At 35.4% G+C, this 60948-nt stretch overlaps 3 protein-coding genes across 4 annotated transcripts in view; 2 read left to right on the top strand and 1 right to left on the bottom strand.

Annotated features, from left to right (window-relative positions):
• The first annotated feature begins 6683 nt into the window (after positions 1 to 6683).
• Positions 6684 to 45242, top strand: alox12 (arachidonate 12-lipoxygenase). The gene is made up of 15 exons (XM_059354572.1): positions 6684 to 6941; positions 14962 to 15108; positions 15190 to 15391; positions 17590 to 17671; positions 17773 to 17895; positions 19094 to 19200; positions 20174 to 20346; positions 21625 to 21768; positions 25525 to 25728; positions 31503 to 31589; positions 32516 to 32685; positions 36848 to 36969; positions 37180 to 37280; positions 42695 to 42865; positions 44834 to 45242. Exons 2-15 carry the CDS (start codon positions 14962 to 14964, stop codon positions 45011 to 45013), a joined length of 2013 nt encoding a protein of 670 aa, XP_059210555.1. The 5' UTR covers positions 6684 to 6941; the 3' UTR covers positions 45014 to 45242.
• Positions 45243 to 47654: 2412 nt separating this feature from the next.
• rnaseka (ribonuclease, RNase K a) lies at positions 47655 to 54623 on the bottom strand. The gene is made up of 4 exons (XM_059354599.1): positions 54445 to 54623; positions 51892 to 51971; positions 51134 to 51260; positions 47655 to 48144 (listed from the first exon to the last, which is right to left on the bottom strand). Exons 1-4 carry the CDS (start codon positions 54511 to 54513, stop codon positions 48127 to 48129), a joined length of 294 nt encoding a protein of 97 aa, XP_059210582.1. The 5' UTR covers positions 54514 to 54623; the 3' UTR covers positions 47655 to 48126.
• Positions 54624 to 58485: 3862 nt separating this feature from the next.
• The window catches only part of zgc:92664 (uncharacterized protein LOC436695 homolog), a 4942-nt gene continuing 2479 nt past the window's right edge, over positions 58486 to 60948 (top strand). Inside the window, exons 1-3 of one of the 2 annotated variants that reach the window (XM_059354596.1) lie at positions 58486 to 58845; positions 60250 to 60344; positions 60800 to 60948. The exon at positions 60800 to 60948 is cut by the window's right edge and continues 81 nt beyond it. In XM_059354596.1, coding sequence (XP_059210579.1) covers positions 58825 to 58845; positions 60250 to 60344; positions 60800 to 60948 — 265 coding nt within the window. In that variant the 5' untranslated portion in view covers positions 58486 to 58824. Of the gene's footprint in view, positions 58846 to 60249; positions 60345 to 60781 lie in introns of both variants that reach the window. The other variant, XM_059354595.1, reaches the window with a different exon arrangement.

Raw genomic sequence — 60948 nt, 5'->3', positions numbered from 1 at the left:
AGTCCAACTTCAACCCCTTCTGTCCTCTCCTGAGAGTGTTACAATGTTGCATATAGTTGGCAGTTTGCAGGCTTCACAGACAAACAGAGGGGTCTGCTGTGCAATTTTATTCGGCCCACCTCTTCTGGGGTAGTGATTGACAAAAAGGAACAAACCAAAGTTTTTTTAACACTATTTCTTTCTCTCGCCCACTCGCTGTTATTGCAGTCACTCAAAACATAGGAATCAGGACTCCCAATGAATAAGTGGGTCTCATCTGTGTGAGACATCTGTGACTTACTGCCCAGGAAGAACCACACATTGATGCTGTCAGGTCCCACTAATGTAGTAGCACACATACAAGCATGAGCCATTTGAATAATAATATGGCTTAGTAATATTATACATTGGTTAGCAAAAAAAAAGATGTTTTACTGTACATCCTACAACATTTTGTACCAGTACTCTCCCTCTGTTTCCTGGAAAATCTCATGAAAGAACTTTAGATTTCATGAACAGCATCAGAGTGGTCATGTTTCAGGAAAAACGATGAGTCAAGTTGGAGGATCAAGTACAACAAAAGTTTAACGACTTTTCAAGCGCTTTGCTGTTATTTTTTCTGCTAGATGCAAACTTGACTCAACACAATCCTTGGCTGTAGCTTAATGGTGGATTGTCCTATTCGGCAACCACACTTGGGTGTGTTCATGAGCTTTACGTCATAATGTGGAAACAACATAGATGCTACAGAGAAAATTCAAGTGTTTGAACAACAAAGAGAAAAAAGAACCATCAAGAGAGCGAGGAAATATTATCAGACAGAACCCATTTTGCCAAGGTCCAGTATGTTGTGTCCTGGGCCAGTGATATTTCTGTAACATTGTATTGAGCTTACATGGCCTACCTATAGCATGCTGAATCAATACATTAAAATTAATATTTTATCTTATAAATGTATACATGATGACTGGTATTGCATTGAAGGCAACTTTTATGCAGCAGCCAGGCAGCACTAGCTGTTGAATGTACATGTACTGGAGTGGAAAACCATATTTTGGATAGTATCTAGACTTGAAATTTTTAAAGGTTTGATACATTCACCTGCATCAACTGAAAGGAATCAAAGCGTGAAAGTAATTGGTCATCACTAGTCTGTGGTTTAAAGTTCATCAGAGAGGATGGCTTTTGGATCAAACCGCGGCAGAAACATGAAATCACTACCATGGTCAGAAACTTCTTCTGTGGTATCGCCACCTACTGGCCTGGTGAGCGTTTTGTGTTCTAGTGTGGACAGAGATATTTAGTAATTTAAACACGGTGTTGACATTTTTTTTTTTTTAAACAGAGGGGAATGAAATCCATATACAGGGCCTTAGACATTTGATTGTTTTCTTGTGCCACACATCTGGTATTAGTCAGTGAAAAGGACAAAGGGAACTCTGACTCGAGCCAAATGTAGCTTCAGAGTGTTCAGACCTCAGTGTAACAGCTGAGACAACGCTGGTGTGGCTTTGGGAAGCGTCTCTAAATGTGCAAAAGGAATGAATTCAATTTACAAGACGAGGACCATAATGACAATCTGTTGAGACCTAAAGATCTCAGATGGATGGGATCCCGAAAGAACCTTCTGAAATCCAGATGAGCTGAGATACCAGGGATGATTCAAACTGTGATTGTTGCCAATGTACTACTTCTATTTGGTTCTGTTTTGTCTTGACAACAAACTGTCATATAAGTATCAGTCTTCCTGGTGGAAATACAGGAACAGGGGATGCAAATCTTTTAGTTCTGCGACATAGTGCTTTCACCTCTTAAAGGAGCAGTGTGTATTGGCAGAAATGGAAAATAATATCCATAACTGGGTTTTCACCTGTGTATAATCACCTGAAAGTAAGAATTGTTTTTTCATTAGCTTAGAATGAGTCTCTTACAGATAGATGGACAGAATCAGATCGGCTGATACACCTCCTAGGTTTACCTAAGTCTTGTCTAGGGCACCAAAAATTATACATCTGGCCCTGCATGGGATTGTTCAGAGTCATGACAAACCCACATTTACCATGAAAAAACTTTCGAAAAGCTGGTTGTCATTGCTGTTCCCAATGCCAAAGCAGGCTTAACTCTACAGTTTCATGTTTTGAAAAAGTCTATTTTTTATACATGCTAATTTCAACATATATGCATTCTGTATTCTACAGTTTGGTATTAGTTTTAAAAGTTTATCTTCCAATAAAACAATTGGAGAAAAATAACACTGCATTAACAATAAGCTTCCTGTTGTTTTTGTTTATGACATGGTGGGAACGGGTTGAAATATTGAACTGGAATTCACACCCAGTTAGATGTTGTAATATAAGAAGTCTGCGGATTTATTGCCTCATTATCTAGATGATGATGATGATGTAACCAGCGATGCTGTAAGAGTGATTTCAGTATGTACAGGTCTGGTGTGTTAATATGGGCTGGATGCTCATAATGCATTAAACAAAGAGCAGAGTTATATTTTTGTGTTTGGATAGGCTTCTCTGAAAGACAGTAGTGTGGCTATATTAGCAGCATATACCATATTTTTAGGGGGTACAATAGAGTTCTCTATCATCAGCACAGAGGAATACATTAATATCACGCCCCAGTGTCAACAAATACTGTGAATCGGTAAACAAGAGGGGTCCCAAAACAGATCCCTGAGGAATCCCATAGGTGAGGAGGCAGGTGTGGAAAAGTCACAACTCGTCTCTTAGGACAGAACAAAGAAAGAGTTGCATGCAGTTGTGCTGGGAAACTAATCAATCCCTTTAATTTAGAGAAATTGCAACTAAATACTAACAAGTAACTACTATTATGAAATTGTTCGTTGGTCATAGGTTGATTTGTAGATCAGTAGTTAGTGAGTAGATGTAATATTTTATGATGTAATGTAAGGTGTAGGTACAGTGGTTGGAAAGATAGATTGTTAGCATGAGGACTTCATTGAACCCTATCACATGACGTTACATTGAGAACAGAAAATTCTGCAAAACCTTGGATTATGTTTAGTGCTGATACTGATGCCACCATTAAGAAAATATTGTGGTTCAAGGTTAACGGAGAGGAAAATTTTAAAGCACAATTAGCACAGGGTTGTGTGGTAGTGTTAGCCTGGCTAACACCAGACTAATCTCATTTGTGATTAGTCTGGAAACCAGCCGATCATTTCTCCGTAGAGGAGGCGTGGTTTACCATCCTCCAGAGCCGTTTATTGGGCGCTTAGAATGTCTATCAAAACCGTCTGTACCTACGTAGCTCTTAGCCAATTGTATCAGTTATACCAGATGACGTATGTAGAGCAACAGAAATTTATGCTTACATCTATGGTTTACATAGCCAGACTAGCCCATCTCTACTTTGAGGCTAAAATGCTCAATTCTGCTTCTGCAACGTTTTTCTGCAGCATGTTCACATTCAGCCACACACATCCACTGATTTTATGGGCAATAAACAAGCTGCTGCGGGTCTCTCGGCGGCTCCGCTGTCCCCCGGCTCGTAGCGAGATCACCGGCGTTACGGTAGCTGGGCTAATAGCGGGACTAGTAGCGGCGCTAGTTGGTAGATTAGTAGATTAGACTTCTTAAAACCTCTCCTTAAAACAGGGCTAAGAAACGAAATGAAATTCGAGCGTGCAAGGCAGTATGGGTATACCCAGGCTATGGTAGTGTTGGGGATGTTACCTAAATGGTCTATTCGTGTTGTGAATTTTAACCACTACAATCCAAAGGTGGTGGTAAAACACTTAAAAGCAGTTTGCCGAGTGCCATTAAACAACAAAAGAGAAGAAGAAGAAATGACTCAGATCTTTTCCCCATCCACAAACAAAAGGAAGTTTCTTGGTGTGGGTACTTTGCCGCATAGACTGCAAGCCAGATGCAGACATCAAAAAGGGGTGCACAGAAGAAACAGCAGAATGCTACACTGGACTATTGAGTCCCTAGGGGACATTGGATGAAGGCATGACCGTTCTTCCCATGGGTGTCTTCCAGTCTGATCACATGGTTTCATGAATGGCCCATCCACCACACTGCAAAAAAAGAAAAGTTGGGTGAACTCAAAATTTCAAGGCAACAAACTTCGATACAATTTTAAGTTGGACAATTAAACTAAATATTTTAAGTTTTGTTTTTGAGTTTGCTCAACTTTGAATTTCTCTGGCACGATTGTAACACAGCTATGAAATGTCAGCTAATGTTGTGACCACAATTTTGAGCATTGATACGCTAATGGCTACTCTTGTAGCTGTCACAAGCAGCGCAGCTAGCATCAGTTAGCCGCTAGCATCAGTTAGCCGCTAGCTTTCGTTAATGACCAAATTTCACAACAAAGACATAAGAGTTAGCAGAACTATTGTAACTTAAAGATATAAGTAACAGCAACTCACAAACTTGTTTTTGAGCAGACAACTGTCTTCCTTTGTTGTGCTAACTTATATTATTGCCCTAAATGTCAGTAATTTATATTTCCAAGTTTTACCAAATTAAATCACTGTTTTAGGCAAAAAGTACAAGTTGGCTTTTTTGCAGTGCACACTGACCTCTGAGGTCTCATTACGGCAAACAGCACAGATAAGTTCCTGCATTGGTTCTGAATAATGAAGTTGGCGTTAATCATGACATACTTATTTGAATGGTTGTCGGGGCTTTTCTCATATTTACAAAACAACTCGTTCTGACTCAGAACAGGTTTATTGTTCTGTGGAAGGATTGGCAGTTTCTGGGAACTGCATTAGACAAGTGATCACCTGTTTTTATTTATCTAGAATGTGGGAGGGAGAGGAATTGTTTTTAGTTTGAAACATTTTAAGGAGTTTTCGCTGACTCTGTGATACTCTGTAGTACAGGGCCGTTATTCATGTCTTTCATCAGAGCATGTGAGAGGTGGGAACATGACCTTTAGCTAGTTAGATGGCTGTTTTTTTTGTTTTGGAATGTCAACTGGCTCAACACTTGTCCTTACATGTTCAACATACTCTACTTGTAAAGTGCCACCATCACGGATTAGACAATGAATGATATGGGCCATTGATTTCACATGATCTCATTCCAACAGAGCCAGATTTACCCGCATAAACAACCATTCATTTATTAGTATTTTACACAATCAGTCTCCAAAACTGAACTGAATTCGGAGTCTCCCAATCCTCTGGATAGATCTGGACCTACTTTGACCCCTTAACATTCTGCTCCCATTTTTTAGAGGGCTTGGAAAGTGGTTTACAGCAGCTGAAAGCTGGAACCTGAAAATCAGACGCATCTCAGCACTGTGTATCTGTCATAAATATGTAATAAAATAAATTGTTAATTAATCAATTCATTTATTAATTAGAATTGGGCATGTGTATAAGGACTTAGGACACTATGGTATGAGTATATTTATTTACAGTTATGTCTCATAGGGCGTTACAGCACTTTTTGGGTTGATGGCATTTGTTGATAAATATAATCATGTTTGAAAATTTGAGAAGTCTTTGAAACAAATCACAGCATGAATATTTCTATGGTGTTTTGTGTGTAATTTTAAGGCATTTTTGACAATTTTTAAAAGTTTTTCAGTGATTTGGTGGGGAACACTTTTGTTGAGAAATCTCCTTATTGTCAATATAGCTAGTGAATCTATCCATCCTCTGAATGCTCCAGGTCTCTAGTTTGTGGTTATAAAGTTTAATGAGGCTGTGAATATCTTAGAGGTCACAACAGGTCAGACCTGTGATATCCAATTTAAAGATGGTTTAGAGAGCCGAAATATTCAAATACAAAAAGTATCATTACAGTGAGGTCAAGTTTCAAGAAATGGCCTCACTACAATGGAATGCTACTATGGGGACTAACATCATCAGACATTTGGGATCATTGAATCTCAGCCTTGCAGTCACACCCAATTTATGCAATTCAAAGACTGTTTAGAGATCTCAGTATGAAGAAATACGATCAGCCAAAATAATTCATCTATACTGCATGAGAAAAACTGCATGGTTTCTGCCTCAAACTGCATGGGATTAGCATCAGGCAATCATATCTGTTAAGGGGAGATCTGTTGGTAGATAGATAGATAGATAGATAGATAGATAGATAGATAGATAGATAGATAGATAGATAGATAGATAGATAGATAGATAGATAGATAGATAGATAGATAGATAGATAGATAGATAGATAGATAGACTTTATTTATCCCAAGCTGGGAAATTACAGCCAATAGAATAGAATAGAACCCATTTTCATTCAGTCAAGGGCATTGATCTTATTCTTCTGGATGCACAGAAATTAAACTGATGATAATGAATAGCAAACATTTTTATTTCCCCAAATAATGTATCTTTTTTCTTTAAATGTCACCAATGTTACTCAAGCCAGAAATCTACCTCACTAGGCAATCCATCAGACAATCTCCCCTAAACATGTTGTATAATATAACTTAATGTACTTCCTCAAATGCAACTTTTTACAGCTGCTGCTGGTTTGCCGCTCTGTAATGTGAGTGTTATCTGAAAGCCCCATTTGCACCGCCCTGAAATTGACCCAACTTCCCTTATGCAACTTTCTCCCTCTCTGTCTGTGTGTGTGTGTGTGTGTGTGTGTGTGTGTGTGTGTGTGTGTGTGTGTGTGTGTGTGTGTGTGTGTGTGTTGCAGAGCAAGGTGAGCCTGCACAAAGGACTGACTGAGAGGACTGAGAGCAGAAAGCCAGCGGAGCAGTGAGAGTGGGCGTGTTGGAGAAACTCCTGCTGAAAAGACTCAAATTGGCTGCAGAGAAACCGAGAAGGATTCATGCATTTAGAAATGGTGACCAGATAACTGCCAAACTAACAGATCTGCGAAGACTCCTTAAAGAGAGAGCAAGAGAGGAAAGGGAGAGCGCCAGAATACAAAGAGAGGAAAAAAGGAAAAGAAGAGGAGGGAACTGATACTCCACTGTGATCACAGTTGTGGACCAAGGTGAGTGTTTTTCTGTTGTTGTTTTTTTGCTTCTGACAGCCCATAAGGCTTAATTCTATCATTATTTATGTTAAATGAGCTAAAAAAAATGCCTTCAGGCTCTTGGCTGGTAAAGAAATGTCTTCCTTTCTTTAAAAAAATAAAGCCTAATATTCCAGGTCCCTGCTATCCTGTCAACCATGCAAAATTGATTATTAACATTGTTGTTAAGACACTGATACGTGCAATTACATTGAAGTTACTCAGCATTACTAGGCTGGATCAGTGTGTTTGCAGAGACGTGTGAACCTGCTCAGTGGTTCTGTTTGTTCTCACCAGTCTGCAGACACTGTTATGGAAACACATGTTTCATCACTGTATTTGGTAAAGCCACACTGTGTTGGCTCAGTGCAGGAGAAACCAAAGTTACTGCTTGGATATAAAGGATTTGCTGTTTTTAATTTGTACATGTGAGGCTGATTTTCCATAACCCCCATAACAAGTTTTTGTACAAGCAAAAGCCTCTGTGTGCTCCAAGGCTCTGTCTGAAATCTGTCTTAGTTTCTACAAAAATTGGTCTGTGGTATGTGCATTACTTACTGCTGTCAATCATGCAATGCAATGTGTCACATTTCAAAGAAGATAGCTATAGGCATGTTCTCATTCACTGTTCATACTTATTCCTGTAAGTCACACTGAACCAGTTTTAAATCTTCAGCTGAGAGATGGGTATCATATGATACTAGAATATCTAAGGAATCCATGTCATATCTTGTTGGGAAATGGGTGCAATAACACTCCAAAGTTTTGCCAAATTTTAGCTAGGGAAAATCTAACATGGCCAGATTGACCTCTGACCTCAAGATATAGAAATGAAAATGGGTTCTATGGGTACCCAGGGATTCCATTTACAGACTTTTTTCTAACCTCTGCAGTTTTGGACAAAATGCCATGTAGTTTTGCTAATGCAGTACAATTGTGTTATTTTTGTCTATTGTGTTTGAATCTTTCTGCATACTGAGGTCCCTAAACAGTCTTGGAATTGCATAATTGGGATATGACAGGGAAGCACAGTTTAGCCCTCTTTGGAATGTGCCAGGATTGTGTCAGTGTGAACACTTGGTTAGCCCCAGGCTAATGGAGCTGTTAGCTTAATGCAGTGTGAAAAGCACTAAAACATGACCGCCAAAACTTGATACAAAACAAATTACACAAGTTACAAAATCTGAAATAAATTTCTGTGAGCATTAGGATACAGTGTGTACTTGATTGCGTTATTGATTTCAGAGCCAACAAAGTACGGTACTGTTAAAGTGTAGCTCCACCTCCCGGTCTGAGCTGTGAAGCAAACCAGAGGTGCCTCAAGCCTGCAATCTTTAAAATATCCAGCAGGGGTCGCCAACACCAGTTACAAAAGAACTCCGGTCCTATCTATCTCAATACGAAATGAGACTACTTCTCACTTGATTCATTACCTTGTGGCAAGATTATGGTCTTAACCCTTTGATGCACAACATGGTCTAAAGTGACCCGACTGAGTTTTTAATTTTCTATATCTTTGCAACAAATTAATTTCATCATTCAGTATTCCAGGTTTTCCTAATCAACTTGTTTTTGATTATCATACATCCTAATTTTTTGTTTTCATTTCTTACTTTTTGAATAAAAACCCTTTTTTTTATCACTACTCTTCTAATGCACAGCATGGGACAAAAATGCCATTATGGGGTATTGTGTGTATAATTTTAAGGAAAAATGAATTTAATCAATTTTGGAATAAGGCTGAAACATAAAAAAAATTTGGAAAAAGTGAAGCTCTGTTAATACCTTCCAGATACAGTGTATGTGTGACAAAATGATACACAAACATGTTAAATATATGAAATATATGAGTGTGGAAAGTAACTATTTGAAACAAATTACTATTATTATACTATTAGGTCATTTAATTTTAAATCAAATTTGGATGAATGAGTCATTTTTGACCCATGTTATACTTTAGAAGGGTTGTCCATATGTTGGGCATCAAAGGGTTAATCATTAGTTTCAGGTCCTCCAATACAATATGGTGTTAGCTGTGTAAATAATGGTCCCATTTACAAAGAAATAGACGATAAAGCAGCGTATGATTTATGGCATGGTTATATTGGTTGACAGGTCGCAGAGGAAGACAGAATGGATAACTTTCACTATGTAATATATAAATGCAATAACATGCAGCACAACACAGCAAGCCCAAAGACCTGCAGGAAAATATAGAATAACACACAGTACAAGAAGTAAGATGCATTTGCCTTCACTGTTTAAACTTGTCTGTTTATCACCTCAAATCTATAAACAACTGATCACACTGGCACAGATAACATCAAATCAGCATCACATCACTGTCTATACGGAGGTAACCTGTCTGTAGACCAGTTAGGAGCAGACATCATGCCTTCATCACTGGCACCAGAAACTATTTGCGATCTCTGAAAACAATAAGAAAATAGAGGCGACAGACGAGTTTCAGGGGTAACGATGTCTTGCTGAGCCGTTGGGTGTCAAAACATAAATAGTAAAAAAAAAACTGGCATACATTCATATCTATTACTTTGTAAAAGACTCCTTTTGAAGCTGGAGGGAGACGTTTATGGTTGCAAGCCATGAAACAGACGGACTGGACCACTGAAATCATCTGAAATTCTCTGATAAATGTATTATTAATGACACATGTGATTGTCTAGAGCACGGGTCTCAAACTCGCGGCCCGCGGGCCAATTGTGGCCCTCGTGACGATATTTTGTGGCCCCCACCTTGATATGAAAGTTTAATGTGATTTTTTTTTTTGGTCATTTTGTGTCTTTTTAAAGTAATTTAGTGGTTTTTCAGTCATTTCGTGTCTTTTTTTCTAATTTTGTGTCTTTTTTTGGTCATTTTGTGTCTTTTTTTCCAATTTTTATGACTTTTTTGGTCATTTTGTGTCTTTTTTTCTAGTAAGTTTGTGTCTTTTTTTGGTCATTTTGATACTGCCTCCAGCGGCCCCCAGGTAATTTGAGTTTGAGACTCCTGGTCTAGAGCTATTGTTGACTTCAGATTCCTGCTAATGTAGCTGATCATCACAGGTTGCAGCCGCACTGCTTGTAAATGTTGAGCTGTGTCTGTATGTAATGACCACTGTGTAAATGCGAGAATTTCAGATGATTTCAGTTGTCCAGTCTGTCCGTTTAATGTCTGCAACCATAAACGTATCTGTACGCTTCAAAGGGACTAATTTTTGACTAATCGATAAAAATGAAGGACAGTTTTTTTTTTTTTACTATTCCTGTTCTGACATCCATACAGATGTGACTGTAAAGGTCTATACACTCATACATTGGTTATATAATGTAGCAAGCAAACCACACATGGTGTGTTCAAAGTAACAAAATAAAGTTATTAACCTGACTTCATGATATTTGAGCCAGACAGAGAGAACATTATCACTTCTTACCGCCTCTCTCGCCTAATTCCCCTAAATACCACCTTCATAAACCCTCCCTCTACCTGTTTTATTGGCCATTGGACAATCAAATCAGTCGACAAAAGTCGTTCGGCTTTTTAAAAAAATAAAAAATTTAATGACATAAATAAGTCTTAACCGGTTGTCTCTGTGTCAGCATTGGCCTTTGAACAAGCCTTATACATACAACTAGGGAAATCAATTGTATACCAATGGAACATGGTAAAATAAACACAATACACAGGTTGCTTCTTTTAAAAAATCTCTCTTATCTATGACTGATAAATACTGCATTGCATTACTGATCTTTTACAGAATAATAACTTTTATCCTGTCACCCTTTGTGCATTATGCACAACTTTATTGGGCATATGAACCAAATAAACAAAACCAAATTAGATTTCAACACAAGGACATTCTGCAAGACAGGAACACATTATTGCCTAATATTGTAGAACTTGCATTAGCTGATATACTTCTGATATAGTGCAATTTCCACATATAATATGCAATGCATTATATTGCCCTTACTTTTTAACTATGCAATGTTTGACTTGTGCTTTTTATTATTTTATCTATTTTCTTATCCTGCTGTATCTTATTTTATCTTATTTATATTTTTATTTCTATTTCCCTGTTTTAATTGACTGTTTTTACTGTTTTCAATTGTGTCTTGCTGTTTTAGGGTACGTTAACACGAGGCAGGGAAACATTGGATGAGGGTTTATTAAGATTTACATCAGCCCGTTCTCTTACAGATTATCACTGCAGACTATGATGCACTGTTGCGTGCTACAACATGGTCAAAAGCTTGTTTGGATTCGAGAAGTTTGCACACATTTCAACATCTAATCGCATGATGTTGTTCAAATGAATCACCTGGCCTTAACTTTAATCCTTGCATATTGCTACAAATTGTGCATCAACAATAAAATAAGACTTGTATACTTTGTACTTGATGAACAGTCTGATTGGCTGACTTGCAGCATACAGAAGAGGACATGTTAAATGTTCCGTTTATGTCACATTTATCAATCTGTGCTTTCCTCGCTGTGTATAAATAACAAATAACATTATATTAACACTATCTGACCCACCCCTGCTTTTATTCTGAAGGTCAAAGGCCTGTACGTTTGTTAAAGTTACTTGGTTTGTCATTATAAAAACAAATTCATTTAATCTTGTGGATCTAACCCGGCCCCTGGTTTCTGGTAGTAGTTTTGCTTTAAGTTACTTATTGTTTTTTGCTTAAGATTGCTACTCTGCTTGTTTGCTACTCTGCTTATTTGTTTGGTTTAGTTTAAAGTTAAGTTCAGTTTTCAGCCCCCCACTGCATAGCTATTTTACCTAAAAAGTGTCTATTAAGTGGCTTTTGTTTACAAAAGCTTTTGTTTACATCTGGGAGTGGCCTGTCCCTTATAACTCTGAATTTAGCTGGTAATTCTTTAGTGCATTTCATCTTGTGGTCACCTCATAGATATATTTAAAAAAACAAAACAAAAAAAAACTCTTCTTCTTTTCTATTCTTTTCTTCTTTAACATATAGCACTCCTTTAACAATGACAGTTAGCTCTTAAAGTTATGTACTTACTTGATTCCTGTGGTCTATGTCTAGTACCATCAGGTTGAATGCACTTATTGTAAGTCGCTTTGGACAAAAGCGTCTGCTAAATGACATGCAATGTAATGTAATTCACATCAGTATAATTGAGCTCAGAAGAATTAATGAAATCATAAGCCCAATTATAACAAGTTATTTAACCTTTATGAATAACACCTAACTACACCACATGCCTTTAAGTATGTATAAAGTGCTACGGTTATGTAAGCACGTAGGCATCTTGTGACACCAACAGCAGGTCCTAGTCACTACTAGTGCTGTATACGTGTATGTGGGCTGTCATGTTTACTGTTTCATACCACTTATCTGTTGTTTCATCAGCTCATTTGCATCAGTGTGGCTAAAAACATTTGCTTACTTTTGAAATGCATATTCAAAATTTTTACCAGGAAATGCACACCACTGCTGTCATAATATGTGACAATATGCGGTCATGCACAGAGATACCACCATGATCATCAGCACCTCTCCATCACACAGTACACTGCAAAAAAAAGAAAAGTGGGTGAACTCAAAATTTCAAGGCAACAAACTTTGCCAAAATTTTAAGTTGGACAATTAAACTAAATATTTTAAGTTTTGTTTTTGAGTTTGCTCAACTCTGAATTTCTCTGGCACGATTGTAACGCCGCTATGAAATGTCAGCTAATGTTGTGACCACAATTTTGAGTTAGCATTGATACGCTAATGGCTACTCTTGTAGCTGTAACAAGCAGCGCCGCTAGCATCTGTTAGCCGCTAGCATCAGTTAGCCGCTAGCTTTCGCTATTGACCGAATTTCACAACAAAGAAATAAGAGTTAGCAGAACTATTGTCCCTTGTTGTGAACCCCAACTTAAAGATATAAGTAACAACAACTCACAAACTTGTTTTTGAGCAGACAACTGGCTTCCTTTGTTGTGCTAACTTACATTATTGCCCTAAATGTCAGTAATTTATATTTCCAAGTAAATAAGTATTTCCAAGTTATATTTCTATCTATCTATCTATCTATCTATCTATCTATCTATCCATCTATCCATCTATCCATCTATCTATCTATCTATCTATCTATCTATCTATCTATCTATCTTATCTGTCGACTATTGTTGCACCTTTGACATGTTGGTCTTTGTAAACCTTCAGTTGACAACAGTACAAGATTTTGATATAGACCCTTTTTGACATTTCGTCAAAGCATCAAGTCAAAGCAGGAAAGGCACAGGTGCAATAACAATGGCTCCATTCCATTCAGTGTCCCAGTCAGTACAATGCCAAAGTACTTGATGTAATAGAATGTGGCCTTGAGGTTTAGCTAAGACCACTTGTCCAGAGGGGTCAACACAGAGTGCTAATTCTTCCAGTTTGACCTCATCCCAAAGGAGTTGGCTGGGGTTCAATGGAGGAGAAACAAGATATTCCACACTAGACTGGGAAACCATTAATTATGGAGCTGGCTTGGTACCATTGACATGTTGAAACTAGACAAAAAACACAAAAAGTTGACACGGAGCTGCAACATTATATAACAGAATATAAAACATCTGCTTTAAAATGATCCCATTGTTCTTTGTCTAATTCTCATGATAGGTTTAAAAAGATCTGGGGACCTTTTATTGAATACATTAGAAAAGACAAACCTCAAACTGGTACCTGAACGCACTGCTTACTTTTTATTTTATTAAGTAATTATTTATTATATTATATTGTACATAAATATATGTTATATATATTATATATTTTTTCTTGATATGTATCCGGGTTATGAGACTTTGCTGTTCCCCTCTGGCTCGGGCCTCCTGGACTCAATCTCTGGCCCTTTTCATATGAGCGGACAATTGGGGGCATTTTGTTGGACCGACATGTTTTTGTGCACATTTTCTTTTTACGTTACGTTAATGTTTTGTTTTATCTGTTTGTTTACTTTTATTTTATTATTTTTTTTATCTGTTGGGTTTTTTCTATGTTTCTTGTACTGTATGTGTCTGTATATATATATATGTGCCAAAACTTTGCATAAGTAAAATTTACAAAAAAAAAAATATATGATCCGATTGAAGGTCATCATTGCTGATCAGTGCAAACTAATATGCAATTAACAGCTTCAGTCCATCTGTAGTGTCCCTCAAATACCCACATGTTGCAACTTAAACTCTTGGTTTTAAGCAGTGTTGGAAAGTAACTAAGTACATTTCTTCAAGTACTGTACTTCAGTAGAATTTTGAGGTACTTGTACTTTACTTCAGTGTTTCTATTTTCAGTAAATGTATACTTCTACTTCACAACATTTTGAGGCAAATATTGTACTTTTTACTCCACTACATTTAGCTGACAGTTTTAGTTACTTTTCAGGTTGAGATTTTAAAATAAAAAACATGATCAATTTAAAGTGATTAGACTTTTTTAAAATGAAATCTTATAACAGTATATTAAGTAGTTAAATGAGCCCTGTCTTTACAAAATTACACATAATCACAAAATGATGTATAAACAGAAAATCATTCTGCATCCCGCTCTGCTGTATGCTCACTGGTTGTGGTTGTTGATGTCAATGTATTATTATTTTATATATATATATATATATTTGAACTATGGACAGGCTGACTGTAAAACTCAATTGCCCTACTGGGACTAATAAAGTATTCTGAATCTGAATCTGAAAATTAGGACACTGCTTAGATAAAAGCATTAGTACAAATAATATAATACTATATTTTGAATATATAAATCAATCTGAGTGGGTTCATTCAGCATAACAAGTACTTTTACTTTTGATTCTTTAAGTACATTTTGATGCTGATACTTTTGTACTTTTACGTCAGTAAGTTTTGAATGCAGGACTTTTACTTGTAGTGGAGTAATTTTACAGTGTGGTATTAGTACTTTTACTTAAGTAAAGGATCTGAATACTTCTTCCACCACTGGTTTTAAGCATACTGTGTGTGTCTTCATGTCCATAGATGGAGGTCTACACTGTAACAGTAGCAACTGGTACATCAGAGTATTCAGGCACCAACAATTACATCTATGTGACCCTGGTGGGCGAGAAAGGAGAGAGTGAACGAACCGTGCTGGACAACCCTGGACTGGACTTCTGTCGAGGAGCAGTAAGTGTGCGTGCATCAGTGATTTAAACGGTGATTGCAAGTATGATTTGAATGTCCTTTTCCCTTCTCCATCTTGGCTAGGTGGATAAGTACAAGGTAACCAGTCCTTTACACCTAGGCTCCCTGCTACTGGTCAGACTGGAGAAACAGAAGTACTGGTTGGAAGACAACTGGTTCTGTCGCTACGTCACAGTGGAGCCTCCAGGTGGAGACAAGGTGCTGACGTTCCCTTGTTACCGCTGGCTTATAGGAGACGTCACGGTGGAGATAAGAGAAGGAACAGGTAAGAGAGATTTGAAGCTTTCAGAATCAACCCCCAATGATTTAGCCCTATAGGTACCATTAAGGTAGCCAACTCTGATCTGATCCAGATAGTCAGGCGGCTTAGCCAAATAAAGGGGACACGTCGGACAAAAGCACCAGCTTTTTTCCACATGCTCTCTATCACTAGAGGTTTCAATTTTTGGTAGGAGCCACTTCATCAAGATTGTAAATCAGAAATGGCAGCCATATAAAGTCTATGAGAAACGCTATATCTTCCAAGCCAATTAGAAGGTCAATCTTGGTGTCAAAATATACATTTTGTTGGTCAAGGAATCATTTAAAGCTATTGAGAATATCACTAGATAATTATTTGATCAAATAGATATGTTCATTTTCACCCAGACTGGTAGGTCTTCAAGTGCTGCAGCAGGGAATCCTGAGCTGAAAATGAATCTATGTTCACGGGAGAGTGCGGATTAGCTGCAATGTACACTGCTCAAAAAAAATCAAGGGAATGCTTTAATCTCATGTCAGATCTCTAGTGATATTCTCAATATATATCTCAGATATTCTCAAACCTATGGTGATTTATTCTTAAATCTGGTCCTAAGCCGCCTGACTAAGAGGAGCTCGTCAGTGGCAGACTGGTCGTCCTGAGCAGTAGATCATACATTGCATGGGAAGCAGGCTGCCATTCAAATTTCTCCTGATGCCTAGCATCTAGCATTGGGTTCTAGTTTGTGCTGGCACAAGGATATGCAAATCCTGTGGACTCATAATTCTTTCAGCTGATTTATGATCTTTTCTGCAACTGAACCCTATGAACCAGCCTGTGCAGAGGTGGATGGCGTGTGCAAACTTAACATCTACTGTAGCCTGTTACTGAGTGTTAAATTACAACAATGGTGGGAAAGAGTTTTGTGATACTGCAGGGGTAAGGTTAGGGAAAGATGGAGCTAAAGACCATCAAGCTATATTTATGGTATGGCAACATTTGGCAACTTAAACACTTTAAGCACATTATATCTGCCAGGGAGGTTGGTTTCCTGTTTGTCTGCCAGCAGGATTACAGAAAAACTATTGTCCAGATTGTCATGACACTTGAAAAAGTACCATGGGCCAAACACAAATATCACCTCAGTAGGCTTGCATACACTCATGCATGTGTGACCGTGTCCTCAAACAGGATTCCTGGACAGATGCAGGAGATTAGCAATAAGTGTGGCCCAGATATTGCAGATATGGCTGTTAAATACACGCCTACTTTACACTGTATGCAACAAGCCCACACTTGATACAACTAAAACATGCAATGAACACACTAAACAAACAAACTAACAAAATAAATAGATACAATCCATACCAGGCATAGATGCAAAGGAGCTTGGATTGTCTTTATATATATTTTTTTGGAAATTAGCATTCATAAGCTTCAGTACAAGACATAACTTATTCCACAGCTGTTTTCCACATTTTTGTTTTTTAAAGGGTACATTAGAACAAAGAACCACAAAAGAAAAATAAATACAAAAAAAAACAAAAGCATAGTATTATAATAATATATAGGGAGGCAAAAAAGCAGAGAAACAGAAACATTAACAATTATGCTAATAATACCAATACATAAATAAACACAGGATGCCAAGTATGCTCATTAAAAAAATAAAAAATAAAAAAAGATTTTAAAAAATACCTTAATAAAATAAATGAAATTTGGATGCATCAGATCAACTCAGTTGGGGTCCAGAGAGGTGAGGGTACTCACATATGTGATGACAGGCTGCCATCTTTTATAAAAAATTGGCTGCTGAGCCTCTCAAGGAATATTTAATTTTTTCTAAAGACAGAAAAGACATTAAATCACTCATCCAGGAAGAGGCAGGGGGAGCGTTTGGGCTTTTCCAATGCAATAGAATACGTTTGCGGGCTATGAGCGAGGCAAAAGCAATAATATCAGAATTTTCTTTAGTGAGACTAGTTGGAACGGGAGATACCCCAAGGAGCTTGGATTTTATGTCATTGTCTAGATACACATTACATGTTGACACTGACTGAAAATGGGACATGTATGTTCACAAAAAAAAAGAGAAAGAAAAAAAAAAGGATCGGGGTTAAACTCTCCCTTCTGTAGGCCCTCTCCCCGAAACCTTGGGGAAGAGGAACTGTTGCTAAAGGTGTTTTTTCTGTCCTCCTCTTTCTTTCTTTCTGCCTGCGTAGCAAAGACACAGAGGGACGACTCCTTACCTCAGCTACTGGAACACAGGAAGACAGAGCTGCAGGAGAGACAGAAGATTTACAGGTCCAACATACACAACATCACAAAGATAAGGCTTGACTTTCCAGACTGGGTGAATTAAAGATTTCTATGTATTGATATTTATATCATATGTTTTGTCTCAGATGGGTAACCTGGGCTCCAGGGATCCCCCGATGCATCGATGCTGCAACAGAAGCTGATTTACCCCAAGATGTCCGCTTTGACAATGAAAAGAGAAGCGACTTTGAACATTCATTAAAATATGCGTAGGTTTATTGTTTATTGTTTATTGTTTATTGTTAAAAAGATCCCCATTAGCTGTCACCAAAAGTGGGAGGAGCTAGTCTTCCTGGGGTCCACAAGACAAAACAAAAATCACTTAACAATTGAACATTGTAGACATTATTATACACACCAGTCACACCATCGTAACATACGAACATAATTTTCTTGGGCCATTTAAACGTGTATGACATTATTAAGAGTTACTTTATTTAATAGGGTAGTTACAACTACTTTTTAAAATAGTGAAGTACATGAATTAATTGTGCTGAACCAACAAAACAAAGTTAGGTTGAGGTGGTTTAGCCTAAAAGATTAACTTTATCATATGAAAATGAACATAATAGTAATTATTCAGGAAATAAATCATTTTTAAACACAGAGTATTATATTCAGCAATTTAATTAGGTTGTTTTAACATAAAGTACTCTAGTACATTTTAAAGTGTTGCATTTTATGTTAAAACTACATGTTTTAAAACTGTTCAACCACAAAACATCATTTTATTTAGTGGACGCTAAATGTTAGACTAAGGATAAGGTAACAGACACTCAGTTTGCTGTTTTTGACTGTATGAAGGTTTAACCCTATAAAGCCTGAACCGTGAAATAATTGCCAGAAAATTCTTAATTTTCAAAACTGGAGTGTTTGTTGAACCAGCTAACATTTTTTTTTAGTTCAATATCAATTTTCATATATGAATTTAATTTGGATCATATTTGATACATCAGGTCTTTTTGTGCAATTTGTTGCTCACAATTTGCTTTTCTTGAACTCACATAATCACATAAAACCTAATATTTTTAACCAAATAAAACTTTGACTTTCCTTTTAACATTTTCCTCAAACATACAAAATATGTTTTTCCATATAAAACAACATCATACATCTGCTGATATGAAGTTTTCACACAGCAATGACAGATCCACCAGTGGAACCAGCAAATCATTTTTGTTACATCTGGTATTTTTGTGAAATTTGTTGCTCAGTTTTTTTAATCATCAATTCATGTATTCATCAGGTTTTTCAGGTGATGATGAGAGTGTCTTAAAAACATATGTATCAAATATGATACACTTGGCTTTATAGGGTTAAACATTTGAGTTTTGTTCCCAGAGTTATCGTCTAATCATCTGCATGCCAGCAATGTGAGGAACGTTAAGCATACATTCTTCTCCTCAGCTTGCTGGAGTTGTCTCTGAAGAAGCTGGCCATCAGGTTTGGGAAGTCTTGGTGTGACCTCGATGATTTCAAACGGATCTTTTGGAAGCTGCGAAGCCCCATAGCTGGTGGGTAAATACACACTGCATATTACTCCCAAACCTAATGGGGATAATGAAAATGATTAAAAACTAAAGAAACAGTGGCGGTTCTAGACCAGTTTTACTGTGGGGGCCAAGCAGGGGCCAGTGTTTAATCAGAGGGGCACATTAAAAAACGACAAAGGTGATAAAGCATTCAAATCCTTTATTTTAGGTTATTTAAAAATCTAATTTAAGTATATTTGGAAGATACAAATACATTGATTGAAACAATGAGACTTACCAACTATAAGAATTATTTTTGTACGACAATGACATTTCTCATTTTTGTGCACAATTACTTTTTTTATTATTTTGAAAGTGCAGTACAGTGAGAATTATCTTTTTTTTTATATATATATATATATACACAAGCTTTTATTGCACAATTCAACTATTATACAATGTACACAATCTGGGTTCATTTTGTGTACTATGAGATATTGTTTGAACAAAAAATAGGTAAGAATTGTTCCATCATTCATCGTTATAAATTGATCATTTTATTATTAATTTGACACAGGGGCCACAGCAGGGGCCAAGGACTTCTTCACAGGGGCAGTGGCCCCTGGAGGCCCCTGTGTAGAACCGCCACTGTAAAGAAAGATATGCCAAATGCCTGCTTGAAAGCTAGAATAATCCAATACTGCTTACTTTGCTACTTTGTTTGAAGTATGCTCAGGCCTAAAACCCAACGTAAGCTAAAGCTGATAGCTGTTAGCTAAACCAGATCATCTACAATGTAGTGTCACCAACCTATTTTAAGCTGTAATCTGACATAGTAGTCATGGACATCATGGACATAGTAGTTGTAAAGCTTCATGGGAGGTGTAGTTGTTCATAATATGTTGTATTATCTTTAACGTAACATGGATGATTATACTTTACTGTAACTACTCATTTATTTTACAATGACAAGACCCTCCAGGGTGAACACTCAGCCAGCATGTGTTTGTCTCAGAGTACTGTATGGACCACTGGAAGGAGGACCGGTTCTTTGGCTACCAGTGTATGAATGGCTCCAACCCAAGAATGGTCCAGAGGTGCACCAAGCTGCCAGAGAACTTCCCCGTTCTACCAAACATGGTGCGGAGGTCCATGGCTCCCAGGACCAACCTGGACAAAGAACTCAAAGTAACAAAATGCTTTACATCTGTCTCTACAATCTATACAAGCAGAGTTGTGTCATTCTTGTCTCAAATGTTTTCATTTATCACATACTCTCTGCTACTTCCATGTCCACGTTCTTCTTAATTTGCGGCTGTGGCTCAGTTGGTAGAGTTGGTTGGCCCCCAACCGAAGGGTTGGTGGTTCGATCCCTGACCGTCGCAGCCTACATGTCGAAGTATCCTTGAGCAAGATACTGAACCCCAAACCCCCTCACCGGTGTGTGAATGAATTCCCAATGGTGGCAGGTGGCACCGTTTAGGGTAGCCTCTGCCACCAGTATGAATGTGTGTGTGCAGTGGCGGTTCTAGACCAATTTTACTGTGGGGGCCAAGGAGGGCCCAGTGTTTAATCAGAGGGGCACATTAGCACATAAAAAAATGGCAAAGATGATATTTAAGCATTCAAAATCTTTGAATGTCTTGAAAAAGACACAAAATGACCAAAAAAGACACAAAATGAGAACACAGAATAACCCAAAAAAAACCCCACAGAAGACATAAAAATGACAAAAAAAGACACAAAATGACAAAAAAAAGACACAAAATAACTAAAACAGACACAAAAGGACACATAAATGACACCAATGACAAAAAAGACACAAAATGACCAAAAAAGACACAAAATGAGAACACAGAATAACCCAAAAAAACCCACAGAAGACATAAAAATGACAAAAAAAGACACAAAATAACTAAAACAGACACAAAAAGACACATAAATGACATCAATGACAAAAAAAGACACAAAATGACAAAAAAAAGACACAAAATAACTAAAAAAGACACAACAGACACAAAACTACCAAAAAAAAGACACAAAAAGACACAAAATGACTTACAAAGACATGTAAAGACATGAAAAGGACTCAAAAATGGACAAAATAGCCCAATAAGACTCCATAGAGTTAAACTATTATACAATGTTCACATTCTGGGTTTCTTTTGTGTACAATGAGATATTGTTTGAACAAAAAAAAGGTTAGAATTGTTCCATTGTTCATCGTTAAAAATTTACCATTTTATTATTAATTTGACACAGGGGCCACAGCAGGGGCCAAAGGCTTCTTCACAGGGGCAGTGGCCCCTGGAGGCCCCTGTGTAGAACCGCCACTGTGTGTGTGAAAGGGTGAATGAGCGCAGTCTGTAGTGTAAAGAGCTTTGAGTGGTTGCAAAGCGACTAGAAAAGCGCTATATAAGTGCAGGTCCATTTACCATTTTAATTTGTTGCCTATCTCCTGTCCAGGCAGGGAACATCTACCTGCTGGACTACTCCATCATGGATGGGGTTCCCTGCAACACAATCAACGGTAAACTTCAGTACATCGCTGCTCCACTGTGTCTACTGTACCACCACCCAGATGACGGACTCATACCTATTGCTATACAGGTATGACATTCACAAAGACCTGTCCTGAAATACTGAATTACCTCAACATGTCACCAATGTGCATAGACCAAGGTTTTAATAGTTTTGGATTTTTCACTAGTTTTAGTTTTAATTTCGTTGTGAATTTTTGTTTTCAAATTCAGTTAGTTTTAGTTAGTTTTTAGAGTGAGTTTTCTAGTTTTAGTTTAGTTTTTAGTTTTTGAAAATGCTTAGTTTTAGTTTAGTTTTTATTAGTTTTAGTGTTAGTTTTAGTTTTTTTGTAATGGGCTATGTGTTGGGTGCGAGATTCAAAGTGATCATTATAAATTTTGCCTTTATTTCTTTGGTTTACCCATCTCAGCCCCAATAAGGTTATTAACTGTTTTGAATTTTGGTTCTAGTGTAGACATCCCAGTCTCAGTAAACATATTTACCATGTGTTGCATGTTCAAATAGAAACACTGAATTATGTATGAAAAAAGTTGACAAAAACAAAAACTAAGGACATTTCCACAATAATTTTAGTTAGTTTTGTAACCACGCAATACAGTTTCAGTTAGTTATCGTTTTTTTAAAAACTCTAGTTTTTATTTTTGTTTCAGTTAACAAAAATGTTTTTTCAATTCTAGTTTTCGTTATTTCATTATTTTTCGTTAACTATAATAACCTTGGTGCACACAATCACAGAATATATTCAATAAATGTGATTAGTACCTGTAAATTAAGCAATAAATCATTGGGGAAAATTGTTTGAGAGTTGATTTGAAATTGGTTATCAGAGGATTAGAAGATTAAAGATTAAAATCGTGAAAGTCTAAGAATATTAAATAAAAAACCTAAAAAGGACACCTGAGATTAGTGAATGCATCCTGAGAACAAGGTTATAATAGTTTTGGATTTTTCATTAGTTTTAGTTTTAATTTCGTTGTGATTTTGTGTGTTCAAATTCAGTTAGTTTTAATTCGTTTTTAGAGTGAGTTTGCTAGTTTTAATTAGTTTTTTTTTTTTTAAATGCTTAGTTTTAGTTTAGTTTTTATTAGTTTTAGTGTTAGTTTTAGTTTTTTTGTAATGCGGAGAGATTCAATAAGGTCACAATCAATGTTGCCTTTATTTCCTTTGTCTGATCCATCTCAGCCCCAATAAATTTACTAAGTCATAAAACCAAATAGATGAAATAGATTTCATATCAACCAAAAGGGTTTACGTATGAAAAAAGTTGACAAAGACGAAAACGAAGGACATTTTCACCATAATTTTAGTTAGTTTTAGTTAGTTTTGTAACCACAAGATACAGTTTCAGTTAGTTATCGTGTTTTTTTAATTCTTGTTTTTATTTTTATTTCAGTTAACGAAAATGTTTTTTCAATTCTAGTTTTCGTTATTCCGTTAGTTTTCGTTAACTATAATAACCTTGCCTGAGAATACTGAAAGTAAACTGAGACATTTTTCTAAAATATCTGAGAAAACTGAAAGTAAACTTCTAAAAATCTTTTCATATCTATCTATACTGAATACTGAAGATAAATCTGAAAACATATTATATAAACCTGAGAATATTAAAGAGAACATTAAAGTCAACTTGAAAAAAAACTTGCAAATACTCAGTTGATGCTGAGAATATTGAATGAACACCAAAGAAAGGCTCTGCAGCAGCTAGTTTAAAAACACTTCAGTGGAAACAAAACTGGTGACTATTATCATAATATCATGCAGTCTGCACTGTAAAAAATGTTTGTAGAAATTACAGTAAAACACTGTCAAATTGCATCAGAAACAGGTCGTAAAATTAAACATTGTTTTCACCGTGGTAAATATTTTTAATTACTGTAAATCAAAGAATAGCATAAAACTGTAGAAAACACACAGTTGTACTGTAAAAATATAAAATTTTCATGTACAATTAATGGAGAAATACCATGATGACACAATTATCCTAAAAGTAATGGGATTATTCAGTATAAATTGCAGTTTTTGCTGATATTTACATTTAAATTTAGCGTAAAACCTCACTGTATTTTTTACGGTGAAGTTCTGGCAACACAGCTGCCGGTATTTTACCGTAAATACCGTAATTTTACCTATTTTTACGCAAATGATAAATAAGTTAATTCAGTTTCAGTAACAAAGAAACACTGTAAATGTATATATCAGCCACAACAGTATTTTTTACAGTTTTGTTTTTGAAAAATACATCACTCCACTGTAAAATACACTGTAATATGTATTTAATGTAATATATATACAAGCATCACTGTCATTTTTGCATTTATTTTTTGTAAAAATACTTTTTCTCACTGTTAAATGTACCAAACACCATATTTTTAACAAAAATATACTGTAATATTTAATGGTAAAATCGTTAATTTATGCGTTTTCATTTATACAGTATTTTCTTGTCAATTATATGGCAGAACAGCGTTTCTTTTGATGGAAAAACTTTTTATTTACACAGTAAAAAAATGGAATAAAATGGCAATCTTAAACGTGACATCAACAGTGCCAATGTCTTTTTACCGTAATATTAAAAACAGTTGCACCGTATTTTTTACGGTGAAGTTCTGGCAACCACAGCTGCCGGTATTTTACCGTAAATGAAGCAGAATTTTTTTTACAGTGTGGGAGATCATTGACAGTGGTGTAGTGGTGGTTGATGAGAGGAGTACGAGATTAAAGTGGCAAACCTACAAGAAAAAAAGTCGCAGATTTACGAGAAAAAAGTGGGAAAACAACAACTTTTTTTCTCCCAGATTCACCACTTTAAATCTCATAAATCTGGGCATTTTTTGTAGTAGATTTGCCACTTTAATCTGGTAATTTTTTTTCTCAAAATATTATTTTCGTATGTTGTTTTTTTTTTACACATTCTGGCAGTATGTGATACCCTCCAATATTCTCTAGGGTTGAAATTTGGAATTTGCAAGTATTTCAATGAGTGTCCTATTAAGGGTTTAAGTGGTGAATCTGGGAGAAAAAAGTTGCTTTTTTCCCACTTTTTTCTCGTAAACCTGCGACTTTTTTCGTGTAGATTTGGCACTTAAAATCTAGTAAATTTGCAACTTTTTTCCCGAAATATTACCTGAAGTTACCAAATATAGTTCTTTGCCTGATAAAGGGTTAAAAAGCTAAAATGCTGTGGTGTATATTAGAAGATAAAAAGTTTTTTTAATATTTTAAATCTGATAAATGAAAAGGGAGATTGATTATCTAAAATATTAGAAAATATTCCAATATATCCAAAATATTATTATATATCCAAAAATTATATTATTTTCGTATGAAAAAAGTTGCTTTTTTCCCACTTTTTTCTCGTAAGACTTTTTTCGTGTAGATTTGGCACTTTAATCTAGTAAATTTGCAACTTTTTTCTATTATTGCTTCTTTGTACCTGCCGTGGAAGTCCTGGATACGTTGTAAAAACAAATGGCCCATTTCATCATTCACACGTGAAATTAATCACCTTCTTCAGGAACTGTGTCTAGATGACATCTGCAACTACAGCATTATGAATCCAAAATAACCAGATTTTACTGTGACTTAATTCGTTCATTGTGATTTAATCGTGATAAAAGGATCAAAAGTATGCCAAAATTCCGTATTTCAATGAGTGCCCTATTAAGGGAAACAAAACTGGTGACTATTATCAGAATATCATGCATGGTGTAGTGGTGGTTGATGAGAGGAGTACTATGAAGACTCTCCATAACACCTCTGGTCATTGATATGTGAAGTTCAGGTGGACCAGGATTGCCTGTGACAGCTTCCCCTCCTTGTCCTCAGCTAGATCAGACTCCCGGCCCGGACGCGCCCATATTCCTGCCCAGAGACCCTCCCCTGGCCTGGCAGCTGGCTAAGATGTGGGTGCGTCACTCTGAGTTCCAGGTGTTCCAGGTGCTGTCTCACCTGCTCAGGACTCACCTGGTGGTGGAGGTTTTTTGTGTGGCTACTCTGAGACAGCTGCCCTCTGTGCACCCTATACATAAGGTAAGACATGTTACTCACAGCTGTAGTTTTCAGCTCTGTTTTTTTTTTTTTTTTTTTTTTAATCAATCAATATCCTTTATTTAACCAGGTAAAATTCATTGAGATTAACCCTTTGATGCACAACATGGGTCAAAAATGACCTTCATTCATTCCCCATGTTATTTAATGCTTGCTGTGTGTTTCTGTGCTCTATCTTTTGATATCAACTTATTTTATGATTGAATATTGTAAATATTCTTTAAATATCTTGTTTTTGATAACAGAAGATCATTATTTTCATTTTGCTTCTCATAATTTATGAAGACATTTTTTTTATTATTATTACATTGCTAACTACTTGGCTAAGTAGCTTGCTAAGCTAACTACTTAGCTACTAAGAAGTTAGCTAAGTAGTTAGCTTAGCAAGCTACTTAGCTAAATACTTAGCCAAGAAGTTAGCTTAACAAGCTACTTAGCTAAAAAATGGATATGGCTCATTTTTCACCCATGTTGTGTATTAGAAGAGTAGTGACAGAAAATGGGATTTTATTCAAAAATGAATAAAGGAAAACATAAAAATTAGGATGTATGATGATCAAAAACAAACTAATTGAGGAAAACCTGGAATACTGAATGATGAATTATTGCAAAGATATAGAACATAAAAACTGTCGGGTCACTTTAGACCCATGTTGTGCATCAAAGGGTTAAAATCTCTTTTTCAAGAATGACCTGGCCAAGAAGGCAGCACCATGATAAAATAAGAACAATCAACCACAATTCTCATACACCACATTCAACATCAATTAAAGTACATACAAGATCAGGGACAATACTATGTGAAGATTGAAATGAGTACAGTTAAAAATGAAATAAATAAACTGGTGACAGATGAATGAATAAACCCGGTCGTTATCAGAAAATAGTGTTACAAACAATTGCATTGACCAAGAGAACATCAAACAACAAGAGTTCATCAAAATCAAATCAAATCATTTAAAATGACTTTATTTATCCCTGAGGGGAGATTCAGTTAGTCTGTTAGCTCTTCTGTAGTTTATTGAAGAATTAGTAGAATCTCTCCATCCTGCAACAGAGAGAGAGGAGCCGTCCACTGCTGTTTTTTGGTCCATAAAGGTTTTGTGTAGCAGATGATCTGGGTATTTCAAGATGGATTTGAACATGTTGACAGGTCATCTCTCCACCACCTCCTCCAGTGTGTCCAACCTGGCTCCAACCTCAGAACCAGCTCTTTAGACCAGTCTGTCATGGTGGTGTTACCACCGTTAGCAGCTAACTACTGGTCCACACTGTAAAAAAAATGTTTTGTTTAATTTACGGTAAAATACCGGCAGCTGTGGTTGCCAGAATTTTAAAATAAAATAAATAAATAAATAAAAAAAAAGTGAGTGAGTTTTCTACTGTAAATTTAAATGCAAATATGATCAAAAACTAATTTAGACTGAATATTTCTGTTGTTTTAAGGGTACTTGTGTCCTTGGGACATTATGGTATGTCTCCATTAATTTTACATGAATTGTTTTATATTTTGCAGTAAAACTGTGTTTTCAAAAGTTTTGTACTATTCCTTGATTTACGGTAATTGAAAGTGTCTGTTACGGTGATATGCAATTTTTTATTTTACGCCCTATTTCTCATGCAATTTGACAGTGTTTTACTGTAATTTCTACAAATATTTTTTACAGTGCAGGCACTGCCCTGTTGAGAGTCTTGTGCAGATATGCTCTGAACTTGATGTAAAGCCACTTTAAAAGACTTCCAGTTGCTCAAGGAGATAATACCGTGGAAGGTTGCAGGGATTATGTTAGCTCTGGTTCCCTTGACAAAAAACTAATGGTACGTTTTTCCATTAGATGAGTGAACATCACTTTTATGATTTAAGCGTAAATGCAATCAACAGACATTAAAACAGTTTTTATGTTTCATTTTGAGTAATTTAGACTCAGGATTAGAAAGGTGGAGGCATTTTTTTCAAGTAGCAGCAGCAGGAAAGGGTGACCTTAGTCATAACCAAGACGTTTTGGTTGAATTCACAACATTAACGATTTAAAAACCTGAGACCCAATGAGATTAAAACATGAAAATCCCTTGTGTTTTGTGAACATCACTTTTATGATTTATGATTTTTAAGCGTAAATGCAATCAACAGAAGCTAAAAGCTAATGGTAAACTATAAATGAACAACATCATGGTTGCATGACTTGAGCCACTGGTTAGCCAACCCAGTTTCAAGATAAAAATGTTGCCATTGTAGATTTCTGCAAACCACAGACGCAATATAAAACAGTTTCATCACACAGAGAGCGTGGGAAAGCTACAATCAACTTTAAATTACTCTTCTCTCTCAAACTGGCGGCCCGCGGGCCATTTGTGGCCCTCGTGGCGATATTTTGTGGCCCCCACCTTGATATGAAAGTTTAATGTGAGTTTTATATGAATGGCACTTTACCGTGTTGTGTGTGGAAGGTCCCTTTAATTACTTTTTTGGGGAATTTTGTGTCTTTTTTGGGTCATTTTGTGTCTTTTTTTAAAATAATTTTGCGTCTTTTTTTAAACAATTTTGTGTCTTTTTTAATAACTTTGTGTCTTTTTTTGGTCATTTTGTTACTTTTTTTAAGTATGTTAGTTTTTTCTGTAAGTTTGTGTCTTTTCTGGGTTATTTTGTGCCTTTTTTAAAATAATTTTGTGTATTTTTTGGTAATTCTGTGTATTTTTGGTCATGTTGTGGCTTTTTTTTTTGTCATTTTGTGTCTTTTTAAAGTAATTTAGTGTTTTTTTCAGTCATTTTGTGTCTTTTTTAGTAATTTTTGCCTTTTTTGGTCATTTTGTGTCTTTTTTTGGTCATTTTGTGTATTTTTTTTTTTAGTAATTTTGTGTATTTTTTAATAATTTTGTGTCTTTTTTGGTAATTCTGTCTTTTTTTGCTCATTTTGATACTGCCTCCAGTGGCCCCCAGGTAATTTGAGTTTGAGACCCCTGTTCTAAATCTTTTTGAAACTGTGCCCAGTAGTGAAGTACAGCTCAGTACGAAACACTCTCATCATAGTTTTGACCATTTATTGCGACAAATGTTAGACTTAGACTTGCCGCTGACGGTTTCATTACAGAATGCTCTTGTCGTAGAATTAATTTGAAGATGTATTAAAATATCTGACATATAGCAGTTTAAATATGCATCAAACATGTTTTGATAATCACACAGAAATCTGACCAACAGTCAGTCTCTTTACAGGAAACTTCTGCTTGATTGAGATATGAACAGCTTGGATTTGGGAAATCCCAAGTGTGCTCTTATATCAAGTGTTTTTCATAACAGGAAATTACAGGACGGTGACCCTTAGTAACACAGAAACAATGACACACCAACCTGCAAAGTAAAAAGAGAGAAACTGGGTCTTGTCCAGTAGTGGAAGAAGTATTAGGATCTCTTACTTAAGTAAAAGTACTAATAAAACACTGTGAAATTACTCCACTACAAGTAAAAGTCCTGCATTCAATACTGACTGAAGTAAAAGTACAAAAGTATCAGCACCAAAATGTACTTAAAGTATCAAAAGTAAAAGTACTCATTATGCAGAATGGACCCACTCAGATTGTTTCATATATTCTAAAAATATATTGTTTGGTTATTATTTTTGATGCATTTATGTACGGACCGCTTTAATTTTCTCAAGGTAGGGCTCATTTTAACAACTTAATATACTCTTATGATGTTCAATTTAAAACATGTTAACATGTTAGCAAACATTTCATATTAATTATGTTTTTATGTTAAATCTTGAACTGAAAAGCAACTAAAACTGGCAGCTAAATATAGTGGAGTAAAAAGTACAATATTTGCCTCAAAATGTAGTGAAGTAGAAGTATAAAGTAACATAAAATGGAAATACTCAAGTAAAGTACAAATATCTCAAAATTGTACTTAAGTACAGTACTTGAGTAAATGTACTTAGTTACATTCCACCACAGGTCTTGTCGCTCAGTGTTGTTCTGACCGTTGGATGCGTTGTATCATCTGATTTTAATGTCTGCTAAATAAATCCCGCACAAGGCTGTGATTCGAATCTATCTGTTCGTCAAGTGTTTTCTTTAAAGATTTTCTACAACACTCTCTACAGAAAAACCCCTACTGGGGCCTTTAACAAGACATTAAAATCATTTTTATGTTTTATTTTGAGTCATTTGGACTCAGGAGTAGAAAGGTGGAGGCATTTTTTTTTTTCAAGTAGCAGCAGCAGCAGGAAAGGGTGACCTTAGTCATGTAGCTTTGTTAGCTAACAACTACGACTACTGTAACAACTCTGTTTCTAAGGAATGGTCAGGTTAAGGCACAAAAAACACATGCTTAGCGTTAGGGAAGATCACTTCTTCTGAATATTATATTATATATTGGGTCCGTTCAGTGGTGGAAAGTAACTAAGTACATTTACTCAAGTACTGTACTTAAGTACAATTTTAAGGTACTTGTACTTTACTTGAGTGTTTCTATTTTCTGTAAATGTATACTTCTACTCCACTACATTTTGAGGCAAATATTGTACTTTTTACTCCACTACATTTAGCTGACAGTTTAGTTACTATTCAGGTCAAGATTTAACATAAAAACATGATCAATTTAAGGTGATTAGACTTTTTTTATTTTATTAAATCTTATAACAGTATATTAAGTACTTAAATGAGCCATATCGTTACAAAATTAAAACCCTGCTTACATAAAATCATCAATACAAATAATGTAATAATATATTTAGAACATATAAAACAATCTGAGTGGGTCCATTCGGCACAACAAGTACTTTTACTTTTGAGACTTTAAGTACATTTTGATGCTGATACTTTTGTACTTTTACTTAAGTAAGTTTTGAATGCAGGACTTTTACTTGTAGTGGAGTAATTTCATAGTGTTGTATTAGTACTTTTACTTAAGTATGGGATCTGAATACTTCTTCCACCACTGGGTCCGTTAGATCAGTGGGAAGAAAACAATTGACTTTGAGACGAGGCAACCAGAAGTGCAAAAATGCCAGTGGTGGAAGAAGTATTCAGATCCCATACTTAAGTAAAAGTACTAATAAAACACTATGAAATTACTCCACTACAAGTAAAAGTCCTGCATTCAAAACTTACTTAAGTAAAAGTACAAAAGTATCAGCATCAAAATGTACTTAAAGTATCAAAAGTAAAAGTACTTGTTGTGCCGAATGGACCCACTCAGATTGTTTTATATGTTCTAAATATATTATTACATTATTTGTATTGATGATTTTATGTAAGCAGGGTTTTAATTTTGTAACGATATGGCTCATTTAAGTACTTAATATACTGTTATAAGATTTGATAAAATAAAAAAAGTCTAATCACCTTAAATTGATCATGTTTTTATGTTGAATCTTGACCTGAAAAGTAACTAAAGCTGTCAGCTAAATATAGTGGAGTAAAAAGTATTAAAAAATATTTGCCTCAAAATGTAGTGAAGTAGAAGTATACATTTACAGAAAATAGAAACACTCAAGTAAAGTACAAGTACCTCAAAATTGTACTTAAGTACAGTACTTGAGTAAATGCACTTAGTTACTTTCCACCACTGAAAAATGCTAATTCATTTCGGGGTTTTAGGACTCATTGCTGTTATTGCTACTTTATACTGAATTTAGAGGTTTACACCTCTCCCCAGTGCTTTTCCAGACCTTTATTAGTAACAGTTTAGTTGTTTCCACCATTATTTGAGACTGTGTAAGACTCTAGTAACAGTTTTCTTTGTCTTCCTGTTGCAGCTCCTGGCCCCTCATCTGCGCTACACTCTAGAGATCAACTGCAGGGGGCGCAATCAGCTTATCTCACCTACTGGCATCTTCAAAAGGGTGAGTCATTCTGCAACAGTTCATTTGGTTTTAGTTGTCAAATGTTTAAACTTGTTTGTAATATACACTACTGGTCAAAAGTTATAGAACACACCAACTTTTCCAGAATTTAATTCTTTAATTCTTTAGTTTAATGTCTCAGTCTACTCTGAAATTAATGCACATTTGCAACATTTAAAATTCTTTATTGACCATGATAGTGTTTTGAAAGTAAAAAAAAGATTCAAAGTCACATTTTATGTTGGACTAAAGGACTAAAAAAAGACACAAAATGACAAAAAAAAGACACAAAATGACAAAAAAAGACACAAAATGACAAAAAAAAGACACCAAAAGACACAAAATGACTAAAAAAAGACACAAAATGACCAAAAAAAGACACAAAATGACAAAAAAAGACACCAAAAGACACAAAATGACTAAAAAAAGACACAAAATGACCAAAAAAAGACACAAAATGACAAAAAAAGACACCAAAAGACACAAAATGACTAAAAAAAGACACAAAATGACCAAAAAAAGACACAAAATGACTTACAAAGACATGAAAAGATTTCAAAAATTGACAAAATAGCCCAAGACTCCATAGAGTTAAGTTGTTAACCCATTTCTTGTTCCCTGAAAAAGGCCTACTTGTATAATTCTGAAATGTACATTATTTTTCAGTTTTGGTTAACCTTACCTTTTTTTTATTTACCTCTGGCAGTTCACCACTTACCTTTGTACCCTTTCAAGCTGTTCATTTGACTTGAACTGCTTGAATTTTAATAAAAAACTGAAAAAATTGGGGTGTTCTAAAACTTTTGACCGGTAGTGTATTTTGCCAGAAACTGTTAATGTCACTGGGCCACATTATTGTTCTACAAAAGACAAACACACATGCTTTGTTATCCAATTACTATCATGGTGGTTATGTGTGTGTGTAGGTGGTGTCTACAGGTGGTGATGGCCTGTTGATTCTGGCTCAGAAGGAGTACAAGGTGCTGACCTACCGCTCCCTCCAGCCTCACTTTGACTTCCTTGACAGAGGAGTGTCCCAGCTCCCAAACTATTTCTACAGAGAACACAGTCTGATGCTGTGGGAGGCCATACTCCGGTACAGAACACACTCTTTTCACTTCCTAGCAGCTGACAGGACACTGTCAGTTATTATAAATATCATCAATACAATTACATAATCCCACCATAACTACACTATTTACAGCCCTGGCTGTCGCCAAGAAAACAATCCTCCTAAACTGGAAAACAAGAAAAAAACTGAACATCACACACTGGAAGAATCTGTTAATAGACCAAATCTCAATGGAAAACATGTCAGCATCAATTAATCACAATATACCCCGATTCAACAAAACTTGGTCTACATTTATTAAAAAATTCACCTCTACAAATGCCTGATCCCAATTCCACATAACTTTATGTATGGCCACACAATAACCCTCCTCATACCTACTAACTGTCAGAAATCAACGTAAACAACAACTGGTGTTGTAAATATCTACTCTTTATTTTTATTTTTTAAATTATTTACCTGATTTTCTGTTCAAGTTGTCCTCCAAAAGTGGGGGGGTGGTGGTGGGCCAAAAAAAAAAAAAATGCTAATATGGTAATCTGCATGTACAGAAGGCCTATTATGGGGTAGTATTTTGGTTTTATTCTGTATAATCTTATATCTTTTTTATGTGTGTACACAATGTAAGTATCACCTTTAAGGACATCCTCATACATGCCTTTAACCCTTTATCAGGCAAAGAACTATATTTGGTAGTTAGAGTCAGGTAATATTTCGATCAAAAAGTTGTAAATTTACTAGATTAAAGTGGCAAACCTACAAGAAAAAAAGTCGCAGATTTACGAGAAAAAAGTGGGAAAAAAGCAACTTTTTTCTCCCAGATTCACTTTAAATCTCATAAATCTGGGGATTTTTTTGTAGTAGTTTTGCCACTTTAATCTGGTAAACTTTTTTCTCAAAATATTATTTTCGTATGTTTTTTTTTTACACATACTGGCTGCATGTAATATCCTCCAATATTCTCTAGGGTTGAAATTTGGAATTTGCAAGTATTTCAATGAGTGTCCTATTAAGGGTTAAAGTGGTGAATCTGGGAGAAAAAAGTTGCTTTTTTCCCACTTTTTTCTCGTAAATCTGCAACTTTTTTCTTGTAGATTTGCCACTTTAATCTAGTCAATTTTTCGCAAATTTTACCTGAAGTTACCAAATATAGTTCTTTGCCTGATAAAGGGTTAAAAAGCTAAAATGCTGTGGTGTATATTAGAAGATAAATAGGTTTTTAATATTTTAAATCTGATAAACGAAAAGGGAGATTGACTGACTGACAGACAGATTGACTACAGGTAATTCTATACCTGGATATAAAAATAGTTAACTATGAAATGTCAAAGAGGAAATGTACTTTTGACTCTTTTCAAGTGTAACTGAAGTGGCTGGGTTAGCTAAATATAGTCTAACATCATCAACATAAAAATATTTATGCAGGATTGCTTTTATTTTCAATGTATCATAAATATTTTTCTAATCAAAGGAGGACGACAGGGTGGATAGACAAACACAAGGCTTTCACACAGGAGACTTTTAATCATGTCTCATGTGAAACCAACAGTCAGAGTTGATTCATTGTAACATATGATAAGTTACGTAACAAGCAAACGGATTTATTTAACCCAAAACCGGATCTTTCACTAAACTTGACCAAGAGTTTTTTGCAAACTGCAGCCATGTCACAATGTTAACCACGACTGGCCTTGATCTGGGAGAGAAAAAGTTTCTGTTAAAATATACTAGGATACTGCAGTTTCACTGTATGGGAATGCACTTTTTTTAGTATAGTTTGAGTTTTGAGTTTTGTTAGTCTGAGTATAAAGACTTTAAAAGAACTGTCATACAGAACTTTTATTTGTTGAATGCTTCCTCTGCATTTCTTAATGTGTTTTTTTAGAAGTGATAATGGTCTTTAATTTTCAAAGTGCCAAACATGTTTGACTTATGTAAGCAAGTAAGTAAGTAAGTAAGTAAGTAAGTAAGTAAGTGAGTAAGTGAGTAAGTGAGTGAGTGAGTGAGTAAGTAAGTAAGTAAGTAAGTAAGTAAGTAAGTCAGTAAGTAAGTAAGTAAGTGAGTAAGTGAGTGAGTGAGTGAATAAGTGAGTAAGTGAGTGAGTGAGTAAGTAAGTAAGTAAGTAAGTCAGTAAGTAAGTAAGTAAGTGAGTAAGTGAGTGAGTGAGTGAATAAGTGAGTAAGTGAGTGAGTGAGTGAGTAAGTAAGTAAGTAAGTAAGTAAGTAAGTGAGTAAGTGAGTGAGTGAGTAAGTGAGTGGGTAAGTAAGTAAGTAAGTAAGTAAGTAAGTAAGTAAGTAAGTAAGTGAGTGAGTGAGTGAGTGAGTGAGTGAGTGAGTAAGTAAGTGAGTAAGTAAGTAAGTAAGCAAGCAAGTCAGTAAGTAAGTAAGTAAGCGAGTAAGTAAGCAAGCAAGTAAGTAAGTGAGTGAGTAAGTAAGTAGGTAAGCAAGTAAGTAAGTAAGTAAGTAAGTAAGTAAGTAAGTGAGTGAGTGAGTGAATAAGTAAGTAAGTAAGTAAGTAAGTGAGTGAGTGAGTGAGTGAGTGAGTGAGTAAGTAGGTAAGTAAGTAAGTAAGTAAGTAAGTGAGTGAGTGAGTGAGTGAGTAAGTAAGTAAGTAAGTAAATAAGTGAGCGAGCGAGTAAGTAAGTAAGTAAGTGAGTAAGTAAGCAAGCAAGTAAGTAAGTAAGTAAGTGAGTGAGTAAGTAAGTAGGTAAGTAAGTAAGTAAGTAAGTGAGTGAGTGAGTGAGTAAGTAAGTAAGTAAGTAAGTAAGTAAGTAAGTAAGTAGGCTAAGTGAGTAAGTAAGTAAGTAAGTAAGTAAGTAAGTAAGTAAATAAGTAAATAAATAAGTAAGTAAGTAAGTACGTAAGTAAGTATGTAAGTAAGTAAGTACATTTTATTTATAAAGCGATTTTCACAGGGAAAAAAACCCATAAAGTGCTTTACAAGGGCATAAAACAACATACAGGCAAACACAGAAAAACACAGTACATCAAGAAAACATAATTAAAGCCTGGACGTCTAGTTGACCAGGTACATATAGTCAACTAAATGCCTGTCTCAACAGATATGTCTTAAGTTGACATTTAAAAGAATCCACAGATCGTAAGGGTGCAGGCAAAGCGTTCCACAGTTTGGGAGCTATTGATTCAAAGGCTCGATCACCCCGAGACTTAAGGCGGGTGCGTGGGACAGACAATAAATTTAAGGTGTTTGACCGGAGGGAGCGAGCAGAGAGATATGGGTGAAGGAGCTCAGTTACATATGCGGGGGCCAGATCGTGCAGTGATCTGTAGGTCAGAGTGAGAATCTTTAACTGGATCCTGTATGCAGCGGGGAGCCAGTGAAGAGATTTGAGTACAGAATGTAGCATTGTATTAATAATTTAATTCATAATTTTTATTTTTTTAACCCTTTGATGCACAACATGGGTCTAAAGTGACCCGACAGTTTTTATGTTCTATATCTTTGCAATAATTCATCATTCAATTTTCCAGGTTTTCCTCAATTAGTTTGTTTTTGATCATCATACATCCTAATTTTTATGTTTTCCTTTATTAATTTTTGAATAAAATCCCTTTTTCTGTCACTACTCTTCTAATACACAACATGGGTGAAAAATGAGTCATATCCATTTTTTTTTAGCTCAGTAGCTTGTTAAGCTAACTATTTAGCTAAGTAGCTTGCTAAGCTAACTACTAAGTAGTTAGCTATGTAATTATACAAAAACTTTTTTCTTCATAAATTATGAGAAGCAAAATGAAAATAATGATATGTAAAAAAAAAAATTACAATATTCAATCATAAAATAAGTTGATATTAAAAGATAGAGCACAGAAACACACAGCAAGCAATAAATAACATGGGAAATGAATGCGGGTCATTTTTGACCCATGTTGTGCATCAAAGGGTTAAAAATAAGCGGTAAAGATTGAACATGTATGAGAGGGTTGGTTGATTCAAAACAGATATCAGAATAAAAAAACGATAAGATGTTGTTTCTGCATTTGTATCCTGAGACATGTCAGTCTCATTACTGGGTGTCTTGGTCGACTTTATGTAGGGTTGAGTTTCAAAAGTCTGCAGTGACCCAATCCTGCAAATAAACTTATTTAATAAAGACCCACTAAGGGTCAGATACATTTATGAGTCTAGCTACGAGTCATAACTCTAACTGTGCCTCTTCCTTCAGTTTTGTCTCAGGTACGGTCAGCCTGTACTACCTGTCAGACCAAGATGTGCAGGAGGACCTGGAGCTCCAAGCCTGGATCAGAGAGATAGTGCAGGAAGGCTTCACAGATCTCCCCAAATTTGGTCAGTTATTAATAACCAGTAGCACTTAACAATTAGATTAAATAGATATTTCCAGCCAGACAGACATATTTTTACAGAGATCTTAGGCATTTATTATGAGACCACTGTGCAGCTGTGTTACGTGAGAACATGTAAATATTGCATTAGGAGCTTTACAAAGATTAGAGGAATAATTCATATTAATGGAAGGTGTACTGTGTGTATGTTCAGGTCTGCCCAGTAATCTCAGCACCAAAGAGGAACTCTCCACCCTGTTGACAATGGTCATCTTCACCTGTACAGCCCAACATGCTGCAACTAACAACGGACAGGTGTGCAACACTTAAACCAGGGGTCAGCAACCTTTACTAACAAAAGAGCCATTGTTGGCCAAATATAGAAAAGAAATTTCGGAATGGAGCTGCAAACCTTATTTGAGCCTTACAAGAAAGTATATAGATAGTGTCCCTTAGTAATCCCACAGTGCTTTTAAAATTATCCCATCTTCTTTTAATTTATTTTAAATTTAAATTTGTTTTGTTTTTTGTTTCTTTCTTTTTACCTTTGTCAATTCTGTATTTTATTGCACTTTTATGTGAAGCACTTCGGTGTGGCTCAGCCGTCTGTAAATGCACTATATAAATAAATTTGACTTTGACTCAAAACTAAACTTGAAGTTGGCAAAATTTAGAGGTGTTTTAAAAAATTGTAAATACTGTGTATAAGCTTCAAATTTTTACAATAAATACTACAGATTGCTTTAGGCCTACACCAATGGTAAATGAAAATGTAAAGAAATGAACGTTTCATTTCGTATAGTTTACGTATAGGCCTGAAGAGCCACATGAGGCTCCGGAGCCACAGGTTGCCCACCCCTGACTTAGACGCTTACACACTGTGTTTGTCAATGGCGCTCAGCTCTGAGACGAATGGAAGCCCATTTTTTACCAATGTAATGAAAAATAAAAGTCCTTTAAGCCATTATAATGAGTAAATTCCTCAGGCCAATGACTTATTATCTAAAAATAATAAGTTATTTTTGCCAAATAATGACTTACGGTGTGTTCCCACAATGAAAAAGCACATTTTTGCCTCATGTTCCCCCTATTATTGCTTCTTTGTACCTGCTGTGGAAGTCTGACAGCAAAATGATGCTGTCAGGTAATATTTCGATAAAAAAGTTGTAAATTTACTAGATTAAAGTGGCAAACCTACAAGAAAAAAAAGTCACAGATTTACGAGAAAAAAGTGGGAAAAAAACTTTTTTCTCCCAGATTCACCACTTTAAATCTCATAAATCTGTGCATTTTTTTGTATAGATTTTTGTAGATTTGCCACTTTAATCTGGTAAACGTTTTTCTCAAAATATTATTTTCGTATGTTTTTTTTTTTACACATACTGGCAGTATGTAATATCCTCGAATATTCTCTAGGGTTGAAATTTGGAATTTGCAAGTATTTCAATGAGTGTCCTATTAAGGGTTAAAGTGGTGAATCTGGGAGAAAAAAGTTGCTTTTCCCCCACTTTTTTCTCATAAACCTGCGACTTTTTTCGTGTAGATTTGGCACTTAAAATCTCTTAAATCTGCAACTTTTTTTCTTGTAGATTTGCCACTTTAATCTAGTAAATTTGCAACTTTTTTCTATTGTTGCTTCTTTGTACCTGCTGTGGAAGTCCTGGATACGTTGTAAAAACAAACGGCCCATATCATCATTCACGCGTGAAATTAATCACCTTCTTCAGGAACTGTGTCTAGATGACATCTGCGACTACAGCATTATGAATCCAAAATAACCAGGTTTTACTGCGACTTAATTTGTTCATTGTGATTTAATTTTGATAAAAGGATCAAAAGTATGCCAAAATAACGACCCGCTTTTTCAGGCGTATCCATTTTAAGGCAGTACTTTTGGAAAGGATATTAATTTTCAATATCAATGTATTATTTTGAGATGCAACGTTATTATTTCTACAAAGTTTCTTACTATAAAAACTTTTTTCAACAATATTAACTTTCCATTCCATTTTTTCTTTTACTGGCAGAAATGGGCTTCCATAGAGATGCTCTGGTGAAATGTTAGAGGAAAGAGAAATCGGTAACGCTTTATAATAAGGTCCTTAATAACCATTTATTAACAAGTAATAATGCATTGTTCTCGCTTTAGATCCGGTAGTTGCAAAAAGCATAGTTAACTTATAGTTAACTTATAATAGATGAGCAATAAAGTATATTTTAATATCAATAAGCAAACAAAATAAGATCAATAAAGGCATGACAAAGACATAATGGGTGGGTCATGGGTGTTTGTAATGCCATTATTAACACTTATATAAGCTTATAAACACACAATAATGTTAATAAGCATCTTGTAAGGACTTACAAGGGCCTTATTACTTGTTAACCCTTTGATGCACAACATATGGACAACACTTCTAAAGTATAACATGGGTCAAAAATGACTAATTTATCCAAATTTGTATTAAAATTAAATTACTTAATACTATAATAATAGTAATTTGTTTCAAATAGTTACTTTCCACACTCATATATTTAATGTATTTAACGTGTTTATGTATCATTTTGTCACACATACAGTGTATCTTGAAGGTATTAACAGAGCTTCACTTTTTCCACATTTTTTTATGTTTCAGCCTGATTCCAAAATTGATTAAATTCATTTTTCCTTAAAATTATACACACAATACCCCATAATAGTGGGGCGGATTAGCTGAACAATCGTTCACTTTGTGATAAAAGCATGAAATTTGGTAGATGTGTTGGTGAATATGTTTCGAACAAATCTGGATATTGGGCCACCTCAAAAGCGCCCCCTAGTGGCCGTGGCAGGCATTTGTTATACAAATAAATCAATGATGAATAAAAACTGCCCTTTTAATAATACCAACTGGTGATGAATTGTATATTGTTGGAAAGCCTGATTAGTCACCTTTACAACGAGGTACAGCTTGTAAGGATCGTGCATTCATGGAATGAGCAACGGGGCTAAACGTGTGGGTAGCAACCCCCAAAAATGTGCATCCCCTGTGGGGCGGATTAGCTCAATAAATCACAAGAATTGTTTATTTTGTGATAGAAGCACACAATTTGGTGGATGTGTTGGTGGATATGTTTCAAACAAATCTGTATATTAGGCCATCGCAAATTCGCCCCCAAGTGGCCATAGCAGTCATTTTCTTCGTTAAAATTACAAAAAATATTTAAATTATTTCTTAAAATATTTAAAAAATTTAAACTAAATATACAAACATAAATTAAAAAATTTAAATACACATATTAAATTAACAAAAATCCAGTTAGACACTCTTTCAGTTATTTTTCCTGCCCCACCACAATCGGGCTAGCCATCGAGCTAGCTAGCAAATGAGCTGACTAGCATTTGCTTCCTGGGACCATCAGTGCAGTGGACTGTCCATCAAGGTATGTCTAAATATTTTATTTCACCTGTTATAATTATGAATAAAATATGCTATGAACATCATAAAGGCTACAGAGAAAAACAATCATCATGGGCCTTGGCGGAAAAGTAAATTAGCAAGATAGCAAAAATAGGTACTTAAGCTAGCTAGTTAGCTTGGAACATGTATCAGTGGCTGTTGGGTGTGAAAGCTTAATAAGACACTGTTAAATTATGTCCTGTGGAATGTGGACATCCCTCTCTGCACACACACACACACACACACACACACACACACACACACACACTATATGTCATATGTCTCCTTTGCCCATGTGATTATTTTTTTCTTTTTTTAAATGTATTTTATAACTCCATCACAGTTAGTCAGGCGGCTTAGGACCAGATTTGAGAAGAAAGGGGACACGCCGGACAAAAGCACCAACATTTTTCCACATGCTCTCTATCACCAAAGGTTTCAACTTTTGGTAGGAGCCACTTCATCAAGATTGCAGATAGGAGACGGCAGCCATATAAGCCATAAGTCTATGAGAACCAATATATCTTCCAAGCCACTTAGAAGGTCAATCTTGGTGTCAAAATATACATTTTCTGGGTCAAAGAATCATTTAAAGCTATTGAGAATATCACTAGATGACTCACTGTAAATAATTTGTTGATCAAGATCTGACATGAGATGAAAGCGTTCCCTCCAATTTTTTGAGCAGTGTACATGGCAGCTAATCCACACTCTCCCGTGAACATTGATTCCAAACAGTTTCAACTCAGGATTCCCTGCTGCAGCACTTGAAGCGAGTTGCCGAGTCTGAGTGAAAATGAACATATCTATTTGATCAAATAATCATCTAGTGATATTCTCAATAGCTTTAAATGATTCCTGGACCCAAAAAATGTATATTTTGACACCAAGATTGACCTTCTAAGTGGCTTGGAAGATATAGCATTTCTCATAGACTTTATATGGCTGCCATCACCGCAATCTTGATGAAGTGGCTCCTACTAAAAATTGAAACCTATAATGATAGAGAGTATGTGGAAAAAATGTGGTGCTCTTGTCCGGCGTGTCCCCTTTATTTGGCTAAGCCGCATGACTAAGTCACACACCTCAGTACAAGGATTTTGCCAGAAAGAGTAACCTGCTACAAGTAACCCTAGTAGAATTTTTAAAATGTATGATTTTTTTCTCTGTCTAAATGTGTTTTGTTTTTATTGTTGCAGGTCATACAATGTTGAAAATTATTTTTTCTTTTTAAGGAGCAACAGAAGAATACAAGCCAAAGAGGAGGCCGTAGCCTGTGAATGGGAATATCAAGACCTAATAAAATGTTATACAAAGTTAATGTTCTTTTCTATTAGACTGTAATAAAGCTTTTGTCACTTTAACATGTCTCTAAATTATATTTGTGGTGCTGAAAACATGAAACAGCAGCTGTAGGGTAGGCAAAGCATTCCTCGCCAGTAACCACCGGCGGCCATTTTTAAAAATGGCCGCTTTTAAATGGCCATTTTAAAAAATGGCCGCCACAGCCATCAGAATTTTTTTTGCGATGGCCCAATATCCAGATTCATTAAACATGTATTCAGCAATGAGTGTACCAAATTTGATGCTTTTATCACAAAATGAACGATTGTTCAGCTAATCCGCCCCACTACACAGGGGATGCGCATTTTTGGGGGTTGCTACCCACACGTTTAGCCCCGTTGCTCATTCCATGAATGCACGATCCTTACAAGCTGTACCTCGTTGTAAAGGTGACTAATCAGGCTTTCCAACAATATACAATTCATCACCAGTTGGTATTATTAAAAGGGCAGTTTTTATTAATCATTGATTTATTCGTATAACAAATGCCTGCCACGGCCACTAGGGGGCGCTTTTGAGGTGGCCCAATATCCAGATTTGTTCAAAACATATTTACCAACACATCTACCAAATTTCATGCTTTTATCACAAAGTGAACGATTGTTGTACAATATTGAGCTAATCCGCCCCACTATAATGACATTTTTGACCCATGTTGTGCATTAGAAGCGTAGTGATACAAAAAGGGTTTTTATTCAAAAAGTAAGAAATGAAAAACAAAAAAGTAGGATGTATGATGATGAAAAACAAATTGATTGAGGAAAACCTGGAATACTGAATGATTAAATTAATTTATTAAAAACTCAGTCGGGTCACTTTAGACCCATGTTGTGCATCAAAGGGTTAATATAAAGCGTTACCAAGAAATCTGCCCCTAGGTATAGTGTCTTTAAAAAACAGACATCCTACACAAAGGGGCTCATTCTCTTTCTTTCTGTTTTCCAGTTTGATTGGTGTGCCTGGGTCCCCAACACCCCCTGCACCATGAGACACCCTCCACCAACAGACAAGGATGCCGTTACCATGGAGATGATCATGGACACCCTTCCTGATGTCAGTCAGTCGTGTGTGCAGATGGCTATCACCTGGCATCTGGGCCGAGCACAACCAGACGCAGTGAGTCCGCCTGTCTGTCTTTATATGGTCATAGATTGATACGACCCATAGTCAGTGTATTACCTACAGCAGCGGTTCCCAAACTTTTTTAGCCGTGCAAATATTTATAGCCATATTAAAGGTGGAGGATGATGACAGGCTCAGGATCAGAGGCAGAAAGCAGATCAGTTGGGAAAATGTTATAATATTTTGAGCTGCGTTGAACAAAAATTGCAGCAAATTTAAACGAGCGTGGAGTGAACACAACCCAGTCATCATAAAACAGGTTGGAAAAATGATACAAGAACAAGAAGCTAACTTCTTCTACGCTTCATTATAAGATCAAAAACAACCAAACATAGATGCAAAAATGACCAAAGATGACACAAAATTATGAAAATAGACACAAATTGACCAAAAATACATGTAAAAATTACCAAACTACCAAAAAATAGATGCAGAAATGAACAAAATAGAATCAAAAATGAACAAAAAATGACACAAAATTGAATAGCCTGTATTTATTAATTAATTAATAACACGTCTTTATTGTGTGGGGGGAAAAAAATGTAATTGTGTCATTATCAGACCGCCATTACATTTTTCATCTCGTGCACCCCCTAGCAGCAGCTCACGCACCCCCAGGGGTCCACGCACCACACTTTGGGAATCCCTGACCTACAGCAGATTGCAGGCAGCATTCATCAAATCTGCATCAAATTCCAAACCCTGTCTCTTGCATGCAAAACAGCAGCTTCTGTCTACCTGAGCTCCTGAGCTCAGAGGTGAACAAGCTTTTGCCATTGCAGCTCCAAAACTGTGGAATGAATTGCCGCTGCACATCAGACAGGCCTCCTCACTGTCTCATTTTAAATCTCTTCTTAAAACCCACCTCTTCTCGTTGGCTTTTAACACCACGTAGAGTGTTGATTTTATGTTGATTTTATGATTTTTAGTTTTTATTGTATTCATGCATATTTTATTTTGTGTGGGCAGTACATTTTACGTTTTATTTTATTTATTTTTATCCCATTTTTAATTTATTTTATCTTATTGCATCTTACTGATCTATTGTTTACTACATCTCTTTGTATTGTGTTATGTATTCATTGTTTGTGCAGCACTTTGGAAACCTTGTGTTTGCTAAAATTGTGCTATATACAGTACAGGCCAAAAGTTTGGACACACCTTCTCATTCAATGCATTTCCTTTATTTTCATGACTATTGACATTGTAAATTCATCAAAACTATGAATGAACACATGTGGAATTATGTACTTAACAAAAAAGTGTGAAATAACTGAAAACATGTCTTATATTCTAGTAAGCAAAGGGTGGCTACTTTGAGGAATCTAAAATACAAGACATGTTTTCAGTTATTTCACACTTTTTTTGTTAAGTACATAATTCTATATGTGTTCATTCATAGTTTTGATGCCTTCAGTGAGAATCTACAATGTAAAAAAGTCATGAAAATAAACATCATATTGTCTTGAAAAAGACTTGAAACTAGTGACTGAGATCATAATGTTACCATGAGAATTCCTTCTGAGGTAATAAATCAAGTGAGAAGTCGTCTCATTTTGTATTTCGATAGATAGGACCGGAGTGCTTTTGCAACCGCCATTGGAGACCCCTGTTTTTTTGAAGGAATGCAGGCTTATGACACTTCCAGGTTTGTTTCACTGGTCTGACCAGGACACCATTAACTTTTCCTGTAACACATTGACCACAAAATCATATTGACCTAACGCGGTCAGCCATATACTAGGTTTGACCTAGTCTTGTTTAAAGGAACAGTTGCAAAATGTTCCTTGCAACCCCTTTTTGTCACCTTTTCTTGAGTCGTAATCACAAGAGAAAATGAAAAAAGGATTTAGGTCAGGCTTAGATAATGGATCCCCAGATTGTTTTTCTCAGTCTGTAGAGCTGTTATCTTCCACATTAGTTCCCTTTTTCTTCAGTAACTTCCTGTTTTCTTCTGCCTAGATTCCTTTGGGCCAATACACAGAAGAGTATTTCACAGAGGGGCGGGCCCAGGAGCTGATTGACAAGTTCAGAACAGAGCTGAAGGAGATTGAAGACCACATTGTGAGACAGAGTGAAGGACATGAACTAAAGTACCTTTTCCTCCTGCCCAGCCGCATAGAAAACAGCATCACCATATAGACAGACCAACAGATTGCATGCTTGCTTCACTTTGTACAGTATGTGCTGCAGACATGACACCTCTGTTGATCATTGGGGAAATAATTCTTATTACATCTACTGTGAGTTTTGAGTGAGTATGTTTTTAAAAAATATACACTACTGGTCAAAAGTTTTAGAACACCCCAATTTTTCCAGTTTTTTATTGAAATTCAAGCAGTTCAAGTCAAATGAACAGCTTGAAAGGGTACAAAGGTAAGTGGTGAACTGCCAGAGGTAAATAAAAAAAGGTAAGCTTAACCAAAACTGAAAAATAATGTACATTTCAGAATTATACAAGTAGGCCTTTTTCAGGGAACAAGAAGTGGGTTAACAACTTAACTCTATGGAGTCTTGGGCTATTTTGTCCATTTTTGAATTCTTTTCATGTCTTTGTAAGTCATTTTGTGTCTTTTTTTTAGTCATTTTGTGTCTTTTGGTGTCTTTTTTTTGTCATTTTGTGTCTTTTTTTAGTCCTTTAGTCCAACATAAAATGTGATTTTGAATCTTTTTTTTTACTTTCAAAACACTATCATGCTCAATCAAGAATTTTAAATGTTGCAAATGTGCATTAATTTCAGAGTACACTGAGACATTAAACTGCATAATTTTCAATTAAATTCTGGAAAAGTTGGTGTGTTCTAAAACTTTTGACCAGTGGTGTATATGAGAAAGTCCAAGCAGGGGAAAATACTTTTAATTTCCACGAATATTGTACCATTTATGATGACTGAACAGAATGTGTGTGTGTGTGTGTGTGTGTGTGTGTTGAGTAAAGGAGTGTCCACCAGAAGCAGCGTGGTAGTGTCAGTCACACCATTAAGTCCATTTTTTTAAATTAATGATGAAGACCATGAGATGCAGCTGAAAGCTAATACATGTTGAGTTAACCAATTGAGGCCTAAAACGCCTGTAAAACCTCTGGGCGATTTTAAAATAAGCCCCTAAAACCTGAAGTTTTTCTGGAAATTCAACAGAAGTGTCAACGCTTCTACTAAATAATAGATTTTTCAGCCTCTGTAGCAGATAGAAATGAAATTCAAAAAGTACTTGAGAGCTTATACAAATACTGCAAAATATCCGCTTTCCAGGCTTCAACGGGTTAAGGTCATTTTGTCAAGCTAAACTTGGATTTTTTTTATTAATGAACTCTTTTCATTTTATTATATAGACAATATTTTCGTGTGTAGGTATTTACATGTTTATTATGAAACATAAAGGAGCATTGTGTAGGATTTAGGCAGTCTATTGGCAGAAATGGAATATAATATTCATAATTATGTTTTCATTAATGTCGCTAAGAATCATTGTGCTTTGGTTAGCTTTGATTGGTCCCTTCATATCTACATATGTAGAATGGATCCTCTTCCATATCCATGTTACACCGCCATGTTTCTACAGTAACCCAGAAGGGACAAATCAAACGCTGGCTCTAGAGAGAGCCCTTCACATTTTACCCAAGGCCATCATTTTTCTGTACACGGTCTATAAAGGTAGACAAAATTACAGCACCTCGAAAAATGAAGCCAAACCATCTTAATCACCCCCTGGTGGCTGGTTGCAGTACTGCTCTTATATGCCAATCCCTCCATGTTAGCGAAAATACATTTTTTTCCAAAGATTTTTCCTGTCATTTACTGTTTAATGTGTACGTTTTCAATTTTCTGATGAGTTTGATTTTAATTAGTCAAGTCAAGTCAAAGTTTATTTATAGAGCACATTTAAAAACAACCTCAGTTGACCAAAGTGCTGTACAGTTATTAAAATAGAATAAATCATACACAAATAGGTATAAATAAAAACTAGTTAGTTATTTGATGTGATTTAGGGGGGCAAATGTTTACACAGGACCAATCAATACTGGGGCTCCACCACCTGATCACTGCTGTGCGGACGCTGGCTCCAAATGATGTCACCAGCTGAGATGGCAGCTCCCGTTTTGGGGTAATTTGGCTTCATTTTTGTACAGTGGGATGAAGTGGAGACGTCCATCTTTATATACTTTCTAAGTTCTCACCACGCTCGGGCAGGGAGGGTCAGTGGAGGTGTAATCACTTGGTTGCAATCTGCTACCTCACCACTAAATCCTACACACTGGTCCTTTAAATTGGTGTAATTACAGCAACAGATGTTGATGATGTGTTGAAATGCATTTTAACAAAGGCAGCTTTGAAGAAGTGAAAAATCCAGGTTTGTGTCAAATAAACAATCCAATTATGCTAATCTCACTTCCATACTCGTTTTAAAAAAAAAAAAAGGTGTTTTATATTATACGTTTCATAGCAACTATATGTAATTATCTCACAAATATGTTGATAGTTTTACAAATGGATCCATGAATATCCATAATATTGTGTGTTGATGTAAACAGAACTACGGAATCCGAGAAAATAGAACGATCGCATGAAGAAAATTATTTTTTAATGGTTGGCTTGTTTTGACTGGCATCCAAAATCTGCAGGATAGCAAACAGCTGAGATAAAAAAACAACCTGATTAAATAAAAAAAGTTTTAAAAAATTGGTGTGGATAGCTTCAAAAAGATAGATGGGCTAAAATACTTAAATGACTCACAATTGGTCTGAAAAGACCCTTATAATAATAAGAAAGACATGGAAATCTCACTTTTTTTCTACAATATTGGGCCTTTAATGTTTGAAATGCTGGACTGCAACCTTAGACATTCGAATAAAGACAGCTTTTAGGATATGATTTCTCTGGGAAACTGTACAGACAGAAGTAAACTGATGTAATAATATTACCACACAAGTGGGTGCTGGCAATAGTCATAAAAACATTCTCTTGGATAGTGCGGTGTGAAAGAGCAAGTGAAGACAAAATAATTAACATTCTTTAAATAACAATTAAGACTCTGGAGAACAACAGCTTTTTTGCAACACAGTCGGTTGATTTGTACAACAACAATCAAATCATTTCGGCACTTGTGATAAGAGGTAGAATCAATCTCATCCTAAACACATGAAGGTGCAACGTCCAGTCTCCTCCCTGGAGTTCATGATTGGATCCCTGAGACAGAAGTCAGTGATCAGAGAACAGTCAGTGTCTGCTGGGACCTCCTCAGTCCAGCAGGTGGCACTAGTGCACCAGGTACTCCTAGAGAACAGGTCAAACAGAATACTATCAGTACACATCAGAGTACTTCAAACATTATTTTAATTTCCCCAAAAAAAACAAAGCATCGTGGCCACGCACAAACAAATACTGTTTAACCCTTTGATGCACAACATGGGTCTAAAGTGACCCGACAGTTTTTATGTTCTATATTTTTGAAATAATTCATCATTCAGTATTCCAGTCTCAATTAGTTCGTTTTTGATCATCATACATCCTAATTTTTATCTTTTCCTTTATTATTTTTTGAATAAAATCCCTTTTTCTGTTACTACTCTTCTAATACACAACATGGGTGAAAAATTAGCCTGATCCATTTTTTAGCTCAGTAGCTTGTTAAGCTAACTTCTTGGCTAGCTTAGGAAGCTACTTAGCCAAGTAGTTAGCTATGTATTAATACAAAAACTTTTTTTCTTCATAAATTATGAGAAGTAAAATGAAAATAATGATCTGTTGTTATCAAAAACAAGATATGTAAAAAATATTTACAATATTCAATCATAAAATAAGTTGATATCAAAAGATAGAGCACAGAAAAACACAGCAAGCAATAAATAACATGGGAAATGAATGCGGGTCATTTTTGACCCATGTTGTGCATCAAAGGGTTAAACTCCTGAGACCAAAGCTTTTGTTTGGTATGTATTGTGAGTTTCTCCTAGATATTTGATATGTTGGATTTGTAGGACATGATAATCACAAAAACTAAGCAATGTCTTTGAACAGGAAGTAGTTTTTGAAAAAAACCCAAATCGGTTAATTTTACTGTATAACACAATTCATTCACCAGTGTATAAAACTTTTATTTCCTTACATTTACTCCCTCTCTTTGACCATCAAGTCAATTTTTTTAATTAATGATGAAGACCATGAGATGCAGCTGAAAGCCAATACATATGTTGAGTTAACCCATTGAGGCCTTAAACGCCTGTAAAACCTCTGGGCGATTTTTTCTGGAAAGTCAACAGAAGTGTCAACACTTCTACTAAATAATAGATTTTTCAGCCTCTGTAGCAGATAGAAATGAAATTCAAAAAGTATTTGAGAGATTATACAAATACTGTAAAATATCCGCTTTCCAGGCTTCAATGGGTTAAGGTCATTTTGTCAAGCTAAACTTGGATTTTTGGAAGAATGATAGTAAAAGTCTATTCGTTCTCAAATGAGTACTTCCTGATTAGCAGAGTTGTAGCTTGTTGCTATTGCTAAAAAATAGTCAAACTTGCACAGAATATCAAGCTACAAACATTATTAAGCACAAATGAACAAGTTTAACCATAAAATCTGGTCAGATTTTTTACCTGGTCCACTTTTGTCTGGGGATAAACTGTTGATTGACTTTAGCAAGGTGCTGCCATCTTGTTTTTACACTAATTGATGTATTGTGCTTTTTCTAGAGTGTATACTACTGAGGACAACATGTTATAGTTAAGCAGAATTAAGTATAAGGTCCATAAAACCTAAAATGAAATGTCCACATATGAGGACGCAGGGTCACAGGAGGTTAAGGCAGGAACTGTACCAATATGAGACAGAAATGAACTGATGACTTAAGCCAACTCAGAGGGGCATCTCTGACATCACTGCAGGCCCAACAATAAGGTTCATTGTCAAGTCATTTCCCTCACAATTTAGTGGGATTTCAGATTTTTTTGATGGAAGCAGGAATGTGTCATAGACACGTTAGTTGCGAAAAACTGCCCAAAATTTTACATTGAAGTGAATGGGACGGCCGAAAAAAAATGAGCGAAAAAGAACAATAATTGGAGATTTTCGAACGTCTACTTCTCCGGCATAATTTCAGCTAGAGACTCCATTTAAACTTTAAACAGTAGACACAAGTCTTGTGTATTGGTGTATTAATCCACGTTTCGATAGGTCATATAGTTTTTTATCAATCCCTGTTCAATGACCATGATCATTTTTGGAGAAATTCTGAGATTATAATGGGTGTGTATCGCACGGAATGTTCGTGCCAGAGTGTGTGATGTCATCACTCAGAGTGTAGAGGGAGAGAAAAAGCTGTCAAAAAATAAATTTGAAAACTGCGCTCCAGGCCGCAAATTCCACTCTACATAAATAATTTATACATAGAAACGTAGGAAAATTTGTCTTCTCACTCACAATCCTCTGGTAAAGCTGTCAGAGTTATAGTTTGGGCGTACGACGCACAGATGCACCACCAACACGCACCAACAGCCTCATTGGCTCCCATATTAAAAACGCAGGGAGATTTCTAAAAGAAGGGAGATGTAACAGTTTTTTTTAGATCGCTCTAACAAAGCTATTTTTTCATTGTTCTTAAAAAAAACATATGTAGACGTTCAGGAAGAACTCGGGACGCTCAAAGTGAAGTCAGATCAATGATAGGTATTATGGTTTTGCCAAAAATGCTTTCTGTTCAAGGCCAGAAATTCCAGTCCACCTCTGGCTGCTGTCACTCTTTCATTAAAAGGTGTCAGTTAATTCTGTTGATTGCGTTGATCTGATTGCCTTTGATCTTTGATTACAGTTACAGATACACACACACACACGTAACTTTATGTGATTTTAATTACACACACACATACACACTTTGAGGTTAAAGGGCATAGTTTGAAATCTCTGAAGAATCTCATCATAGTGTACACACACCGGCAGTAGCCCCCGTGGCCCTTTCAGAATTTCCCCAGAGGAAATTTTCTAGTTATTCATATTCTTCATAGAAGTGAGCCGAACGTGACCGTCTTTCCCCGGCAGTTGAGTCAAATGACTCAACTGCCGGGTAACCCATGTGAACACGCACAGAGCCTGGAGAGGAAAGGGTTAACTAAGACAGTTGATAACAACCTTCATGATACCATTTATCGGGGATTGCGGTTGTTAGGCTTAGTGAAGCGAGACGACGAGAAGATATCCTGGGTATGTTGAACTGGCTCCGTAGTACAGGGCTCTGGTCAATGACAGCTAAAGTGAAAACAAATAAACTCACCTTCTGCTTGTTGAGCTTCACTTGGAAGCAGGAGAACGCTCCCAGCAGGACGTAGACAGCAGCGGCTATGAAGCAGTTATAGCCCACCTTGTTGAACACTTCATAGACCTTCATAGGAGGGTTCCCACTGGAGGGGACACAACGACGTTAAAGTCTCACAAAAACCTCAAGATGTTCACTCAGTTCACTTACTGCTGCCAGATATTTACATATACATTTTATTATTAACCCTTAATAGGGCACTCATTGAAATACTTGCAAATTCAAAATTTCAACCCTAGAGAATATTGGAGGATATTACATACTGCCAGAATGTGTAAAAAAAAACCATCCGAAAATAATATTTTGAGAATTAAAGTGGCAAATCTACGAGAAAAAAATATGCAGATTTATGAGATTTAAAGTGGTGAATCTGGGAGAAAGAAGTTGCTTTTTTCCTCGTAAATCTGCGACTTTTTTCGCGCAGATTTGCCACTTTAAATCTCTTAAATCTGCTACTTTTTTTCTTGTAGATTTGCCACTTTAATCTAGTAAATTTGCTACTTTTTTCTCGAAATATTACCTGAAGTTACCAAATATAGTTCTTTGCCTGATAAAGGGTTAAGGAATAGCTGCCACTGGTCCCAAATTGGAAAATTGGAAACATTGTGGAGTCCCATCTCAGTCTCAATAATAATAATAATAATAATAATAATAATAATAATAATAATATATAACCCCTAGTGCAGCTGTGTGATGTGTGCCAGTTAAAGTCTTACTCTTTAAGGTCGCCTTCTGTGAATGGAACATCTTCAATCAGCACGGCTGAATGTGTGCAGAAGAAAATCCCCAGCATGGCCTGAGGAAGAGGAGTTAACAGTATGTAGACGTCTGACTGAAGATTAAATTGATTAAATCAAACTGAAGATAAGGAATTAAGAGCCAGTTAAATTAACGTTTCGTATAACAGCTAAAAACATTTGATCTTGTAAACACTAATCATTATTAAATGCTTAAGGAGTCTCCTTCAACAAATGGAATTATTGTTTCTTATCTTCAAATATTCAGTCAAATATAAAACCGCAAAAAAAACAAATAAAAAGTAACATTTTTAATCATATTATGACAAAGACAAGTCTTATAAGCAATGTCAGTATTTCATTTTAATTATTTTTTTCCCTCTTTTAAAAAAATCTGAAGTTGAATGTGAATTAAAGAATCTATGTTTCTTAAATACTCTGCCAAAGTATAATTATACAAAATGTAATATTCCATGATATCATTATTCTGATTAATTAAATACTATTATTTCTTCGCATTATTTATATCATCGTTATTTAGTTACAGACTTGAGTTTGATAATAATTTAAATAATAATAATAATAATAATAATGATAAACAGATAAATGTTGCTGTAAGTCAATGTGTTAAAAAATTAAGATAAATTAAAAACAACAACAAAATGTGTTAACTAAAATAAGGTAGAACGAAATATGGTGTTGTAATACTGTCTTTAGATAATTAATAAACACATACATTATTCATTGAAACATACATTTTATGAAGATAGACACTGTTTTCATGCAAATGATTCATTAAGTAAAGAGTAAAAGGCTCTCTGGAACATTACAGCCATTGTAGCACTTCCTCTTTAAATTAAGTCATTTAGATCACACCATTTAGTCATAAATCAGCTTGAATTTTATTTTAATCTAGCACTGAGTCTTTACATGCAAACTATATTAAACTGTTTGCATTTTTGTGCTCGGAAAGTAAGTTTGTTTAGCAAAATTTTATCCCAATTTTATAACCCTGGGAAACAATCCCAGCTAGAGTGAATTTTAAATTATTATGATTAAAAAAAGAAATAAAAACTTTGAGATTTGAGTTTGAGTTTCAACTTTCTGTTCATTTTGGAAGTTTGTGCTGCTGTTTTTGTGATCATCTGTCCACTTTCATATCCGTGACAGTGAAAATTAACCCATAAGAACCCAGACCCAGTTATCCTTGACAGAAAATTATGGGGGATATACCACAGACCAAGTGGACCACATTTCTGATGTTTTTTTTTTTTTTAGTACTCCTAAATGTCAAAGATATGTGATGTGACATATATGTCATATTGGGCGTTTATGGTGTTATTTTTTTATGATATTTCTTATTTCAATATAAATAAACTCGACACCTTTTCTGCCCACAGAAACACAAATTTGCCTTTTTCTCTGCATCTCCACAACATATATTAAAATTGTGACATTAATAGTGCTTTTTAACAACAAATTATTTTTCAGATTTGTTTTTAAGTCACAAAATAATAATAAATAAAAACAAATAACAAACTCTAATAGGGTTAAATGCAATAAAGGGCACACTATTAATGGATTAGAATTGTTAAATGGGTTTGAACTTAGCCTAGTAACTAAAAAATAAGCTTTTTGAAATTAACTACTTTTTTAGTGTTCTGTTTCCAGTCACAGCCACATTTTGGAGAAGTCACATCTTGTCAAAGTCACATGACCACCACACCAGAGTGTTGAGTATGCGTCGTTTAGGGATTTAATGAGTTAACCCTATAAAGCCTGAACCATGAAATAATTGCAAGAAAATTAAATAAAATAAAAAAAACCTGCTGACAAATAAAAATAATATATATGAATTTGCATATATATGAATTCTAATTTGTATCAAATTTGATACATTGGGTCTTTTTGTGCAATTTGTTGCTCACAGTTTGTTTTTCTTGAACTGACAAAAACATATAAAACCTAATATTTTTAACCAATTAAAACTTTGACTTTCCTTTTAACATTTTCCTCAAACATACAAAATATTTTTTTTCCATATAACACAACATCATACATCTGCTGATATGACGTTTTCACACCAAAAAAAAAATGTATTTCTTTGAATTATTCGAGAGATATCTCAATTTTACTCTTAATATACCTAATTATGTCAGTTAAACCTTGACTTAGTTTACCTAAATGAGAAAAAGACTGTATGTTGCTTTATTTAATGCATAATGTATGAAATGCAATAAAATGACAACTGACAAATTTTCAAATAAGTTATTGTGTAACAAATATGATACATTTGGCTTTATAGGGTTAAAGTGAAGCATAAAGCTGAATATGGAAGATAATAAAAGATTTAAAGTGTTTTTTACAACCGTGTCACTGTGGGTTCTTATGGGTTAAACTCGAAAACGTACTCATTGTCCTACCTGGACGCGGTTTAAGAAGCCATATGCTATAATTATGTTGACTTTATCTTATTGAAAATGAAGAAATGATTACCAATAATAAGAAAGTCAATCAAAGAAGCACACTCACCAACATGATAACCCCCCACATGCTCAACACAACCCCGCAAGCAGCGAGTTTTGGTCCACAAATCAACATTGTTAACGTTTGTTCAGACGCCCAACAAAGTTAACTTGCTGCTAAAACTTGTGTCACTTGTTCGGTCATGTGACTGTGAATAAACACTGGGAGTTTCCGGGATGTTGATCTACGTCACGTGGCTCACGTGACTGTCCTATTGTTGCTGCTGCATTCAGGCGCTGTCGGGAGAGTGAGGAGAACAGGGAGCTGCACGGCCCTTATTCACAGTTGGGAGGTTTTTATTTCATTGTAAGTGACGGCGACGGTCCATTTCTGTCTCCTAATTACTGGTCAGGTTAAACGTGGCATGACGTGTTACTACGCTGCGTTCCAGTGCTATCGGAATTACTGAAATCTTCAGTCAACAAAGACAACAAAACAATACATTTGACATTTCTTTCTTTGTTTGTTTGTTTCATTCCTTTACGTACTTACTTACTTATGTACTTACCTAATTACTTACTTACGTACTTACTTACTTAATTACGTACTTACTTACAAACTTACATACTTACGTACTTACTTACTTACGTACTTACTTACATATTTACGTACTTACTTACATACTTACGTACTTACTTACTTATGTACTTACTTAATTACTTACTTACGTACTTACTTACTTAATTACGTACTTACTTACTTAATTACGTATTTACTTACGTACTTACTTGCGTACTTACTTACTTACTTTCTTTCTTGCCACAAATTAGGAATGTATATATGATTACAAAAAAAATAAAGAATTCCCAGTTTAAGCATTATATTTCTTGTACTTTTACTGCATTAAATACTGACTTCATTTAGGTCCCAAATAATTTGCAAATTGTGTTTTATCATGCTTTTCAGTGTCACAATTTTGTGTTTGTTTTTTTCAAATCAGGGTTGTATCGGGCCGTCAAAGATGTTTCTCCTCGAGGCAAAAGCCTCTCTTTTTCTGTTGTTTTGTTGAAGCAAAATGATGCTTTCAGGCTGATTTTTGTTATGTTCTAAAAATATATTTCCCTGTTTATTACCAGGAAGTTGCCCTTGAACAGCTGACAGAGTGGTTTATACCAGTGTGAGACACAGGTCAGCTCCATGTAGACTACACGTTGGAAATGTCTCACTTCTGCACATGTTGGACAACTAGTCAAAATATAAATATGCTCATAGAACTGTACTTTATCTATATCTTCATTGTTAGCACTGTATATAATGAGTTTAATTCTGGCTTTAATTGGTCTGAAAACGTCTATATGTTCTGACTTTAGTAGTTTGTGAGCAGTGCCTGAATGTGCTATTAAACAGCTGACAGGCCTGCAAGGGATGTTGGGACTAGAGCCCAAAAGATAAATCAAAAAGACTGATTTTTTTTTTTTTTGTGGCTCATATTGGTATATAAAAGGCCTATCCGTTGCTGTCCGACATGTGCCAGTATGAAAGCTTTTTTTAAAAAATTTTTACACAATTTATAATGCTAAAAATGTTGCTTGCCGTGATTAAGAAATGGTGTGTGCGCTTAATTTTCTATTCTTTAAAAAAAAAAAAAAAAAAAAAGCTAGCAACTGACTGGAACTGAACAGTGATGTTTATTTGGCTGATTATTTTGTTTGTATTTATTCTTTATTTTCTCAGTTATAATTTATAGAATTGGCTGACAATGCAATAAATTGTTTGTATCATGTATAACTATGTTAAATATGATTTAATACAGTTTTATTTTTGAGAAAGTAGCCCTCTTGGTACATTTACAGAGTGGTGAAAAATCGGTGCACAGTCTGCTATATAGGCCGCCATATCAGTTTTAGACAAATGTTTCCCCTGTATAATCAGTATTGCGTAAAAAAAAAATCCCATATTGGTTGGGCTCTCGTTGAGATCAAGGGTTCTAGCTGCATCAAGGGTAGATGCATCAGTTGTATCCTCCAAAAATAGAACGAAAGAAAAAAGCCACATTTGTCTTGTAATGTGAACCCCTGAACTGAAGATCTGATTATATGTAGTTAGTTTACTTTAAGCATGGTGAACAGACAGAATTAGTTTGGTTCATGAATAGGCCTTGTGCCACAATTGGTGGAAACGTGCTGAGAGTGTATTGCTTTTTTTTGGTTTGGTTTTATTTTATTTGCACAGTTAGAATTACATAAAATGACAAAAATAACATACAATGTAAAGTGCAGGGAGAGGCAGAAAACCCAGATGGGCTTATTTAAAGCCTCCACCTAAAATGTCATAGTTATTAGAAAGTAATAAACTGATAATAGAAAAAACAAATGTATAACATCAACAAGTTATAATGACAATAACAAAAACAATTAAAAACAAAAATGAACATGTTAAAAATGATTATTATTTTGTTGTTGTTTCTAGTGTTACATTTGTGAAAGTCTTATTCCGTAAAGATGTAACCAAAGAAAAAGAATCCCAAGATGCTGACAATATTGCAGCAGAATATAAGAGACTAAAACAAACTGTATAGCCTCAGATTTTATGTCATGTCATGTGTATTGTCATCTTTTGGTTTTAGAAGCTGCATTACTGTACTTTTTTTTAAAGACCAGACTGTTCTAGTTGTACACATACAGTACAGGCCAAAAGTTTGGACACACCCATCTCATTCAATGCGTTTTTCTTTATTTTCATGACTATTTACATTGTAGATTCTCACTGAAGGCATCAAAACTATGAATAAACACATATGGAATTATGTACTTAACAAAAAAAGTGTGAAATAACTGAAAACATGTCTTGTATTTTAGATTCCTCAAAGTAACCACCCTTTGCTTACTAGAATATAAGACATGTTTTCAGTTATTTCACACTTTTTTGTTAAGTACATAATTCCACATGTGTTCATTAATAGTTTTGATGAATTTACAATGTCAATAGTCATGAAAATAAAGGAAAAACATTGAATGACAAGGTGTGTCCAAACTTTTGGCCTGTACTGTATATCTTTACCCACTTCGTCAAATTCACATTACTAATGGTAATTTATGAAATGTGTTTTGTGAAAGCACTAATAGTCATCACTACCATATCGATATCAAGGTATTTGGTTAAAAAACAACAATCGTAATACTTGATTTTATCCGTATCAGGCAGAACTGTCTTCTGTAATGTGGACGTTAATGATTAAACAAGTGGATTACTGATCATGGATATTACGAGGTGGCATTGAAGGCAACCACAATAATAATTTAAATAATAATAATAAACAGATAAATGTTGCTGTAAGTCAATGTGTTAAAAAATTAAGATAAATTAAAAAAACGAACAAAATGTTTACTAAAATAAGGGGGAACGAAATATGGTGTTGTAATATTGTCTTTAGATTAGATTAGATTAATAAACACATACATTAATAATTGAAACATACATTTTATGAAGATAGACACTGTTTTCATGCAAATAATTAATTAAGTAGTAGTAGTAGTAAGAGTAGAAGGCTCTCTGGAACATTATTGCCATTGTAGCACTTCCTCTTTAAATCGATTCATTTAGATCACACCATTTAGTCATAAATCAGCTTGAATTTTATTTTAATCTAGCACTGAGTGAGCTTTAAATTATTATGATTAAAAAAGGAAATAAAAACTTTGAGATTTTAAGGATTTTGCAACTTTATGCTCATTTTGGAAGTTTGTGCTGCTGTTTTTGTGATCATCTGTCCACTTTAATATCTGTGACAGTGAAAATTAACCCATAAGAACCCAGCCCAGTTATCCTTGAAAGAAAATTATGGGGGATATACCACAGACCAAGTGGACCACATTTCTGATGTTTTTGTTGTTGTTTTTTTTGTGTCTTTACATGCAAACTATATTAAACTGTTTGCATTTTCGTGCTAGGAAAGCATGTTTATTTAGCAAAATTTAACAAAAACATATAAGCAGTAAGATTACACAGGAAACAATCCCAGCTGGAGTAAATTTTAAATTATTTTTTTCTGAAAAAACTGTACATTTTAAATTATTTTACTGATCGTGGATATTACGAGGTGGCATTGAAGGCACCACTAGCCGTGTTGTGTTCAGGGGTGAACTGAGCCATTTGTGTGTCTCTAGCGGTAACGTTGACTCACCGCAACTTAATAATACAACTTAAAGCAGCACAATGCAGCGGTGTGTTCAAATGCTGGACTCTCTCAGGCTGCGACACTAAAAGCGCTGCAGCAGTAGCAGATCTCGTGCTGCTCATCTAACAGCAGGAGCACCAAATGCTAACTTACCTAGCTAAACTGTTAGCATGTTAGCAGCTGTTCACTCCCATTGAAAGCATCATTAAGTCCTCCTATACAGTCTGTAGAGACTATAACCAGTCTATGCTACCACAGAGACCAGCAACATGACCTCAGCTTCCACTAAAGTAAGTCGTTTTTACACATAAAACACCGAGAAGTAGTTAGCATCAGCCGTTAGCCCAGTATGATAAATGTCCTGTTACTAGTAATTACACAGACGCTCGTGCCTCTGTACGTTTCCCTCCTACTGGCGCGAGGAGCAGGTCTGTTATCGGTGGATTTAAGGTGACCTCAGCGGTCAACTAAGGCTCCAGAAAGGCTTTTACTTTGAAAATTTACTTTGAGAATATCGTCACACTGTTCAAATAATAGCCTAACTAATTTTTTCAAGTTTTGCAGGAAACACAAAAAACTTCACCAAAAGTGTAACATATGGTATTTATTGATAATTTCGCTCCAAAAGGATGTAAGAAAGGATGGCTATTGGCATAGTAATAACACTGTGTGTAAATTATGTAACTTAAGAGAAATAAATGACTTAGGCAATTTTTTGAACATGCCTTTGTGACTTAAGCAAGATATGGTAACACTTTATTTTGAAGGAGTCTACATAAGAGTCACACAAGCCTGTCAGAAACATGCTGTGTAACAGTACTGTGATTAGTTGTAGTTGTTCTTTTGTATTGTGATACAGTTAAACTGACCCTGATCTTTGTTGTTATATTACTTTGTTAAACTTTTGGCCTGAAGGGTCCTTTTTGTTTGTATATCTTACTGCTATAGCAGTAAGATATACAAACAAAAAGGACCCCTTCAGCGCCAAAAGTTTAACACAGTAATATAACAACAAGATCAGGGTCAGTTTAACTGTATCACAATACAAAACGAACACATACAACTAATCACAGTACTGTTACACAGCCATGTTTTCTGACAGGCTTGTGTGACTCTTATGTAGACTCCTTCAAAATAAAGTGTTACCACATCTTGCTTAAGTCACAAAGGCATGTTCAATGATTTACACACAGTGTTATTACTATGCCAATAGCCATCCTTTGTTACATCCTTTTTGAGTGAAATGATCAATAAATGTCGTATGTTACACTTTTGGTGAAGTTTTTTGTGTTTCCTGCAAAACTTGAAAAATGAGTTAGGCGATTATTTTAACAAGGTGACGATATATATTTGAGAAATGCTTCTAGATTAATGATCCCACTGTAGTACTTTGTTTCCTGAATGGTATGGGTGTAAATCTCAAGTTCCATTGTGATGTTGATTATTTGGACTAAGATAGCCATGATAAGATTTTGATTCAGTTCAGTTCATTCAGGGGTCATGAGATGTCATACCCATTTAATTCAATTAGTGTTCAAATGTCTACACACTTTGGGACATGTAGTGAATCTCTGCATATTGTTATTTGTTATTTGAGTCTTACGTTACTCTTCAAACAGTCTGTGTGATAATGAAACTGGCACCAGGTACTGTCTCACAGTCCAGAGTTTTAATGTTCCATGTGTGTTTCACAGGTTGGGGAGATCTTCTCTGCAGCTGGAGCTGCTTTTACTAAACTCGGAGAGCTCACCATGCAGCTTCACCCAGTGGCAGACTCCAGTCCTGCAGGGTAACGCACACACACAAATTGGCTAATCCTTTTTGACATATATTCAGTTGAAAAAAGTACAAAGACAAAATGTTCAAACTGATAAACGTGATATGTTTTGACATATATTAGACATATTGAGGAAAATCAGGTTGTAGCTTGCAGTCAACTTTACCCAACTGAAAAGTTTAATTTTTACTTTTTCTCAACATTGTGTTTCATCTTTATTATTCATGTTATTTCATGTATTATTTATCTTATTTCTATCTAAGATAAAAAAAAATTGTCTTTATACAGTTTTCAATTGACTTCAAAAAGGATTAGCAAAATTCTTGCATTCTGTTTTATTTACGTTTTAGACCGTATCTAAACTTTTTGGATAATCTGGGTTGTGAATAAACTCCTCATATCAGATCATATGGATGCTCCTGTAAGTGTAAATACTAAAGTCAGTTTAGTTCCCATCCTCCCTCCAGCGGTCAGACGAAGAGCACGGTGAAGAGGAAGCTGTACGAAGACGGAGCGCTGCCCGTCTCCTCCTCCGACGGGCCCAAGAAGGCCGTTAAGAAAAACATCGCTTCTGTTGCCATGGCAACACAGGGCACTCCAACGGTCATCTCCGTGC

This window comes from Centropristis striata, chromosome 17, assembly GCF_030273125.1.
Source record: "Centropristis striata isolate RG_2023a ecotype Rhode Island chromosome 17, C.striata_1.0, whole genome shotgun sequence".
Classification (NCBI taxonomy): domain Eukaryota; kingdom Metazoa; phylum Chordata; class Actinopteri; order Perciformes; family Serranidae; genus Centropristis; species Centropristis striata.
The sequence above is the reverse complement of the archived record's forward strand: the minus strand, read 5'-3'. Positions and strand labels throughout refer to the sequence as shown.

Bases quoted from the DNA above. Each gene is read 5' to 3' on its own strand.
- alox12 (XM_059354572.1), top strand. From the start codon at position 14,962: ATGGAGGTCTACACTGTAACAGTAGCAACTGGTACATCAGAGTATTCA. The intron at 19,201-20,173 runs GTGGGTAAATAC...TGTTTGTCTCAG, and splicing joins GCTGCGAAGCCCCATAGCTG to AGTACTGTATGGACCACTGG. The intron at 25,729-31,502 runs GTAAGACATGTT...TTCCTGTTGCAG, and splicing joins CTGTGCACCCTATACATAAG to CTCCTGGCCCCTCATCTGCG.
- rnaseka (XM_059354599.1), bottom strand. From the start codon at position 54,513: ATGTTGATTTGTGGACCAAAACTCGCTGCTTGCGGGGTTGTGTTGAGC. The intron at 51,972-54,444 runs GTGAGTGTGCTT...CCTCTTCCTCAG, and splicing joins TGTGGGGGGTTATCATGTTG to GCCATGCTGGGGATTTTCTT. The intron at 51,261-51,891 runs GTAAGACTTTAA...TGTCCCCTCCAG, and splicing joins ACAGAAGGCGACCTTAAAGA to TGGGAACCCTCCTATGAAGG.